The sequence below is a fragment of the Periophthalmus magnuspinnatus genome, chromosome 1 (genome assembly GCF_009829125.3).
Source record: "Periophthalmus magnuspinnatus isolate fPerMag1 chromosome 1, fPerMag1.2.pri, whole genome shotgun sequence".
NCBI classification, from domain to species: Eukaryota; Metazoa; Chordata; class Actinopteri; order Gobiiformes; family Gobiidae; genus Periophthalmus; species Periophthalmus magnuspinnatus.
Genome location: NC_047126.1, coordinates 2515787 through 2586469, shown reverse-complemented (window position 1 = coordinate 2586469; position 70683 = coordinate 2515787). Strand labels below are relative to the sequence as shown.

Here is a 70683-nt window from a genome sequence, read left to right as displayed (position 1 = left end):
AAACTGTGTCCAGGACTCAGTGTAGACCGGCTCTGGTCCAGACCGGCTCAGAATGATCTGAGTCTGTTTGAACCTCCAAATGAGACTCTTCACTGGAGCAGAGGGTTTAGTACAAGGGACTGCAATTACTTCATAAAAATAGATTTTGTCTAAAAAACAAAACAAAAAAGAGCAAATAAAGCAAACATGGAAATAAGTGTCAGAGCTCTGGTGCATTACTCACTCCTGTTCCTCCTGTAGGTGGCGCTCCTCCAGCTGCTCCTGCTGTTGCTGACATTACAGCTGTATTGATGTGGAGGGCTGTGAGGCAGAGACACAGAGCTGTGCACAGACCACACTCCGCTCTCGGAGGAGGTAACCGTGGTAACAGCTGCAGAGGAGGGAGGGCTCCAGGACACTGAGGGTTTGGGGTAGACTCCCTCAGATCTACAGACGAGCTGCTGCCCCTGCTGCTGCAGAGACACCTGCAAGACTGGAGCTACAGGGAGAGAGGGAGGAGAGGACAGAGGGAGGACAGAGGGAGGAGGACACTGGTTTAGTCCTGAGCTGAGAGCAGGAGAAACATGAAGCAGTTACACTGGTCTCACCTTCCACTCTCAGAGTCACATACATTTCTCTGCCGTGTGTGGAGCCAAATGTTCTGGTGTAACACTTGTATCTTCCTTCATCTTGAACTTTGACCCCTGAGAGCAGCAGTGATGCGTTTCCTGTGGACAGCTCCTCCTCAAACAGAGAGGTCCGGCCTTTAAAGATCTGGTGCTGGTGCTGATGCTGCGTCTGACCATGATAATAAATATGAACTGGAGTATCTTTGTCATCATCAGGGTCTTTGGCCCAGTGGATCACAGGGTCTGGTCCAGGGTCAAAGCTGCAGGGCAGAACACAGCTCTCCAGAAGAACACAGGACACTTCTGTATCTGAGGGAGAAGACATGAGACGTTCAGAGTCCTGTCAGCAGTGAACCAGCTCAGAGAGACTTACACACACTCATAAACCCCAGTGAGGCTAAGCAAATGTCCTCTGCATTTGACCCATCCTCAGTGTCTCTGGGTTAAACTGTCAGAAGCAGAGGGACCCATCTCCAGATGGATCTGGAGCTAGTCTTGGTCAGAGGGTCTACTATGAAGTGACAGGTGGTTAAACTGGGTGAGTGGAGCTCAAACCCTGGATTCTGTATCACGTGGGCCTCTTTTCAGTGTGGTTACATCACTAGACTTAGTTCCTGCTCCTGAAGAGTGCAGATGATGTCTTTGCTTGTTCCTGCTACTTCCTTCTTCCTTCCTTCCTTCCAAGCTAACGCAGCAGGTGCAGTGTTCAAAAAGTCTGTCTCCAGATTCATAAGTTTTATATTCCATGGTATTTGCAGTGGGTCACTTCACTCGCTCGTGTTGTTTTTCTCACTGCAGTGATGCAGAGTTTTATGCTCACAATCTGGATCCACATTTCAAACTATTGGATGAAGCAGTGACTCTGCTTCATCCAGTAGTTTGTCCTTGACGTTATTATTCTGCCAACTTGTGTTTGACTTTTCTTTTTTTACACTAAAGAGAAGTGAATATGTTTAGATCAAACGAGTGTTTGAAGCCTGAGTAGAATCTGTAATGTGTCACTAAATGGACAAAGTGAAACTGAAAGTGATGTTTTATATTTATGCCTGTTTCAGAAGACAAGGGAAGTTTATTTGTACAGAACAATTCGTACACAAGGTAATTCAAAGTGTTTTACAGAATAAGAAAGACATTAAAATCACACAAATCATAACATAAATAATCACAAATAATCGTCATAAAATTACCATTAAAACAGAAGAGTGCAGAATAAAAACCTTTCAGAATTCGATATATGTCCTTTAAAAAGTATTTTTAGCCGAAAAAGTATATTAAAAAAAAGAAAAAAAGTTGTGCTCTATCACATTAATAATAAACCCGAGACTACAGTGACACACTATTGTCTCTAAAACAAGAAGAGCTCATTTCTTCACACACACTTCCTCATGCACACCAGACGTGTCTTTTGCCTCAGTTTTGAGTCCTGTGTCCTCTGTCCCAGCAGATTTATCACAAAACTATTGATTTGTCCCAGTTTCACACATGTCCCAGATGTCCCTATTTTTAACCAATCTGATCCAACAGTAAAGAGGAAAATATAAAGTAATTTGTTTGGCTAAAACACAGAAACCCGCTTTGGAAATGAGCTTAAGGAAAAAAAAAAAGCACGACCGAGTTTTACATATCTGAGAGTTTTTCATTTTGAAAATGTGCTCACTCTGTTAAACTACAGCAAAGTCACAAATGAACTGAACCTTCCAGTTGCTCTGATGTCTCCAGCTCCACTGTAAACACTGTAGGACCTCCATTATGAGACTTTTATGTCATTTAGGTGGAACTTACCTTCTGAAAGACGCCGGGAAAATACAGGAAAAAATATCAGGAGCAATAAATCCAACTTCAGACACATATTTTTAAGAAAATAAATATGGACCGAATAATATTTGTGTCTGAAATAAAGAATAAATAAATAAAAAGTTGAAGACTGTAACGTATCTACACGAGAGCATGTGACGTGGAGTGATGTCGTCGCACTTGTGGCAAAGGTGTATCATAAAAAAACAACACACAAAATACAAATACAAAACTTCTTCAACCAGTTCAGTCACAGGCCGTTTAGTGCAGAACCAGGGCAGTGTGTAAGTGTGTAAGTGTGTGGGTGTGTGTGTAGGGGTGTGTGTGGGGGTGTGTGTGTGGGTGTGTGTGGGTGTGTGTGTGTGTGTGTGTCTTCACTTGAATTAGCCTCATGAACTGAAACAGTGAATGGAACTTTTTGGGCCCCAAGAATCTATTTGCAGCTTCATCTACAGACTGAATAATATCTGATGTGTTGTTCTTTTCACGAGCCTCATAAATAACATTTTAGAGACTAATGGACTCCAGAATCACAGGGGGTTTTGTCCATTGTTTGTGTGAACCTCGAATCAGGACCTGTGTCTGGTTAAGTTTAGACAGTGGATTCATATTTTTAGAGATGGTTTAGTGACACTTGAATGAATCAGTTAGTCCTGGAGTCCAACACAAGGGGGCAGCACTGCATATATCACATACTTGTGTTTGTATTAATATGGATTAGATTAGAGAGTCTAAGATCAAACACTGTGAAACGATACAAGGGATGAATGTGTAGATTTATGATTTACACACTTTCATTATGATTTTTGTTTGTTTTTAGCGGTGTCCATTGACGACCAGCCTCATGTGTCGCCTCTATCTGCTCCTCATCTGTGGGAGCTGGAATCAAACCACCAACCTTCAGATCAGTGGACAAACGCTCTACCAACTGAGCCAAACCTGGAGAACACTTGTCTGTAAAAGATGAGGAAGATTTGAGTGACTGTCCTTGTGTATTTGTGTTGTTGTGGTTTGTGTTTGGGCAGGATCAGTAGGAGTGTTCTCAGACTGTGGTGTGGAGATGGAGAGAGTCTGGTCCAGTGGTAACAGTGGCATCATGTTCCTGGTGCTGTGGTCTGAGGGGACATTAGTGACATAAAAAACTGTCTGAGATGTTGGTGGTTTTGGCTGAATGGGTCTGTGCTCTGTCCCTGACATGGAGCAGTTGTGTCAGGTGTCATGTTGTGTTCATGTGTGTGTGGAGTGACTTCAGTGGACTTTGTGTTGATGGGGAGCAGTGGTCCACTGGCAAAGGGCCGTTCATCAGGTAATGCCAACCCTCGCAGCAGAATGACAACATCTGGAGCCTTAAACCTTTTATTATGCCTCTGTATTAAGGTGGTTTGATTTACAGTAACTAATTGTAGTGAGTGGACAGAGGAGCAGACAGGTGAGTGGACAGAGGAGCAGACAGGTGAGTGGACAGAGGAGCAGACAGAGGAGCAGACAGGTGAGTGGACAGAGGAGCAGACAGGTGAGTGGACTGAGGAGCAGACAGAGGAGCAGACAGGTGAGTGGACAGAGGAGCAGACAGGTGAGTGGACAGAGGAGCAGACAGGTGAGTGGACTGAGGAGCAGACAGAGGAGCAGACAGGTGAGTGGACAGAGGAGCGGACAGGTGAGTGGAGTGAGGAGCAGACAGGTGAGTGGAGTGAGGAGCGGACAGGTGAGTGGAGTGAGGAGCGGACAGGTGAGTGGACAGAGGAGCGGACAGGTGAGTGGACTGAGGAGCGGACAGGTGAGTGGAGTGAGGAGCAGACAGGTGAGTGGACAGAGGAGCAGACAGGTGAGTGGACAGGAGCAGACAGGTGAGTGGACAGAGGAGCAGACAGGTGAGTGGACAGAGGAGCAGACAGAGGAGCAGACAGGTGAGTGGACAGAGGAGCAGACAGGTGAGTGGACTGAGGAGCAGACAGAGGAGCAGACAGGTGAGTGGACAGAGGAGCAGACAGGTGAGTGGACTGAGGAGCAGACAGAGGAGCAGACAGGTGAGTGGACAGAGGAGCAGACAGGTGAGTGGACAGAGGAGCAGACAGGTGAGTGGACTGAGGAGCAGACAGAGGAGCAGACAGGTGAGTGGACAGAGGAGCGGACAGGTGAGTGGAGTGAGGAGCAGACAGGTGAGTGGAGTGAGGAGCGGACAGGTGAGTGGAGTGAGGAGCGGACAGGTGAGTGGACAGAGGAGCGGACAGGTGAGTGGACTGAGGAGCGGACAGGTGAGTGGAGTGAGGAGCAGACAGGTGAGTGGACAGAGGAGCAGACAGGTGAGTGGACAGGAGCAGACAGGTGAGTGGACAGAGGAGGAGACAGGTGAGTGGAGTGAGGAGCAGGTGCAGATGATTGACCCTCTGGCTCAGATGGATGAAGAGCAAATGCAGGTGGAGTAAACACTGTAATATCAGATGTATCTATAAGTAAATCATAAGAGACATTACTGCTGTCATTTTCCTCAAACCTCTCATCTGTCTCTGATGGTGCTGCTCCTCTAAATGTTCCAGCAGCTCTTTCCTCCTCAGAATCTGGCGACATATCCAGAAGGGGCTCATTCTGCCTCAACAGGTACTGCAATCCAATGAGTTCACCTGGAAACAGAAATATAAAACATCACAGGAAATGAGCATTAAAAAGACAACATTTATATATTACCTGTATATCACATTTTACAGACTATAAGTCACAATTTTTTATCGTAGTTTGTCTGAGGGTGAGACTTATATGTGAAATTATTAAAATATATAATTTTACATTTTCATTAATGTCACACTCACAACCACACGAGGGCGCTCTAGCCTTATGTATCAGTATGAGCAGCACTAACCCACTCTACACGATCCTGGGGTTTTTATTTCACTATTGTGTTTGTAAATCAAGATATGAACATTAAAAACAGACAAATCAGGCGCCTTCTTTCCCCGAAGTCACTCCCGCTAGCGTTAGCAACAGGTTTAATTGACAGTGTTGCTAAGTGCCTGCTCCCTGCTAAACCAGTGGTGTGGGCGGGAACAGGCATTACCTTCAACAGCCTCGCTCCTGATTGGCTCTTTGGTTGCTATGATACTCACGGTCAGAATTCCAAACATAGGACTCGACTCCAAATTCGCCGCTTTAACTGCTCCAGCCACGATGAGCTTCATTTGACTGGAGCTGAACGCTGTGGGTGACGTCACACTCACTCAGTCACTTCTTTACACAGTCTATGGTTGATTCCTGGTGGATTTTCTTTGACTTTGAAATTTCACTCTCTTTGACTTTGAAATTTCACTATAAACAATAAAAACAATCAACAGTAACAATATAGAGCAGAAACAAACAAATGGGAACTTCCAGATACTTGCTGGACAAAAGGATCATTTTTAAACGACATAACAAAGCCACAAACCGACAGAATCATCAGTGAAACGATTTTGTTCATTCACAAAGATTCAGTTCAGTTCAAGTTTATTTCTATAGCACATTTAAAACATCTTGAGCTGACCAAAGTGCTTCACATAAAAGTCAACAAAAACAAACAAGAAGAAGAATAAAACACCAAGAGATCCTGTGTAACTAGTATTAAATGCCAGGGAGAAGAGATGAGTTTTCAGACGAGTTTCTCTATATGTTTTACAGATACAAGTTTTGCATGAATTAAGGTTGTGGTTATAAATGAGTATTTGTTATTCTTTCCTTTTCCACAGACATGTTAGCCAAGCTGACCTCAAGAGCTCCACCTTCTGGCTCAAAGCGGGCGCTGGGGCCACGGCGTTTGCTGTTCTGGGCTTCGCCGTTTACAGAGTCCTCCTCAAACAGCGGTGATCCTCCTGGTACCACCTAGACTCATTCACAATAACAGCCACTCTAAAAATGAGTTTAAAATGCAGAGATTTTGCAGTTTTAGTTCTTCCATTCCAAATGTCTTTTCTAATTTGCATATAGTTTCATTCATAACGTCTCCTCGAATGGATAAACCAAACGGGAAAGAAACTGAGCAGATTTAATTTTGTATTCAAGTAGCTCACAATGTTTATCTTCAACAGTTTGTAAGTAAAGATAAGCATATTTATATTTATAAAAACATCAACTGTTGCAGGTGAGATGGGCTCCATTCATTTAAACCATTTTTAGGATTATGAGAGGAGTTCTGTGGTTGATTTCACTAGTGCCCTCAGTAATTTGTTATTATAAATATATAGTATCAAGTACAAAATACTTTACTACTGCCCTTATAGTACAAAATATCCAAAGTGACATGCACTACCAGTCAAAAGGCTGGACATACTCTCTCATTCACTGTTTTGTTTTTCTTTACTTTTACGAGGAAAGTAAAAGTAGGAAAAGGCAGGGCACTCATTAGGGGCTTGAATGATTACACTAAGTATGACTCAGGCACAGTTCACACCTGTTTAGTCCCGGTTTAGTCCCGGTTTAGTCCCGGTTTAGTCCCGGTTTAGTCCCGGTTTAGTCCCGGTTTAGTCCCGGTTTAGTCCCTGGTTTAGTCCCGGTTTAGTCCCTGGTTTAGTCCCGGTTTAGTCCTGGTTTAGTCCTGGTTTAGTCCTGGTTTAGTCCTGGTTTAGTCCTGGTTCATGTGACACTTATGACTTTCTACATTTTATATAAACACACAACATATCAAATATATCAAGATATATGGAATTATTTAATATTATTTCTTTTCTACATAAAACTACATTTATTTTGTGACAAAGCAAAGAGTGGCTACTTTGAGGATTTTAATGTAGAGTTATTTCACTTTTTTCTCCATAATTCCATATTTCTTACTTCATATATTTGATGTCTTGTGTGTATATAAATGTAAAGCAAGGCAAGGCAAGGCAAGTTTATTTGTATAGCACAATTCGTACACAAGGTAATTCAAAGTGCTTTACAGAATAAGAAAGACATTAAAATCACACAAATCAAACATAAATAATCACAAATAATCATCATAAAATCAACATTAAAAGAGAAGAGTGCAGAATAAAAACCTGTCAGTCATATGCACAGCTAAACAGAACTGTTTTGAGTCTGGATTTAAACATTGTCAAAGTAGAGGCCTGTCTCACATCTTCAGGACACAGTCACACAGTACACAGTCGAACAAATAAAGAAAAACACTGAATGAGAGGGCGTGTCCAAACTTTTGACTGAGTTTATATTGTTCAAAAACATGTAAAGAACACATGGCCCAGCAGGTGTCAGTGGAAGTAAAATGGGGCACATTTTTGACACTACAGAGACTTTATATGTGTAAAGTCCATGACATAACAGCGTCTGACACTTGACTGACCAGTATGGGCTCTATAAACTCCAGTGCATCAGTGCAGAGATGTTACAGGTTTACCATGTTACAGCTGCATGCTTTACATTACAGTATTGTCAAAGCAATATCCTACTTATGCATATTGTCTTATGTTGTGTGCTCATACTTGTGTACATTTGTCTTAGATTTAACCTTAGTATGGCCTTATTCCCCCAAAAGATGCAATAATGTCCCCCCATGTCTCTTTTCACGTGCGCTTTTTATATTTCAGTCCATCAGATGTTTACAATAAAGTCATTATGTGCTACTTTATGTGTCTAGTCGTAAAGTACTGTACTTAAGTATACATTTCAGGTATCTGTACTTTACCTGAGATACTTTGTACTTTGACTTCACAGCATTTGAGAGTAGGTTAGTCTTGAATGGTGTAATGGTCGGAGGTGAGTGTAACTGTAGGCCAAGGTGTTGTAGAGCTAAGGGGGAGTTGGGGGTTAGATTTAGAGGTTAGAGTCGTCTTCAAATACTAAAGTTTTCTCTTCTTCTGAAACGTAGAATCGTTCCAAATAGTCAGAGCTCAGGACTCGTCTGGGCTCGACTGTAAAGCATCTTAATATAAAAATACTAGACCTTATTGTAAATTAAAAACTCCACACACACGGGCCCATGTTCTCAACAAGTTTCAGACAATTTTACCCAGGATTTTAGAAGATAATACCAGCCCGGTTAGGCCTATATGTTACTGTCAGCGACTGCAGTTTTTTCACAGTTGTAGTGGGTCCTACAACTTTTTGTCCAGTTGACAGATTTTACTTTTGGCTTTTACTATAAAAGAAGAACAAAACGTGATAAATGAATAAATGTTTGTTCTTACTTTTTCATTAAATATATTTAGATGTATATAATAGTATATAATGTATTTATCTATAGATTTAATACGTTCAACTGACTGTGACTGAACTGCCACCAGAAAAACCTATAAAATGTACAGACTCTTGATTCATTCGGCCCAAACACACTGCACACGTCGGTGTTTGCGTGTGTGACCTGGTGAAACCTCAGCCACACGTCAACGTGAGGATGAGCTCCATTAGGACCTGAACCTCTGTGTAAAATACAATTAAATGAGTGAACGTCAAGTGACCTGATTAACAAAAAGAAACTGTGAACAAATATCTGTGTTTGTGTCCAGCAGTAATCTGACCAGAGCTGAAGAAATGTCTTGGACGAGCAGCAAAACGTCTTCACTCTAAAAACTTTGGTCTAGTTGACAGAAGTTAATTATTATCAGTTTAATGGCTCCTTCTCCTCCTCCTCCTTCATCTCCATCTCCTCCTGTGGCACATCCTGGTGATGCTGCTGCTCAGTCTTCAGCAAATTTCTTTTTTTTCTGTAGAGAAGAGATTTAACTTTGAGACTGTGTTTTTGTATTTTAAAGTTTGTAGTATCAGATCTAAAAGGTAATGTAATGTCCAATCTCTATGAATATAAAGATATAAATACTTGCCTTTTGGAGGCTGGTTCTCTCTGTAAAAAGAACAAGTCTCAGTCAGTTTGATGCTTCACTTACATTACACTGGTTGATTCTTTGACACTCACAGACACATTACTGCCATGCTGCCAATTAAACTGATTTTATAAACTGTGATTATGATTTAGATTCACAAATGATCAAAACTGCACTTGGACTATTGGCCAAGACTCGGTCCAAAACAATGGACCATTCAAGAGTCTGAACTGTGTGAGCGTGTACAGTGAACTGTGTGAGTGTGTACAGTGAACTGTGTGTGTGTGTACAGTGAACTGTGTGAGTGTGTACGGTGAACTGTGTGTGTGTGTGTACAGTGAACTGTGTGTGTGTGTACAGTGAACTGTGTGAGTGTGTACAGTGAACTGTGTGTGTGTGTGTGTACAGTGAACTGTGTGTGTGTACAGTGAACTGTGTGTGTGTGTACAGTGAACTGTGTGTGTGTGTGTGTACAGTGAACTGTGTGTGTGTACAGTGAACTGTGTGTGTGTGTGTGTACAGTGAACTGTGTGTGTGTACGGTGAACTGTGTGTGTGTGTGTGTACAGTGAACTGTGTGTGTGTACAGTGAACTGTGTGTGTGTGTGTGTACAGTGAACTGTGTGTGTGTACAGTGAACTGTGTGTGTGTGTACAGTGAACTGTGTGTGTGTGTGTGTACAGTGAACTGTGTGTGTGTACAGTGAACTGTGTGTGTGTGTGTGTACAGTGAACTGTGTGTGTGTACAGTGAACTGTGTGTGTGTGTACAGTGAACTGTGTGTGTGTGTGTGTGTACAGTGAACTGTGTGTGTGTGTGTGTACAGTGAACTGTGTGTGTGTACAGTGAACTGTGTGTGTGTACAGTGAACTGTGTGTGTGTGTACAGTGAACTGTGTGTGTGTGTGTGTACAGTGAACTGTGTGTGTGTACAGTGAACTGTGTGTGTGTACAGTGAACTGTGTGTGTGTGTACAGTGAACTGTGTGTGTGTGTGTGTACAGTGAACTGTGTGAGTGTGTACAGTGAACTGTGTGTGTGTGTACAGTGAACTGTGTGTGTGTGTACAGTGAACTGTGTGTGTGTGTGTGTGTACAGTGAACTGTGTGTGTGTACAGTGAACTGTGTGTGTACAGTGAACTGTGTGAGTGTGTACAGTGAACTGTGTGTGTGTGTACAGTGAACTGTGTGTGTGTGTGTACAGTGAACTGTGTGTGTGTGTACAGTGAACTGTGTGAGTGTGTACAGTGAACTGTGTGAGTGTGTACGGTGAACTGTGTGTGTGTGTAGGAGGAGGGCGAGAAGGAGATCGAGCTCTTTAATGTCATTATAGTATTTTCTATGACATAAATGTACTATTTGTATATATAGATTGCCTTGTTTTAAGCTGTTTGTGTTTTCTCTGTTTTGTGTCTCAGGGACTGCAGATGGAAATGAGCTCCAAGAGCTATAGTCTGGTCCAAAGCATCTCTTCAATGTTTCTTTGATTAATGCTCCTGCACATGGTCCTGGAACATAAACTAAACAAACTCAACTAAATGATTGAATCTGCCCAGATGAAAAAGTGACTTATTCAGAAGTGAATTGTGTTGTGTGTGATATCAAGAACATTGTGAAAATAAAATTCTAATCTTGTTGTTTAGCATAAAAATACACATTTTGTAAAACATTTTAACCCAGCCCTAATACAGTAGGTCACATGTTGCAGATGAACGGCTGTGATTGGTCGTTCACAAACTTGAACAAAGACTTTCTGTGAGGAGGGCTCCAGATGTTTTTCACAGAGAGTGTCAGGGTTCAGCTGTTCAGGTCCTGACAGGAAAAAGACAAACAGACTGTATCTGACACTAGATCTTACTCACTTGGCGATGTTGATGGTAGAGGACAAAGGTGAACATCAGAACTAACAGGACTCCATATACAGCAGCTATAAGTATCAGCCAACCTGAGTGTTCTCCTGCAGAAATAGAACAGTGTTTGAAATCCCTGTGTTCAGATAACACCAGGAGTCACTGCTCACACGTACCTTCTGCCTCTTTTTCATTGTGGATTAACTCGTCTGTGTCAGTAACTTCAGTGTGGATAATAAACTGCTCCTGTTCAGTGGAGAGCTCACAGGAGAACAGGCCCAGCTGGTCTTTGGTCAGACTCTTCAGGACCAGACTGTTGGACTCTGTGACTCCATCAACAAACTGTGTCCAGGACTCAGTGTAGACCGGCTCTGGTCCAGACCGGCTCAGAATGATCTGAGTCTGTTTGAACCTCCAAATGAGACTCTTCACTGGAGCAGTGGGTTTAGTGCAATGGACCATAATCACTTCAGAAACACTGATGTTGACTAAAAAAACAAAACAAAAAAGAGCAAATAAAGCAAACATGGAAACAAGTGTCAGAGCTCTGGTGCATTACTCACTGTTCCTCCTGTAGGTGGCGCTCCTCCAGCTGCTCCTGCTGTTGCTGACATTACAGCTGTATTGATGTGGAGGGCTGTGAGGCAGAGACACAGAGCTGTGCACAGACCACACTCCGCTCTCGGAGGAGGTAACCGTGGTAACAGCTGCAGAGGAGGGAGGGCTCCAGGACACTGAGGGTTTGGGGTAGACTCCCTCAGATCTACAGACGAGCTGCTGCCCCTGCTGCTGCAGAGACACCTGCAAGACTGGAGCTACAGGGAGAGAGGGAGGAGAGAGGGAGGAGAGGAGAGAGGAGAGAGAGAGGAGAGAGGGAGGAGAGAGGGAGGAGGACACTGGTTTAGTCCTGAGCTGAGAGCAGGAGAAACATGAAGCAGTTACACTGGTCTCACCTTCCACTCTCAGAGTCACATAAATCTCCTTGTTGTCTGTGGTCACTGTGTTGGAGAAACACTTGTATCTTCCTTCATCTTGAACTTTGACCCCTGAGAGCAGCAGTGATGCGTTTCCTGTGGACAGCTCCTCCTCAAACAGAGAGGTCCGGCCTTTAAAGATCTGGTGCTGGTGCTGCATCTGACCATGATAATAAATATGAACTGGAGTATTTTTGTCATCAGGGTCTTTGGTCCAGTGGATCACAGGGTCTGGTCCAGGGTCAAAGCTGCAGGGCAGAACACAGCTCTCCAGAAGAACACAGGACACTTCTGTATCTGAGGGAGAAGACATGAGACGTTCAGAGTCCTGTCAGCAGTGAACCAGCTCAGAGAGACTTACACACACTCATAAACCCCAGTGAGGCTAAGCAAATGTCCTCTGCATTTGACCCATCCTCAGTGTCTCTGGGTTAAACCTGCATTTGACCCATCCTCAGTGTCTCTGGGTTAAACCTGTCAGAAGCAGAGGGACCCATCTCCAGATGGATCTGGAGCTAGTCTTGGTCAGAGGGTCTACTATGAAGTGACAGGTGGTTAAACTGGGTGAGTGGAGCTCAAACCCTGGATCCTGTATCACGTGGGCCTCTTTTCAGTGTGGTTACATCACTAGACTTAGTTCCTGCTCCTGAAGAGTGCAGATGATGGACATGTCCCAATTCACCAAATGCACCTTTTGAAGGGTCCCTTCGAAGTACTCTTCAAAAGTGTAGTTTCAAGGTTCCGGTCGAGAATCTGCCCTCCTCAGTGTAGTTTCCATCTTGCTGAAGTGGGACAGGCCCACACCACGGACCGCACTTCCACCTCTGTCTTTGAGCGTACGATACGTACATTACGTACATTATTTTTAATAATTTATTATTTAATAGAAAAAAAGTCAAGATGTCGTCGTCACAGCTGTTTCTTTCTGTTTAGATTGAATATCAATAGGCAAATATAACGTTCGAGGTGATTTTTTAACTCAATTGTAGCTACTTCATAACTTAAACAAAATATACCTTGTGAAAACGTAATAACAGAGACAGAGGTAACAATATCATTTCTACATTCATAGTCTATAAACCAGAGACACTGATTAGTTGTACATAAAGTGGGATATTTCAGTTTAACAATTCTGTATTTTGGCCAGTGTCTACACCACTTTAATAACAGTAGAGGGCACTGTTTCCCTTTTATGTCGTGCCAGTTCTTTTCATCTGATTATTATAAGGTATTTTCTAGCAGTGCAGCGCTACATCACTAGGTCTTGATTTACTAACACGAAAGTAAATGACACGTGCCACCAGGGGGCGCAGACCTATGGAATGTACCGGAACTCATGAAGATTTTGTGCACGTCTCAGGACTCAGTTCTGTCCTTTCCTCATAGTCCGTTGCTTCATTGTTGAAGACATGAAGTGACATTCTGTCTTAAAATAACCGCAAACTGCGCAGCTTTTGATGAGAATATATTGTCATTGTCAAACAATTTACCAAAGTCCCTCAGATTGTGACTGACACAAGTGGATCTGTTCAGTTTTATTTGTACAAACATCTCAACCAGAGTGAAGAGTTTTTCATTTTGAAAATGTGCTCACTCTGTTAAACTACAGCAAAGTCACAAATGAACTGAACCTTCCAGTTGCTCTGATGTCTCCAGCTCCACTGTAAACACTGTAGGACCTCCATTATGAGACTTTTATGTCATTTAGGTGGAACTTACCTTCTGAAAGACTCTGGGAAAATACAGGAAAAAATATCAGGAGCAATAAATCCAACCTCAGACACATGTTTTTAAGAAAATAAATATGGATCGAATAATATTTGTGTCTGAAATAAAGAATAAATGAATACAAAGTTGAAGGCTGTAACGTATCTACACGAGCATGAGGCTGGGAGTAGAGACCGTGTGTATTCGGAAGTAGAGAGTGATAGTGTTTACAAAACAAACAGAAAGGGCCTGTAATTGGACACGGAGAGGAGCTGCGTCCCAGTCCCTTCACTTAAAGCAGGAGGTGGCGCACTACAGATGCACCGTCTCTATAAATTGCGATTGCGCAGCAGTTTGGTCAACTGGCTCCGCCTGGATGTCAGTGCAGATAAAACACCGCTTCATTCATTCACCGGAGGATCACAACTTGCACCACTACGATGGAGAACATGTGTTTTTGTGTTTTTGTTCTTCTCTGCTTTGGTGAGTTGGCCCATAAACTACATGTGTTATTTTTTATTTCTCTTTCCAGTTGTCCAGTTCTCTCCACGTAAACTTTGTCAGTTGTTCAAAGTGTGAAGTGGGAGCTGTAGTGAGGAAGAAGATGCGCAGGTGTCACGGGGCTGGACATTGTTTTTGTTGATTTGTTGATTTTCTTGAGCATCATTTTGAATTTGCCTAAAAGTCCATTGAAGTGTTGAACACGCACAGCCCTGATGTGGCTCAACCACCTGCTCCACAGATACACATCTTTATACAGATGTGGGCCTCCTCTGAAAACAGGTCATTGCTTCTAATTTTTGACAACGACCAAACAGATTTAACTCTAAAGTAAGAACATTGACATTGTACAGCGCAGGTTATCTCAAACTATCTGTAATAAGTGTTGGTTTGAAGCTGAACATTTCTGGTGCCACTTGACTTTAATGCTCTCAGATACCGACAGAGGGCGCTGTTGCCTCTGTCTTTTTTTCTGTTGTTACATGCATATTAAAAAAATAATCTTGTATCCATTTACAAGCCTTAACTTAATCAAAACTACAAAACACTTTTTGCAGAACCTTAAACACAATGATCAAGCAGACAGGTGAGTGGACAGAGGAGCAGACAGGTGAGTGGACAGAGGAGCAGACAGGTGAGTGGACAGAGGAGCAGACAGGTGAGTGGACAGAGGAGCAGACAGAGGAGCGGACAGGTGAGTAGACAGAGGAGCAGACAGGTGAGTGGACAGAGGAGCAGACAGGTGAGTGGACAGAGGAGCAGACAGAGGAGCGGACAGGTGAGTAGACAGAGGAGCAGACAGGTGAGTGGACTGAGGAGCAGACAGGTGAGTGGAGTGAGGAGCAGACAGGTGAGTGGACAGAGGAGCAGACAGGTGAGTGGACTGAGGAGCAGACAGGTGAGTGGACAGAGGAGCAGACAGGTGAGTGGAGTGAGGAGCAGACAGGTGAGTTCTTTTGTTCTGTTTTGTGTATTCATGAGGTGGAGGCTTTAATATAAGCTCTTTGGGGTTTTGCCTCTTCCTGCACCTGCTTTTTATACACTCTGTCCTTTTTATTATGTTATATGAGCGCAACATAAATAAATGAACAGTGAGGAGTTTGACCACACACTTCTCAGCTCCTTTAGAAAAAACAGGAAATATCCTCATTGGCCGTGTTTGTTTTAGCTCCTGATTTAAAAAACGTTATTACTACTACTACTGCTACTTTCTAATCGCTCGGAACAACCCAGTGTTTGAAGGACATATTGAGGAGATGGGTGATTGGCCGTACAAGAGGATCCTTCAATTCTTTCAAGAAAATGTGTGTTTAGACCAAATGCATGACTTTTGAGTTTTTTAAGTCTGTAAATACTTTGGCAACTTCATGGTCTGAAATATGAGTGATCCTGAGAGTGAAGTGGTTTAAATGAGGATCTGAGGAGAGACGCTCTTTAATAATGGACTTATTTACATGTAGCTTCATTGTCTTTTTGTTTGATTGACAGCCAAACGATTTGTTTAGGTGTTGCCGAATAATTTTACCATTGTCTTTTGCATTCTCTCTTACATTTATGAAGTTAGCAGTGACTTTATTTTGCATATGAGTAAATCTCTGTCTGTCTGTGATTGGACCTGTTTTCAGAATAACATCAGTGTTTTTGAGCTGACTGCTACAAAATGGAGGCTCATCACTGGACAGATGGACTCCCAGTCGACTGATGATGAGGCCACATTTTGTCGTTGGTTCCTGGGTATGAATTCATTTAGAGACGTGTTATTAGATGGACCATTAAAAACCATTAGTGAACTTTGACCTGATGAGTTTCCTAGAAAATAAATTGTGAAATACCAGTCAGAAGGTTATACGGTTAGACTATCCATTTTGGTTTTTGAATGTGGTTTATTTATTTAAAGCTTCATACTGGTGCATTTCAGAGTGACTCCTGCGACAGAGGACGGGCGGCTTATTCATGTTCATGTTTAAAATGAAACTGACTCTGGACTGAGGAGTTCTGCTGCAAAACAGAGAGGAAGAGTCATTTAAGACTACGAGCCAAAGGCTGATTTAGTCCTGGTTTAGTCCTGGTTTAGTCCTGGTTTAGTCCTGGTTTAGTCCTGGTTTAGTCCTGGTTTAGTCCTGGTTTAGTCCTGGTTTAGTCCTGGTTTAGTCCTGGTTTAAACCTTGTTTAATCCTAGTTTAGTCCCGGTTTATTCTACTCTTGAATAAACTATTCAAACTTGTATCTTTCTGCTGCTTTTACCCAGAGACCTGGAGAGTGGCGCCCTCTGCTGGAGCTCAGTGTCACCACAGAGGGAGGGCCACTGACGTCACAGGATCGAAAGTGAAAGTGTGAACGCAAGAGCCGTGTTTTTGAGTCCTGTGCCTAGAGGACGGTGACGCAGTGAGTTTTTCTTATGTAACATTTAAAAGAATGAAACAAAGGTGCAGCTCTTCCCTGGTCCAGCTCTGTGTAGATTGGTTTAGTCTGGACTTAGACCAAGTCAAACTTCTAGTCCTTCTATTGTAGAACGAACAGATTTTCAAAATGCCAAACTGGGACAGTCCCAAGTTGGGATGGTTGGTGTCAATAAAAGAGTGAAAAGAGACGCTGTCCATTCTCCTCTCACTTTTGGGTCAGTGTATAATCTATAATCCGAGGGATTTCTGTCGGTGCTTTTTTGCCTTTTTCTCATTTTCAAACGCGGGTTTCTGTGATTTAACTAAACTAATGACAGCACTTTACTGTGCGGTTGGTCAAAAATAGAGACACTCGGGACATTTCTGGTATAAAACTGGGACAAATCACTGGTGTTGTATAAATCTGCTGGGACAGGGGACAAACTGGGACTGTCCCGGGTCAAGAGGCACGTGTGGTCACCCTGTCCTATTGGGACCTGCTGTAGACCTCTGTAAACATGGTTTAGTCCTGGTTCAGTCCTGGTTTAGTCCTGGTTTAGTCCTGGTTTTGTCCTGATTCAGTCCTGGTTTAGTCCTGGTTTAGTCCTGGTTTAGTCCTGGTTTTGTCCTGGTTTAGTCCTGGTTTAGTCTTAGTTCAGTCCTGGTCTAGTCCTGGTTTAGTCCTGGTCTAGTCCTGGTCTAGTCCTGGTTTAGTCCTGGTCTAGTCCTGGTCTAGTCCTGGTCTAGTCCTGGTTTAGTCCTGGTCTAGTCCTGGTTTAGTCCTGGTTTAGTCCTTGTTAAGTCCTGGTCTAGTCCTGGTTTAGTCCTGGTCTAGTCCTGGTCTAGTTCGTTCACTGTAGGTTGAATATTTGTGATAAAAGTTTCAGTGTAATGTCGTTATGTGACCAGCAGGGGGAGACACAGATCAGACCTCTGGGCGTAGACACATTTCACAGTAACTCCACATCTGAGGTCTGTTGGTAGAAGCAGGTTTAGTTTAAGTTTGGGCTAAGTTCAGGTTTAGTTTGAGGAAACTCAGTTTTGTGCCTCTGAAAAGAGGTTTGGTTTAGTTCAGTGTGAATCACCATGGTAACAGACTCCACACGGCGACCTGCTCTGGACCAGGGTAAGATCTGGTTTAGAGTTAGAAAAACCAACATGGACCAATCAGCCGTGAGCACAGTGCCATTTATAAAACTGCACAGACACAGCTCTGTCTTTACATTTTTAGTTTTATTTCACAAAAGTGGTGAAGGTTCCACAAGTAAAAGTCAGAACAGGCAAAGTAAATATTACATATGAAATATAAATGACAGAAATAAATAAATACGTAATAAAAATACATAAAAACATTGTGTTCAAATGGACTCTTCTGATTCCAGCTCCTACAACATGGACCCACCTGGACCTGGCCCCGGGTCTAAACCCAGACCTGCTCCCAGCTCTGTGTCTCTGAAAAGTGACCGCTCCATAGACCCTCCTCCTGCGTTTAGAGAGGCTCCTCCTGAAGACCAGAGGTAAGACCTGCTTAATCCAGAGCTCTGGACATGTTCTCAGGACAGTGCCACCTGCTGCTCGTCCTTCATCAGTGCAAACAGTGATCCTGTGTTTGAATGGAGCTACTCTCAGTGTGAGACAGATGAGTTCAGGTGGGACAGGATCACAGGGTCTTCTACAGATTGTACAGAGGTCTCAGAGAATCAGCTGTTCTGAACCTGCCCTGAATCCACCATCAGAGTGAAACAACTGTCCTACAGGAGATGATGAATTTGACTTTTTTCAAGTGCATTTAACCAAAGATCAGCCTGTCTAACATATTTTACCAGCAGCACCCATAGTCTTTAGACCTGAGGCTCAAGTGTTTGTCCATCAGACCTGATGATGTAAATTGTCCCAAAGGCAGCTGGTCCCTGCTCAGAGGGACTCTCCTGTTCACTGTCTCTGTGTGTGGACCTCCTGTACACCCTTGTATTCAGCCCCACTGTGGTGCAAATATAAGAAGGCCACACTGCAAAAGCTCAAAGGATCTTCTACTGATGCCCTCAGAATGCTGCTGGAAAAGCCCAGGGCCAGTAGTGCCAGTCTCCTGTTGTGTCTGGGGTGAACACTTTTCAGGCTCTCATGACAAACCTGATGTTTACATGTGTGTCCTGAGCGTGTGAACTCTGTGGTGGTGATGCTGGTCCCAGGTTTAGTGCTGTGCAGAACCACTGCTCTTTATGGAAACACTGAGCTGTCTTTATGACCCAGTTTGACTCTTGTCTCCTGTTTTATTCTTTTATGGACCATGGCTCCACAGGCTCCTGGCCTCAGATTACCCAGAATGCTCTGAGAGTGAGGAGGAGGAGAGCAGAGAGGTTCTGAACATCACCCTGGACTTCCTGAAGAAGATGGACCAGGAGCATCTGGCCCAGCGCCTGTTCAACAGTAAGAACCTCCAGATGCCCTCCCCGTGTGTCAGATGCCCTCCCATATGAATTATTACATGTTTAACTTTATAACTCTTCTGTCTTTAAAGGGAGTAACGTTGGGGTTTGCAGAGACAAACTGAAGTCTGATCTGCGGCAGAGGTTCAGCCATGTGTTTGAGGGCGTGGCTAAAGCAGGAGACCCCGCCCCCCTCACCCAGATCTACACAGAGCTCTACATCATAGAGGGTGGAGCCTCAGAGGTCAACCAGGAACATGAGGTCAGACACATGGAGACCGCGTCCAGGAGACCGGCCACTCCAGAGACCACCATCACATGTGAAGACCTCTTTAAACCCCACCCACACTCACCAGAGCCAATCAGAGCAGTGCTGACGAAGGGCGTGGCCGGCGTGGGGAAAACCGTGCTGACTCAGAAGTTGAGTCTGGACTGGGCTGAAGGCCACGCCCACCAGGACCTCCAGCTGCTGTTCCCGTTCACTTTCAGAGAGCTCAATGTGCTCAGAGACACACAGTTCAGCCTGGTGGGACTGCTGCACCACTTCTTCAGTCCATCCAAAGATCTGTGCAGCTTCCAACAGCTCCAGGTGCTCTTCATCTTTGACGGTCTGGACGAGTGCAGACCTCCTCTGGACTTCAGCAGAACCCGAGTCCTGACCGACCCCACAGAGTCGGCCTCAGTGCACGTGCTGCTGGTAAACCTCATCAGGGGGAGTCTGCTTCCCTCCGCTCGCCTCTGGATAACCACGCGCCCCGCCGCGGCCAATCAGATCCCTGCTGAGTGCGTCTCCATGGTGACAGAGGTGCGAGGGTTCACCGACCCGCAGAAGGAGCAGTACTTCATGAAGAGGTTCAGAGAACAGGCCACAGCCTTCATCTCCCACATCAAGAGCATCCGCAGCCTCTACATCATGAGTCACATCCCGATCTTCTGCTGGATCCTCTCCACAGTTCTACAGAAGCTTCTGGAACAAACGGAGGAACCAGAGCTGCCCCAGACTCTCACACAGATGTACGTGTACTTTCTGGTTGTACAAGCCAAAGTCCAGAACATCAAGTATCACCAGAGATCAGGGGAGGACCTTCACTGGACTCCAGAGATCAGGGAGATGGTGCAGTCTCTGGGAAAACTGGCCTTTGAGCAGCTGCAGAAAGGAAACCTGATCTTCTACGAGTGTGACCTGATCGAGTGTGGGCTGGACGCTGCAGCGGCCTCAGTGTACTCTGGAGTGTTCACACAGGTCTTTAGAGAGGAGCAAGGCCTGTACCAGGACAAGGTCTACTGCTTCATCCATCTGAGTGTGCAGGAGTTTCTGGCTGCTCTTCACGTCCATCACACCTTCTTCAGCTCTGGAGCGAACCTGCTGGAGCCACAACACTCCTCTGAGAGTCCAGACCCTGAGGCCTTCTACCGCTCAGCTGTGGGCCAGGCCTTACAGAGTCCAAACGGACACCTGGACCTGTTCCTGCGCTTCCTCCTGGGGCTGTCTCTGCCGACCAATCAGAGGCTGCTGCAGGGTCTGCTGACTCACACAGAATGTGACCCGACCAATGAGGAGACAGTAAAGTACATCAAACAGAAGCTGAATGATGAGGGTCTGTCTGTAGAGAGAAAACTGAACCTGCTCCACTGTCTGAATGAGATGAACGACCTCAGTCTGGTGGAGGAGATACAGGAGTACATGAGAGAAGGACATTTCTCTTATAGAGCCATGTCTCTTGCTCAGTGGTCGGCTCTGTCCTTCCTCTTACTGTCCTCAGACTCAGTCCTGGAGGAGTTTGACCTGAGGAAATATGGGGCGTCAGAGAGAGTTCTCCTGGGTCTGCTGCCAGTGGTCAGAGTCTGCACCAAAGCCCTGTGAGTCCACACTGTATTTAAAGTTTATTTTAGGGGGACAGTGGCTCAGTGGTCAGAGCAGTGGTCAGAGGATCGGACGTTCTGTGGTTGTATCCTTGGCCAAGACATAACCACACTCACCTTGTGTAGTGTGAAAGTGGTGTGTGAGTGAATGTTGTGGTCAGAGAGGCTGATGGTGCAGCTTCACTTCTGTCAGTTTGCCCCAGGGCAGCTGTGGCTACAATAAAACCGAGTGGAGTGAATGAATGACTAGAGTGTAGCACTTTGAGACGTCTGTAAAGCATCATTATTAAACTCTTGTGTGGTGGTTCTAGTCTCTAATGTCCCTCTGTCTCCTCAGTCTTTGTGGCTGTGGACTGTCCCCTCACAGCTGTGGTCCTCTGGGTCCTCTGGCCTCAGTCCTCAGCTCCTCCAGTCTCACACAGCTGGACCTCAGTCACAATGACCTCCAGGACTCAGGAGTGGAGCTGCTGTGTTCTGGACTGAAGAGCGCCCCCTGCAGACTGGAGACGCTCAGGTGAGACGGGTCAGTAGTCCCAAATTAACACTTTATGAAGTTCAGAGGATTTCAAAAGGTCAAAGATGTGTTGAGCTTTTGTCTCCTCTTTAGTTTTAAACTATGAAACCCCTGGATCATTGTTTTGTATTTTGTTCATTTTAAACCTCATATTGATCTAAAACGACATAAAGAAACAAATACGTTGTCCTTTGATTCAGAGAAAGAACTTTACGTAGGACCGGTGTGGACATGTCCAGTGTTGAGCTGTCCGGGGACAGTCCCCTCTGATATTTATGTCCGACGTGGACGGCATCATGTCCCAACAGCATTCTGTGCCCACCTCATGTCTCTGTGTTTATTCTCTCCAGCTGATGTGCAGCAGACATCAGTCCCACTGTCATTCTGTCCCTTCTCTCCGTTCAGAGATCTGCACAAACTTTACATCAGTCCTTTTCCCTGCAGTCACTTCTCTGAGCGCTGAGGTTTTCACCTTTTGCTGTTGTAACGTGGGGCACAGCGAGCAGTGGGCTCTGGGTTTAGGAGCAGACGTGGATAAACACATGCACGGGCAGATCAGGGCCACTGGGGTTAAACCATTACAGTCTTTTTCTACTTGTGCCAAGCTACAAAATGCTGATTATCTGACGACAATGACCTCATAATCTCATAGGAAAGAGGAAAAGAGTCATCAGACTCAAACTAAAACGTCACACAGGCTGAAGGAGAGGGAGGAGTCTCAGACTGAAGGAGAGGGAGGAGTCTCAGAGCGAAGCAGAGGAATGAAGGCTGTGATTGCTCCTCAAGTTCCTGCAGATCTTGTACCGGTCTGTCGTGTCCAGTGCCCTGGACTTTGCTGTGGTCTGAGCTTCTGTGTCCAGATAAGAAATACGTCTAAGAGTGAGCGCTGGAGCAGGGGCGGAGCTGAGAGACTCCGGGACTTTGGCACCAACAATAAAACCACTTCATGCAAGAGAGCACATCTAAAACTCACCTGAATACAGGAAACCTAGTCTCTAATGTCCCTCTGTCTCCACAGTCTGTCCCTCTGTGGACTGTCCTCTCACAGCTGTGGGCCTCTGGCCTCAGTCCTCAGCTCCTCCAGTCTCACACATCTGGACCTCAGTCACAATGACCTCCAGGACTCAGGAGTGGAGCTGCTGTGTTCTGGACTGAAGAGCGCCCCCTGCAGACTGGAGACGCTCAGGTGAGACGCTCCCATGATACACTCTGTCCCCTTGTGTCCACATGAGTGTAATGCTGTGTCTTTAGGTTGTCTGGATGTCTGGTCTCACAGAGGGGCGGAGCTGCTCTGTCCTCAGCTCTGAGCTCCGCCCCCTCCCACCTGAGAGTGTTAGACCTGAGCTACAACCATCCAGGACCCTCAGCCGAGCTCCTGACCGCTCTACAGGACCAGCGCCCCCTGCTGTCTGTCAGGTGAGACCACCCCCTGCTCTTTTGGTGTTAGCCGTGGTTTCTGGTCTCTGGTTTCTCTGGTGCCTGGTCTCTCTGGCCTTTGGTCTCTCTGGTCTCTCAGGTCTCTCTGGTCTCTCTGGCCTCTGGTCTCTCTGGTCTCTCTGGTCTCTGGTCTCTCTGGTCTCTCTGTCCTCTCTGTCCTCTCTGGTCTCTCTGGTCTCTCTGGTCTCTCTGGTCTCTCTGGTCTCTCTGTCCTCTCTGTCCTCTCTGTCCTCTCTGGTCTCTCTGGTCTCTCTGGTCTCTCTGGTCCTGGTCCTGGTCTGGTCTAAACTGGACTTGTGTGTTTCAGGCTGGATCCTGCTGGAGAGCGCTGGATGGTTCCAGGTCTGATGAAGTGTGAGTCTTTTATTTCATTCACACAGTAAAGTGCTTATAACAGCTCATAGCATTATATTTATTATGTTTAACAACTCTCAAAGACACATCTTCGTCCTTCCTCTCCAGACACAACTTGATCCACTTGGATTCCATTTTGATTATATTATGTTGGTAAAGTCGTGAGTTGCTAATAATGATGATCTTTCCTCACAAACAGTTGTTACTTTGTCATCACGGCTCACGTAAATGCAGCTTGTGAACGAGTTCCTTTGTTTATTTATGTGGAACCCGTTAGCTGAAAGCAGTGCAGTCAGCTCGTCTTCATGGGTCCAGTACAATTAAAATCTATTTCTCCAAAGTCTTTCTTAAGACATTAACTTTATTTAGAAAATAATCATTGAAAATATCTGTAATATCTTTGAAATTTGTTCTAAACCATTGTCTGACTCAAATGAAGGACATGGATTTCTGTTTCTCTCCATTATTTCATGTCAGATGCTCCAGAGTTTTTTTCCATCATGTTTTGTCAGACTTGTCCATCACCCTGGCGGAAGTCACCGAGATGGTTGGCAAGCTCCTCGGTGGCAAGGCTCTGGGGGTGGATGATTCAGGAGGAGCAGCGTGGTTTTCGTCCTGGTCGTGGAACACTGGACCAGCCAGCTGAGGTGGCTCGGGCATCGGCTCAGGATGCCTCCCGGACGCCTCCTTAGGGAAGTGTTCATGTCCCACCAGGAGGAGACCCCGGGGAAGACCCAGGACACGCTGGAGGGACTATATCACTCGGCTGGCCTGGGAACGCCTTGGGGTCCCGCCGGAGGAGCTGAAGGATGTGTCAGGGGTGAGGGAAGTCTGGGAGTCCCTGCTCAGACTACTATTGTTTTACTGTATTTTGATTTGAGATTGATGTGTTTTATTTACTTAAAATGTCTGTAAAGACTGTTTTGATTGTTCTAAGCTGTAATATACTAGCGCCACCAGGTGGCGGTGGCTGTTTTTGAGCAATTGAGATAGGGAGCGCGCGAACGAGAGAGGGACAGAGAGATTAAACCACTGAAAATCTACGGAACCTGCCTCTTCTTTTCAAGTACAACAAAATTTAGTAGCAGAGGATGGTTCAGCTGTGTTTTAAAAGTGAGTCAAGACAAAAAAAAAAAACCCAAAAAAAACAAAACGGAATGGAGTTTGAGCTGCTACAGGATAAGCTAAGTGAGGCTTTGGTTCAACTACAGCTTGAACAGCTACAGGATGTGTGCTCTTTTGTCAAGATAGACCCAATAAAGCTGTCAAAAAAACATGCTGATAAGATTGATAAGTTAGCAAGTTGAAAATATCATTGAAAGTGAAGAAGAGGACATAGCACACACGTTTTTGCTAAAGCTAATCGCGTATGCTAACGATGCTACACTGCCACAGAACACAACGGCAGACGTGAGCGCCAGTCAGGATGCAGAAGCACTGGCGTGTTTACAAAAGCAATATGCCGCTCTGCAAGAAAGCTTTCTGCATTCAACTAAAAAGCTCGAAGACATGGTAAAGCTAACAATCAGAGGGACAAGCCAACCACAACGAAGCGCTACTTTGACATTGCCTGTTGTTTCTCCAATTCTTCCTTTGCCAGAAGTGACTATTAGGAGATTTTAAAATTAATGGTCAGATAGGCGAACGGGGCCAACGAGACAAACTGTCGTATTCTAACCTCATTCACCAGATTGATATGGGCCTAAAGAAGAATCACAGTGAGGCTGAGATTATTGAAGCAGTTGTTAGAGCAGTGAGCCCAGGCCTGAGTTTACGTCATATGCTGGAGATCAAATCCAATCTCACCCTGTCACAGCTGCGCACAATCCTACGAGGACATTATAAAGAGGACAGTTCCACCGACCTGTACAATTGCTTAATAAACCTCACGCAGGACAGTAGTGAGTCACTGCAGAACTTCCTGTTTCATGCTATTGAGGTGATAGAGAGACTGCTAGTGGCATCCAGAGAGCCTGGCACTGAAGAGCAGTACAGCCCCGACCTGATTCAGAGGAAGTTCCTGAGGGCTGTGGAAACAGGACTGATTAGTGCTGATGTGAACAACCAACTAAAGCGCTACCTGGAGGACCCTGCTGTCACAGATGCGCTACTGATCATTAAAATTAATGCAGCAGCCAGTCTTGAATGGGAGAGACATCAGAAGTTTAAAAAGCATGTGAACGAACCCAAAGTCAGAGAACTTCAAGTCAAAGCAGTTCCAGGGGCGACAATGGCAAGTGTGGACAGTCAGGCATGTCTTCCTGCCCCACCAATAAAGGGTAAGATGCCCAAACCACAGAGCATACCAACCCGCACTGAGTCCAAGCTTCTTGACATAGTAACACAGCTCAGAGGTGAAATGGAGGAGATCAAGAAAGCCATACACGAATCTCCCAGAGCCCCTTTTAATCCAAGAGTCTTCAGAAAACGTGGCTGCAAGAGCTGTCAGTCAGTCAACAGTGCGACCACTGCTTCAAATGTGGGATGAGTGGTCACTTGTCACGGGACTGCAGAACTGGAAAAAGACCAGGTAAAAAGAAAGGCAAATTGACATGGCTGCTAGTACTGTTACAACCACACCCACACAAGTTGATACCCAAGAATTGTAAAAGCTAGTCATTGACAGCATTCAAAAGTTAGAGACCAAACTAGCAGCTAAAACTGAGATGCCACAGGAACAGGAAACAGTCAGTATTGGCTTACTGTCCCCAAATCGTAGAACACAGTTGCTCAATTTGATTGGAAAGAAATATGTCATTAGCTGCTGTCTTAATGATGTAGAGACCAAAGCTTTGTGGGACACGGGGTCACAGGGATGCCTAATGAATGAGGCCTAGAGACAAGATAACATGCCAAACACAACAGTCAGGGACCTAACTGAGTTAGTGGATCCAGGTGTACTGGATGGGAGGGCAGTAAACCAGACGCCAATTCCCTTCTCTGGGTGGGTGGAAGTCACCTTTAAGCTACATACAGACAGTGGTCAACCAGTAGAGCTTCTTGTTCCAGTGTTGGTGGCAAAGGAACCTGGGGTGGCAGAGCAGCCGATCATTGGGTTTAATGTGATTGAGCATGTCCTGAGAATGGGTATTGAGCCCTCAAGTGCCATCAGTGAAGCACTCAGTGCAGCCTTCTCATTTGAATGTAAAAATACAGAGGTTTCTCTGAAGGTGATGCAAAGTGGAGATGATGGATTGGGGGAAGGCACAGTAAAAATAGGCAGTGAGATAGTGACCATTCCAGCGGGCAAAACCCAAGCAATTAAATGTTCCATCAGGGCAGGTACACTCAGAAACATGCAGGAGGTACTGTTTGAGCCAAACCAGCACACTCAGTTACCAGATGGGTTACAGATGCAGAGTGGGGTAGTGCAGTTAAAGAAAGGGAGCCGGTCCATGCTCACCATCCCCATTACAAACAGTACCAGCCATGACATTCGGCTGCAAGCTAAAACAGTTTTGGGACAGACACAGAGAGCCAAAACTATCTATCCTGCTGATATGAAACTCGCTTCTATCAGCCAGGTAGCAACAGACCTAGACATAAAGAAAGAAAATACAAAAATGGTTAATAGTGAACCAAAAGAAATGGACATTGTCGTTAATGACCCTACGGACATTTGGGAGCCCCCAGTTGCCCATGACCATCTCCCTCAAACAGCTCAGGAAAAAGTTAGACAGCTATTGAGGGAGGAAAGACATGCACTTGCACGGGATGAGTATGATGTTGGGACAATTCCCTCTTTGCAGTTAAAAATAAGACTGAATGATCCTATTCCTGTCAAGAAGACGTACGTGTCAGTTCCCAGGCTGCTTCATAAAGAAGTAAAAGAATATCTGGAGGATTTGTTAAACAGGGACTGGATAACCAAATCTAAGTCATCCTATTCTAGTCCCATTGTCTGTGTACAAAAGAAAGACAGTGGCCTTCGCTTGTGCTGTGACTTTAGAGAGCTCAACAAAACCAGACTGTCACCCAATTCCCCGCATACAGGACATGTTGAACAGTCTGAAGCGAAGTGCCTGGTTTTCAGTACTCGACCAAGGGAAGGCGTATCACCAGGGCTTCCTGGAAGAGTCAAGCCATGGGGTAAAGCTGACTCCTCGCAAATGTAAACTATTCAAGCGGCAGGTACGTTTTCTTGGCAAATTAGTCACAGAGGAGGGCTATACTATGGACCCTGCTGACATTGCCCCAGTGCAAGCCCTAAAACAGAACCAGCCATCTACAATAGGAGAGTTAAGAAAACTGTTAGGCTTTGTCTCATACTATCGGAGCTACATACCAAACTTCTCCCGGATAGCAAAGCCTTTTTATGACCTTCTTGCTAATGACAGAATAGATATAGCAAAACAAGTCCCAAAAAGATCAACCAAAAAGAAACAGGGTGGGGGAGGCCAATTGCCCTCATCCCACAAAATTAAGTGGTCTCCTGAACATCAAACAGTGTTGTGCCAACACAGTGATTTTCTCTCCCAGCCCCCAGTGCTAGGTTACCCAAACTTTGAGGAGCCCTTTATTTTGTATTGTGACGCTTCACAGGAAGGGCTTGGGGCGGTGCTGTACCAGCGACAAAACGGCAGACCTGTGGTGATTGGCCGATTTTTCTTGTTTTGTCTGATTTTTCCTGTTGTTTTGTTTTTGTGTGTAGGCAGCACGGTGGCTGAGTGGCAACACTCACAACGCAAGAGGGTTTGGTTCGATCCCCGGGTCGCCCAGGCCTTTTTGTGTGGAGTTTTTCATGTTTCTCCTCGTGTCTGGATGGGTTTCCTCTGGGTACTCCGGTTTCCCCCATCAACCAAAACATGAACGCCCTTCGAGACAACTGTTGTTGTGATTTTGGGTGTTACAAAAATAAATGAATTGAATTGAATTGATTGCTTATGGCTCCAGGACGCTCACAAGCCCCGAGAAAAACTATCACCTTCATTCAGGGAAGCTGGAGTTCCTGGCCCTGAAGTGGGCCATATGTGAGAGGTTCCGTGATTTTCTGTACTACTCCCCACCATTCACGGTATATACTGATAACAATCCTCTTACATATGTGCTCACTACGGCAAAGTTGAATGCAACAACACAGAGATGGGTGGCAGAGCTAGCTGACTTCCAATTTGTCATTAAATACCACCCAGGGAAAGCCAATAGGGATGCTGATGGTCTCTCACGTATGCCCTTAGATATGGAGCAGTACATGAGCAAATGCACACAAGATGTTCATCCTGAAATTATGCAATGTGGCTCAGGCAGCTATCTTGAAGTCACAAAAAAATAAGCCATGGCTTTGCCCACTGACCATTTCCACTCTCATTAGGGAGGCAGATTAGGAAGTCAGCTCAATTGCTGAAATACCGAAGACTGTTTGGCACAAGAAGAGGATGCAGTGGTAGGTGATGTTATGCGTTTTGTAGCATCAAAACAATGTCCAAAAGAGGTAAAGCAGCTCAACAGTAAAGTCGCAGCACTAGCCAGGGAAAAACACAAGCTGCAAGTAGGGGATGATGGACTGCTGTATAGAAAAACTGCATCCCATAACCAGCTACTCTTGCCCCAAAAGTTCCACAAATTAGTTTACAAAGAACTCCACGAGAACATGGGCCATTTGGGGGTGGAGCGAGTAATGAATCTGATCAGGGATCGTTTTGATTGGGCTCATATGCAGCGAGATGTTGAGCACTACATTACCAAAGTCTGTAGTTGTTTGAAAAACAAGCTTCCCAACAGGCTCACTAACGAACATTGTCACTGCCAACCCATTTGAACTAGTGTCTATTGATTTTCTACACCTAGAAAGATGTAAAGGAGGATATGAGTATATCCTAGTTATAATGGACCACTTCACCCGTTTTGCTCAGGCCTACCCCTGCTGCAACAAAGCTGCCCACACTGCCGCTGAAAAGATCTTTGGGGACTTTGCTCTTAAGTTTGGTTTCCCCACTCTTCACTACGACCAGGGAAAAGAGTTCCTCGCTAAGGTGGCCCATTCCTATAACTGCACACGCAGTGAAGCAACAGGGTATGTGCCATATTTCCTGCTGTTTGGTCGCAGCCCAAAGCTGCCGATTGATCTAATGTTTGGCCTTGAGACAATAGAACAGAGCTCATCGCATCAGGACTATGCGGAAAAGTGGAGGGCAAAAATGACTGAAGTTTACAACCTAGCCTCACAATCAGCTCGCAAAGAGGGCATGAGGAGTAAAGCCCTCTATGATAGAAAGATTCATGGCACTGAGTTACTCCCTGGGTCGAGAGTACTGGTCAGAAACCTAACAGAGAAGGGTGGCCCAGGAAAACTAAGATCATTCTGGGGAGATCGTGTGCATGTTGTCAGTCAGAGGAAGCATCAAGACAGCCCAGTGTATGAAATCAAACCTGAAAATGACAAAGGACGCATCCGGATAATACACAGGAATCTACTCTTGCCATGTGACTTTCTCCTCATGGAAACCATAGTGCCTCCTGATACATGTACAAAGATAAAGAAAAGAGACAATAGGAAATCAAGTCATACGGACACACCAGAGGGCACTGTTGATGAAGAGGAAGATGGCTGGCACACCATAATCGGACTGCAAGCGAGAGAAAACACTCAATGGGACACTCCGCTGAGAGCCGAAGCACCTGAGTTCTACCCAGACAATGACTCAACTCAGTTGATTGAGGACCACAACACCAATGACGGCACAGGAGCAGAGCTGGCACCAGAGATCACTGACACGGGGGCACCAGGGGACCCAGCTGAGAGACAAGGGCCAAGGTGACGTGTCGACATTTCATTTTGAGGGGAGAGTGTGGGAAAAGGGACATTTGCATGGGTTGAATATGGACACCCCCACAGTGTTGTGTTTTACTGCATTTTGATTTGAGATCAATGTGTTTTATTTACTTAAAATGTCTGTAAAGACTGCTTTCAAACTGTAAGCTGTAATATACTGGCGCCACCAGGTGGCGGTGGCTGTTATTGAGCAGTTGAGATAGGGAGCGCACGTGCGCGAACAAGAGAGGGACAAAGAGATTAAACCACTGAAAATCTACGGAACCTGCCTCTTCTTTTCAAGTGCAACACAAATGTGCCTTCACTTTAGGGACTTTAACTGTCTTTGTGACTGCTATGAGTTTATGGAGGCTGAATCCAACAGGTACTGACTTAATGTCTTTACTCTGGAGCATGAGTGTAGATGTGGTCACTACATTGGGCTCTATTGGCCTTAAGGCTGAAAAGACACAAGTGTCCAAGTCGAGTACTCGCTGTTTTTGACACACATGAAGAAATATGCAGATTCTTGTGGATTTCATGGATAAACATGGTTATTTGGCGACTCTTTGTGACGGGAACTCACATCCAGTGAACCCGAGGACGTGCATCACTTCCTCTGAGACAGCGGGTTTTTCCAACTCAAAATGTTCTCATATAATTGAGTGTGTGAGTTTATAGAGGCAGCCGCGGGAAACACTAAAACTCTGCCCATCAGGCAACGGCTTAAGCAAGTACAGAGTGAAATATAGTCATTTAGAGCACGTGAACTTGAGCAAAGCACCTTTGAACATCCATCCATCCATCCATTTTCTTCCTCTTATCCGGGGCCGGGTCGCGGGGGCAGCAGTCTAAGCAGGGACTCCCAGACTTCCCTCACCCCGGACACGTCCTACAGCTCCTCCGGTGGGACCCCAAGGCGTTCCCAGGCCAGCCGAGAGACATAGTCCCTCCAGCGTGTCCTGGGTCTTCCCCGGGGCCTCCTCCCGGTGGGACATGCCCAGAACACCTCCCTAGGGAGGCGTCCAGGAGGCATCCTGAGCAGATGCCCGAGCCACCTCAGCTGGTTCCTCTCAACGTGTAGGAGCAGCGGCTCTACTCCGAGCTCCTCCCGTGTGACCGAGCTCCTCACCCTATCCCTAAGGGTGCGCCCGGCCACTCTGCGGAGGAAGCCCATTTCAGCCGCTTGTATCCGCGATCTTGTCCTTTCGGTCATTACCCAAAGCTCATGACCATAGGTGAGGGTAGGAACGTAGATTGACCGGTAAACCTTTGAACATTTTAGTTTATTTCAAAGAGCCTTTCAAAAGACTGACTCTTTTACTATTTATTTAAATGACAGAAACTGATGCATAGTTTAAATAAAACATTTCACAACAGTAATAATAATAATAATAATAATAATAATAATAATAGAATAACTTGTTGTGATGTGTGGCCTGCTCTGCTGGTTCTGCTGTTGGTTCAGTGTAAAAATGCAGAAAAAGATTTGGTTCTTTTAAAAAATTAGATCCCATTACAACAGTTCACATTAAGGAACCGTTCCAAAGAGCCGACTCGTTCCAAAGAGCCGCCTCGTTCCAAAGAGCCGACTGCTTCCAAAGAGCCGACTCGTTCCAAAGAGCCGACTCGTCCCAAAGAGCCGACTGGTTCCTGATCGTCTCTAGTTTTGGTGAAGTTTCTCTTTTCACTTGGACGTGAGCAGCAGATGTGACATGTAGAGGTTATTTCATAACTGTTGCCTAGCAACCATACTGTAAACAAGGGCCACAACTCATTTACACAATATAAATATGTTTATTATATTTCAACTACATCTAGTTTTACTTTTGCTCACAAACGTCTGCTGGTGAAAGAGTTAAATAGTTTTCATGACAGGTACGATCCCACTAAACGTACAAACAATTACAACAAAATAATAAGATGAAATGTTTTGTGTTTCAGACTCCTGTGAGTTCTCTCTGGACCCAAACACAGCTCACAGACGTCTCCTTCTGTCTGAGGACAATCGGATTGTGACACGTGTGAAGGAGGAGCAGGAGTATCCAGATCATGATGACAGGTTCACATACAACCCCCAGGTCCTGAGCTGCACTGGCCTGAGGGGGCGCTGTTACTGGGAGATGGACTGGAGAGAGATGGTTTCTATAGCAGTGAGTTATGGAGGGATAAGACGGAGCGGATGGGAGAGTGGGTTTGGAGACAATGATCAGTCCTGGAGTCTGTGGATCTGTGATGAACGGTACTCTGTCTGTCACAACAGAAACTTAATACGACTCCACTTTCGCTCAGTGAGAGGGGGCGTGTCCTCTGGCACAGTGGGCTTGTCCTCTGGCAGAGTGGGCGTGTTCCTGGACTCTGAGGCTGGAGCTCTGTCCTTCTATGACGTCTACTCTGATAAAAGACTGTTCCACATCTGGACCTTCTCCTCGTCCTTCTCTGAGCCTCTGTTCTCTGGGTTTGCCCTGATGGATGAAGGTTCCTCTGTGACTCTGGTGAAAGAGACGAGACGATGAACTAAACACAAGAGAAACTGTATTTGTCCCACGATGAGACAATGAGAACAACAGATATGCAAGAGAAATAAAACAAAATGGAGCTTAAATGTAACAGTTTAAATTTGACTTTGAATCAAATAAAGACACAAAATACAGTAAATGAACGACGGGAAAGAACATGTAGAGTTCTAGTTCTTTACTTTGTCTCCAGACTGTTTTGGACCAGTGGATAAAGGTGAGCTGGTTTATCTGTAGTTTCTCACTTAAAGACGAGGTATTTTACTTCTATGGGATATTAAAGAGGAGGTATTTACTTCTATGGTTTATTAAAGAGGGGGTATTTTCAGGTTGGGTTTGAGGGGGTCAGTCTCTAATGTCTCTGCTGCACTGAGGAGTGAAGCAGTTTAAATGAGGCTAAAACAATCACTGCAACTTCAAAGTTCGACACATCCAGGTCTGAAATGATCCAAATGATTCTTATGAAGGTGTGTGCAGTTTAAAAACACAATAGAGCACTTCCTGTATCGCCACATGATGACATCACAAAGTGTAACAGAGTGCTTTCAGACTGAGAGAAGAACTCAGCCTAAATCTGCAGGTTTGTGTGTTAAACATGTGTGAATTAACATGTGTGATACAAACCTCTGACTGGTGGTGCACAAATACAGATTTAAGAATAAACACCATCAGATCACAGCAATCAAAGAGCCAATCAGGAGCCAGGCTGGTGAAGGTCACGCCCCTTAGCAACACTGTCAATCAAACCTGTTGCTAACGTTAGCAGGAGCGATCTCAGGGAAAGAAGGCGCCTGATTTGTCTGTTATTAATGTTAATCTCTTGATTTACCAAATGACATACAGTTACTCTTCATGTCCTCAGTTACTTCACAGCATTGTCTGTGTTTAATTTAAATCAGACCGAATCACCCAAAATAAATACAATTAAAAAACAAACTGCCCAGCAAAACTTTTGGGAAAAAATAAAGAACAAACAACATTTAAACCAGAGGGTGTGTACCCTGTGTAAAAGAAATTAAAATATTGTGTGATTATTTTACCTTTGAGAAATCACGTGGTCTTGTAACTAAAACTAATTTGGTTTGGTCGTCAAGACAGTGTTAGAAAACCTCTCATCTAAACCCTTTTATTCCCTTTTGGTGGTCAATCTTATTAAGATGTGTTTATAATGTAAGTGAAGAGAGATGCATTCAGACCATACAGTTGGATTTCAGATTTGAAATGTATCACACCTTGTATTGTTTTGACTCCACATGTCACATCCTGAGGTGATCGAGCTCATGAAGCCTCCAGGAGCTCGTCTGACCACACCTCAGGAGGAGTGTCACATCTGCACTTTGAAATGTGTGTCCTCTGTTCATCTCAAACTATATAAACCTGGTGATTTACATCATTCGGGGTCTGACATTAGGGGGAGATGCTGTCGGACCTATTTCTTGCAAGAAATAAACTCTTGTTTTTGCTTCAACATTAATCAGAGCCTGCAAAAGGAGTCTTATTTTCACAACAAGCATCTTCCTCACAGGGTTGTAGGCTTTACGTTTAAAAAGCAGATCACTGGGGTAGTCTTGGTCGAAATATACACGTCTTCCATGAAAGTCTCCTCCATGTCGGCTACTCTCTGTTCGGCTTCCTCGACTCTCTGTGTAACATGTTTCAGGTACGTAGTGAAACCATCCAGACTCTTTCACATTTCATCTCTAAAGCTACTCACTTCAGTCTTTAGAGTGTCAATCCTGTCATTAAATTCCTTCTTAATGTCATTTTGGACCTTTCTCAGCTCTGCTATACTGTTAGCTTGAATAGCATCCATGGATGTAAAGAGTCTTCTTCGTTTGCGATGTCTTGCAGATTTTCTCTCGTCTTTCTTTTATTACCCCCTGACATATTACTGGTAACTTTTATTTCAAGTTCTGATGTTTCTTTTATCAGGGGAGCAGCGGGCCGTCGGGGAGCTCAGGAATTATGCTGCCGATTTCCCCCCTCGCCATCGCGGAAGTCCCAGACATGCGATGTTTGATGTGTTTGTTTTATGGTGTGAACTGTGATGAAGAAGTAAGACCACAGTAAACATCAGTGAAAAGAACTCTGCCTCTCGTGTTTGTGGACAAGTGTTATGTTAATATCTTATGTTAACAAACCAGACATGTGTTCAGTTCTGTCTATGCTTCAAGTGGCTGAATAAATATAAATGTGTTACTTTAGCGTGATGTACTGATATTCAGCCTGTTGGTCCACATTATTATTATTAGAACTTGACTTTAAAGATAAAATGTCTGTTCTTGGTCTCGGATTTTGTGACTTATAGTCCAGTGCGACTTATATATGTTGTTTTTTTCATTATTATGCATTTTTTCTCTGGTGCGACTTATACTCCAGAGCGATGTCCGGAAAATACAATAACTGATTTTTCTTTCCACATGATTTTTCCAGACCTCTTATCATCCATGGATTATGTACTTTTATGTTTAACTTTGACTCTCCTCATTGGACAATAAAAGTCACACAATAACATAAATGTGTCAGAAATGCATTATGGGAGTCATTTGTATCTTCAACATAGACCTCATTCCATTTTTATTTATTTTCCATTATTTATTTATTTTTTTATTATTTGTCTTGGGCAAATGGACATCTTTTCTCTTTGCATAGCCTAGGCAGCCACAATCGATATCAATCAACACAATGATACAAGAGAAAAAGAGAAATAAACAAAAACAGACAAGCAAAACACACACAAAAAAGCGTATCTCCGATTGCCCAAAAAGGAGTGGGACGAAGAAAACTTATTTAATCCCACCCCCTCTGTCATTATTACTTAAATTTAGCATACTTTACTTCCTTTTCATGATTGTATTACGTGATTACATTGGGGACTATGAGTTAGACTTATGCAACTTAAGTGTTACATCATATTGGATAAGGTGCCAACAATGGTAAGGAAAGTTATTAATACCAACAATGGTAACGGACAGTAAATACCAACAATGGTAATGGACAATAAATGCAACAATAGTAAAGAAATGGTAGATACAAAGCCAGCATTACAAGATTACTGAAATTATATTAGGACTCTTCCTCTAGATACTGTGACCAGATCATATTTTTATATCGATGCTTGAATGTACTGATACTATGGCATTACTTGATGTGTAAATCCAGACTGTTCCAAAGTTTAACACCACATACCGATACACAGAACCTTTTTTCAGTAGTTCTAACTTTAGGTAATTTGAATTTCTCATACTCTCTAAAATTGTATGTTCTCTCTTTGGTTGTAAACAAAACTTGCAGCTTACTCAGTAGCACATTTATGGAAGCTTTAAATAGTATAGTCAATGTAACATATTTTACAAGATCAGGAATTTTTAGGAGCTTTGAATATATGAATAGAGCATGTGTGTGCTCTAAGTATCCGACTTTATGGATGATTCGCAAAGCACGTTTCTGTAATACAACTAATGGATTAAGTGTAGATCGGTAAGTATTTCCCCACACTTCAACACAATAAGTGAAGTATGGGAGTACTAAGGAACAGTATAAAGTACGTAGGGCATTTTGATCAAGGTAGTTTTTTGCTTTATTTATTATTGAGAGACTTTTTGAGATTTTGCTTTTTATTTGTCAAATATGGGCTTTTCATGATAATTTATTGTCTATTATGACACCCAAAAACTTGATCTCATTTACACTTTCAATTTGAACATCATCAATCAGAATTGGTAGCTCTGTATTAATTTTTGAATTTCCAAAAAGCATAACTTTTGTCTTCTTTAAATTAAGTGATAATTTGTTACAATCCGTCCACTTTTTTATTTTATCAAGTTCCATTCATACATACATGTTCAGCTTTAAATGCCTCAACTGTCTTTGGCTGTCTAGGTAATAATAAATCTGTTCATTATTTTATAAATTCCACCTGCACAAATGTAAATATAGCAATCTAAAACCAAACTTTGCACATTTCCACAACGACTCTCTTTCCCATATAAAACTCTTCAGTGGCTCCATTGACAAAAATAAACAGTTACTGTAAGAACGAATGACAAAATATTTGAATGTGTCAGAGCCCTGGCACATGGCGTTATAGGTTTGTATACAATTTATTTCACTTTGTATTTTTATTAAATAAATTAATAATAAAAAACAAAACAAAAAAACAAAAGTGTTCGTTCAAGAGGATGATCCAATCAGAAAGCAGAATGAGCCTCATGTAACGGAGTAAAAAATACACTTATTACTATTTCCTGTTTTTTATGTTTAGTTTGAATTTATGTGAATTTGATCCTTTTGACCTTTTATTTTGAAAATACGGAAGTGCGCATTACTCCCGTGTGTTTTATTTTGGTAGCGTCACTTCCGCTCTCACGTAGGAGGCTGCAGAGGGTAAGTTCTGTTTGGGTTGAAAAGAACATATTTTATAAAAATGATTTACCGTGAGGATAAATACAAGAACACATGTTGATAGGACAATGTTTTCACGTGTAATGAATGTGTTTTGGAACGATAATTGTAAATTTTGTACATTTAATTTGGACTAAACGGTTTCAGTTATCTTCATATTGTTACATGGATCTGAATGGCGCGAAAATGAGCCGCCATGTTACGTGCTGTTGTCATGGTTACAGGAGCCAGAGTGTGAAGGGACATTTGATCCAAAAAGTTTAACGTACAAATGTTGATTTGTACACTAGCAAATAAACAGTTTTTACACTAATTTTCAGTTTTGTATATCTAAACTTATACATTTGTAAGCATAAAACGAAATTTGTAAGTGTAAAAAAGATAATTATTACAGTATACAAATCAACATTTACGCGTTCAAACTTCTTGGAACAATTACACCTTCATATCACTGAGCCTCATGTGTGAAGACTAATGGAATATTCATTTGTTTGTCACAGGCATGTTTGATTTTATTTTTATTTATGTAAAACATTGTAAATTGTGCATTTGTCTCTCCAAATAATTACTCTACTGCCAATGTAAATGTAAATTTTTTTTAATTGTTTTTATTGTAAGTTATATAATTGTGAGTCAACGTGATTTGTAAATCCTGTGTAAAAACATGGTAATAACACGTCCAGCATGTAACTGTAAGCTCCCGTCCTCTCAGTAGCAGGTTGGAGACTGCAGGGGGAGCCACTGAGCCTCACGTGTGAAGACATATTAAAAGATTATTTATGTTTGTCACAGGAGTAAAGCTGACGAAAGGTTCACAGCTGTTACACATGACTCTCTCATTTGGGTTGCCAGGTTTAATCCTAAAATCCTGTTGTTTTAAACCTAAAATGCCTCTCTCTGATCTGATTGGTCATTACCTAAACCCCAGCACCTGCAGCCAATCAGGACTCAGTGCTAGTGCAGCCTCTGCAGCTCAGGGAGTGAATTCTGGAGGTTCTTTCATATGTATCCTGTCCATAAACGGATAATGAGACACACTTGTATGTGTCTCTATCTGCAGGACAAGGCTCTGGACACAGGCTGAGAGGGGATTGTAGTACTTTTTTAAAACTGTAGGAGGCAAGATACACACAGTTTATTTCAAAATGAGTCCCACTCAGTGAAGAAGTGTAACTGCTCCATGCTCTGAACTGAACACAAGAGAAACTGTGTTTTTATATTAAATGTAATAAAACATAAAACAGAGCCGTGATGTAGAGTCACACAAAACAACCACACGCTGTCGCCAAAACAAACCAGTGCTTAGAACTGGAATTGTAAGAGTCATTTTGAGGCCTTTTTATGTTTGCACCACCAGCCACTGTGCGGCGCTGTGTTTCCTGTGTAGTCTAATTAAGGATGTGTGAGGCCACAGAGGGACAGTTTTTGGGCTGGTTGTGCTGGTGTAGAAAATATGAGTTAAATATGATACAAGTCTTGTTCACTGGACACATGAGTGTTTGGCTCATTAACCTCTCGTTCTAACTCTTTTAAACTCTCCAGGAGCTGGTGTCATGGGGCTGCCGACTGTCACGGCTCCATCCTGAGATGTATTGCCGTGTGTTATTATTTTCTGTGCAGGTGGAGTTGGTTGGTGCAGTCCTGGTGCGTCAAGGGCCGGACACACTGCACCTTTAAAAGCTCCTGTACACCAGAAGCTCGTGCTGGCTCATCCTGCTCCCAGCCAGTCACCTGCACGTCCTGCACTTATTTTTATTGCTTTGCTTCACAACATTCATCATTGCACACACACACACAGACACACACCTACACCCCCCCCCCCCCCCCCAATTAATTTGATAAATAAACACTTTATTTAATTAAATATTTGGTTTTGTGTATTTTCTGTCACAGCTTGGAGCCGAGTTATGACCCGACCACGACAGTAATGTTTATTTACACCAGAGACACGTCCTGCCCCACACAGATCACTGTGGAATGGGCTCATTTATTTAGAGACCCACACAGCTCAAGTTTGGGCCTGGTTTAGTCCTGGTTTAGTCCTGGTTCAGTCCTGGTTTAGTCCTGGTTTTGTCCTGGTTTAGTCCTGACCTAGTCCTGGTTCAGTCCTGACCTGGTCCTTGTTTAGTCCTGCTTTAGTCCTAGTTTAGTCCTGGTGTAGTCCTGGTTCAGTCCTGGTTTAGGCTTGGTTTAATCCTGGTTTAGTCCTGGTTTAGTCCTGGTTTAGTCCCGTTTACTCCTGGTTTAGACCTAGTTTAGTCCTGGTTCAGTCCTGGTTCAGTCCTGGTTTAGTCCTGGTTTAATCCTGGTTTATTCTTCTCTTGAATAAACTGTTCAAACTTGTATCTTTCTGCTGCTTTTACCCAGAGACCTGGAGAGTGGCGCCCTCTGCTGGAGCTCAGTGTCACCACAGAGGGAGGGCCACTGACGTCACAGGATCGAAAGTGAAAGTGTGAACGCAAGAGCCGTGTTTTTGAGTCCTGTGCCTAGAGGACGGTGACGCAGTGAGTTTTTCTTATGTAACATTTAAAAGAATGAAACAAAGGTGCAGCTCTTCCCTGGTCCAGCTCTGTGTAGATTGGTTTAGTTTGGACTTAGACCAAGTCAAACATCTAGTCCTTCTATTGTAGAACGACCAGATTTTCAAAATGCCAAACTGGGACAGTCCCAAGTTGGGATGTTTCGTGTGAATAAAAGAGTGAAAAGAGCACGTGACGCTGTCCATTCTCCTCTCAGTTTTGGGTCAGTGTATAATCTATAATCCCAGGGATGGTGCTTTTTTGCCTTTTTCTCATTTTCAAACGTGGGTTTCTGTGATTTAACTAAACCAGTGGTTCTTAACCTTATTGGAGGTACTGAACCCCACCAGTTTCATATGCACATTCACTGAACCCTTGTTTATTGAAAAATATATATATATATTTTTCAAATTCAAAACATGTATGTTTTACTGGTGCACAAAATGAATCGTGCATTAACATCACTGTGTTCAAAGAATAAAACCAATACAATGCATGAACTCACAACAAATCAAATACATACCTTTTTACAAAGACATGACCTTTTTTAATACTACCACACTGAAATATTTTAAATTTTTAACCTTATGTATTTCAATAATGAACTTATTGTATTTATGCTATTTATTATTTTTAACATTTTAACACACACCCATCACCTAATTTCCATCAGGCTAGAATAATAATGAATATTTACTGCAAATCAGTGTGACTTCTGCTATTGCCTTTGAGAGATCAGTTCAGAAACGCATGGCTTCACCTTGGCAAGTGCCACTCTCATGTCATTTTCACAGCAAAGTATGTTGCTTTTCTTCGTTTTTATGTCGTTTTATGTTTTTCTGCCGTTCGAACGGCTCATTTAAGTTGGGCAGGTACTTCAATAGACACATCAAAGGGTGCATTTGTTGAATTGGGCCAATGTCTGAAGATGCTCGCAGTCCACGAATCATATGAGTCGGGTGCGTGTTTTGACCTCCGCCGAACCCCTGAGACTGACTCACCGAACCCCTAGGGTTCGATCGAACCCAGGTTAAGAACCACTGAACTAAACTAATGACAGTATATTCCCTCTTTACTGTGCGGGGGTCAGACTGGTCAAAAATAGAGACACTTGGGACATTTCTGATATAAAACTGGGACAAATCACTGGTTTTGTATAAATCTGCTGGGACAGTGGACACGGAGCTCCAAACTGGGACTGTCCCGGGTCAAGAGGAGAGTGTGGTCACCCTGTCCTATTGGGACCTGCTGTAGACCTGTTTAAACATGGTTGGCTTCAGGGTTTCTAGTTTAGTCCTGGTTTAGTCCTGGTTTAGTCCTGTTCAGTCCTGTTCTAGTCCTGGTTTAGTTCCTGGTTTAGTTCCTGTTTTAGTCCTGGTTTAGTCCCTGGTTTAGTCCTGGTTTCTGTCCTGGTCTAGTCCTGGTTTAGTCCTGGTTTAGTCCTGGTTTAGTCCTGGTTCGGTCCTGGTTCAGTCCTGGTTTAGTCCTGGTCTAGTCCTGGTCTAGTCCTGGTCTAGTCCTGGTTTAGTCCTGGTTTAGTCCTAGTTTAGTCCTGGTTTGAATATTTGTGATAAAAGTTTCAGTGTAATGTCGTTATGTGACCAGCAGAGGGAGACACAAATCAGACCTCTGGGCGTAGACACATTTCACAGTAACTCCACATCTGAGGCCTGTTGGTAGAAGCAGGTTTAGTTTAAGTTTGGGCTAAGTTCAGGTTTAGTTTGAGGAAACTCAGTTTTGTGCCTCTGAAAAGAGGTTTGGTTTAGTTCAGTGTGAATCACCATGGTAACAGACTCCACACGGCGACCTGCTCTGGACCAGGGTAAGATCTGGTTTAGAGTTAGAAAAACCAACATGGACCAATCAGCCGTGAGCACAGTGCCATTTATAAAACTGCGCAGACACAGCTCTGTCTTTACATTTTTAGTTTTATTTCACAAAAGTGGTGAAGGTTCCACAAGTAAAAGTCAGAACAGGCAAAGTAAATATTACATATGAAATATAAATGAGAGAGATACGGTCATCTAGGTCCCCGCCCTCGACTGCCGCCCAGATCTTCACGCACTGGCCCCTTACGGATCCTCTTGCGGGTGGTGGGTCCACATGAGGACGGCCCCACGTCACTCCTTCGGGCTGAGCCCGGCTATGCCCCGTGTGGCCCGGCCACCAGGCGCTCACTGTCGAGCACCCACCCCAGGCCTGGCTCCAGGGTGGGGCCCCGGTAACGCCGGTCCGGGCGACGTAGCTTGCCCTGATTTATTGTCATAAAGGGCTTCTGAACCGCTCTTCGTCTGACCCGTCCCCCTGGAACTGTTTGCCATGACCCTACCAGGGGCATGAAGCCCTCGACAACATAGCTCCCAGGATCATTCGGGCACTCAAACCCCTCCACCAGGTTATGGTGGCGGTTCAGGGAGGGGTTCACACTGGAGGAGCTCGGAGTAGAGCCGCTGCTCCTACACGTTGAGAGGAGCCAGCTGAGGTGGCTTGGGCTCAGGATGCCTCCTGGATGCCTCCCTAGGGAGGTGTTCTGGGCATGTCCCACCGCGAGGAGGCCCCGGGGAAGACCCAGGACACGCTGGAGGGACTATGTCTCTCGGCTGGCCTGGGAATGCCTTGGGATCCCACAGGAGGAGCTGGAGGACATGTCTAGGGTGAGGGAAGTTTGGGAGTCCCTGCTTAGACTGCTGCCCCCGCGACCCGGCCCCGGATAAGCGGAAGAAAATGGATGGATATAAATGAGAGAAATTAAAAAAATACGTAATAATAAAAATACATGAAAACATTGTGTTCAAATAGACTTTTCTGATTTTAGCACCTACAACATGGACCCACCTGGACCTGGCCCCGGGTCTAAACCCAGACCTGCTCCCAGCTCTGTGTCTCTGAAAAGTGACCGCTCCAAAACCCCACCTCCTGAGTTTAGAGAGGCTCCTCCTGAAGACCAGAGGTAAGACGGTCATTTTAACAGGTCTTTTCACACTGACAGAGACCAAAGTGAGTAGGGCTGTTACTGTAGGCCTGCCTCCTCAGTCAGATCTTCTTTGTCATGTGCTCCAGAGGGTCAGACTTACACAGACAGAAGTTTAAACTCCAGCAGAACTCATGGGCTCCACCTCTCTACACTGGCCCTGAGGACTAGCACTGACAGGACACTCTCTCTGAGCTCAGAATGAGCTTGAGAGGGGCCAGATCCCATCGGTGTCCATCAGCATTGATCTAAATGCGGTGCACCTGGTTAGGTTTGTGTTCCACTTACTGTGATGTCATGAGGACGTCGGTAACGATGTTATGGTCGATGGTGTCAAACACTGCTCTGAGGTCCAACAGAACCAGGACTGAGACCAGTTCATTGTCAGCAGCTGATAACAGGTCATTTGTGACTTTAAGGAGTGCAGTTTCTGTGGTGAGCTCTGAATCCTGATTGAAAAACTTCAAATAAATTATTAGCCTGTAGGTGGCGATAAAGCTGCTTAACTTGTACTTTTTCAAGGATTTTTGAGACAAAGGGAAGATTAGAGATGGGTCTATAGTTGGCTAAAACATCATTTTTTAATGAGGTATTTATTATATTAAGGATTAGAGGATTTCTTTGAGGAGTCTGGTTGGTCTAGGGTCTAACATACAAGTTGATATTTTTTTTTTTTTTAAACTTTATTTTTATTGGGGGTTTTATAAGTATTTTAGAACAACAAACAAAAAAAAAACAAAACAAAACCGCAGACCACAAAAACAATACAGAGCATCCAGGAAAAAGTATAGAAACAATGCACAGTTATTCCATTAACATGATCATATAACTAGTTTTTCAATATAACAAGTCCATTTCTCCCAATATCTTTTACATTTGTCAACAGAAAGTCTCAGTGAAAAGGTCAGTCTCTCCATGTCATAGATCTCAGTGACAACTTGAATCCAGTCAGTGAGTGTAGGTACGTCCTTACACAACCATTTGCGGGTTATGGCCTTCTTCGCTCCAGCTAGTAGTATTGACAAAAGATATTTATCGGATCTTAGCATCCCATGTGGAAGTTTACTCAAATAGACTTCAGTGAATCCCCATGTCAAGCCAGGCCCAAATATATCTTGGATTACTCTTATCACCGATGTCCAGTAGTGGGCGATCTTGTCACAGTTCCAAAAAATATGGAAATGTCCAGCTCTGTCATTGCCACAGTCTCTCCAGCATTGTGCTTTGCCTGGGTCATTACAATGTTTGCTCCTAATATAAGGTGTTACAAAAAAACGCACCATATTTTTCCACATAAATTCCCTCCAAAGTCCTGAACTTGAGGTAGTCATAGTAGTTTTACAGATATTTGACCAGTCATCCTCCGATATTTTAACCCCAGCGTCCTTTTCCCATGCCTCCTTAATACATGTAGTGGAAATATTTCTCGCTGCTTGCAAACATTTATAAATTGTGGTTATTTGTTTCTTGGGTGTGTTGCCTTTACAAGCTTCTAGAAAAAATTTCACCAGATCACTTTCTTCTTCAGTAAATTTAATTTCTCTATCAAAATAGTGTCTTAGCTGAAAATATCTAAAGAGGTCATGTTTGTCCAAATTATGCGCGACTGAGAGTTCCATGTAACTTTTCAAAACACCATTGTTTGATATAGTCCAATAACCAGTGATACCCCGCCATGACCACTGTCGAAACCCATTATCTGTCCGTGCCGGTAGAAACTCTGAATCAAAAGCCGGCCAGCGCAGTAATCTGGCATTTCTTTCTATGTTTTTGTTTTTAAGTATTTTATTCCATATATTTATTGGTACTTTTATCCAGACAGGCAACAGGTTTGAGTCTAAGTACTTTTTAAGAAGAGACTGATCACCGAGCATGGGCTGAAGAGGCTCATCAAAGTATGACTGGTCAATCTCTTTCCATTTAGCCTCACAGCAAGGATCGCACCAATTTATCAGAACTCGTAGCTGAGCTGCTTTATAGTATCCCTCTAACCATGGTAGGGCTAGTCCACCCTCCTCTCTTCGTAACTGTAATATTTGAAACTTTATTCTTGTTTTTTTATTTCCCCAAATAAAATTTGAGATCATTCTATTCCACTCATTGAATTGCTTGGAGGGTATCTCAACTGACAGTGCCTGGAAAAGGTAAAGAAACCTTGGCAAGAGGTTCATTTTTATTATGTCAATCCTATTATACATATTCATTGGCAACAGGGACCATTGCTGTAAATCCGCTTTAATGTTAGTGGTTAGAGTAGTATAATTTTCTTCAAAGATTAATGATAAATCCTTTGGTATATGTACTCCCAAGTATTTGATGCTTTTATTCTTCCAATTAAAATTTGTCATCTTGCGAATCTCAGGAGAGGGCAAATAATTAAAAGAGATTATTTGGGTTTTCTGTAGATTCAGTTTGTAACCAGAATATGTACCAAAGTCTCGCAACAAGGACAAAAGATTAGGTAAACTGACCTTGGGGTTAGATAATGTTAAAAGGACATCATCTGCGTATAAACAAGCTTTGTGTATGGTGTCTCCTACAGTAATCCCTGAAATATCTGTATGTTCTCTGATAGCCTGAGCCAAAGGCTCAATAAAAAGTGCAAACAGGGTTGCGCTGAGGGGGCATCCCTGACGACAGCCTCTCTCTAAATGTAATGAGTCAGACAAGTCCCCATTGATTTTGATCCTGGCAGATGGGGAATCATATAAAGATTTTATACATCTAATTATTTTACTGTTAAAACCGAACCTGTTCAGGACCAAATAAAGATATTCCCAACCGACAGAATCAAATGCTTTTTCAGCATCAAGACTAACTGCTATAGATTCTATGTTTTTCATTTTATTAATGAGATGTAAAGCGCGTCTAATATTATCATGAGTCTGTCTATTGCGGACAAATCCAGATTGATCAGTGTCTGTCAATTCTGGAACAATAGCCTCGAGCCGCTGAGCTAGTATCGTGGCAAATATTCGATAATCAATATTTAAAATTGATATTGGACGATAAGAGCTGCATAGAATTCTGTCTTTACCTGGTTTATGGATCACTGAAATCACTGCTCTTTTCCAAGATGGTGGTATCTCCCCGCCCCTTAAAACATGATTAAAGCAAGCCCTAAGTGGCGGAAGTATTAAATGTCGAAAATGTTTATACCACTCAGCTGGATAACCATCTTCTCCGGCCATTTTGTTGGTTTTCAACTTTGAGATGGCTTTACTAATTTCTTCATCTGTTATTTCCCGATTTAACCTCTCGTTTTGTTCAGTTCCTATGGATGGTAAATCAAGTGAAGAAAGAAAATGATTAATAGCTTCATCATTTGCAGAGTGGGGTTGGGTATACAATTGTTCATAATATGCCACAAAGGAATTCTGTATGTCTTTTAGATCATGACATATATTGTCATCAAGAGGGCTCTTCATTTTATGTATAAATCTTTCGGCCTGTTGTTTACGTATCCTCCAAGCAAGAAGTTTCTTAGATTTGGGACCATTTTCATAATAATTTTGCTTTATAAATTTTGACTTCTTTTCTATTTGATCCTCATACAGTTTGTTCAAAATTTGTTTTGTTTCGTTGATCTTTATTAGGATATCATTGTTTTTGTTTTGTATGTGTTCCTTTTCTAAAATCTTCAGTTTGTCAGATACATGTTTCATGTAACTTTCCTTTTGCCTTTTCTTAAAAGAGGACCACATAATCAATTTACCTCTAAGTACGGCCTTTAGCGCATCCCACACTACACTGGGAGAAATATCATTAATACTATTATGATCCATATAATCTTTCAGTTCCTTCTCTACAAAGTCATTGAACTTATCATCTTTTAGGAAACTTGTGTTAAGTCTCCATAGAGTTTCTTTACGATCATTATCCAAATGGAGGGTCAAGCACACCCCTGCATGGTCAGATACATCTTTGACACCTATTTCGCAATTAACAATTCTATGTCTGTCAGACGTCAACATAAAAAAATAATCTAATCTTGAATATACCTGATGGGAGTGTGAGAAAAAAGTATAACTCTTATCTGATTGATGCAAGTTTCTCCATACATCCATCATTCCTAGTTCCTTAAGCATTTTCTTAACCAATATTGCTTCTGGTTGGGTTTTTTTCATTTTACTGGAGGAATCTATAAAAGGGTTAAGACAGACATTCCAATCCCCTCCACTTATAAGTACACCTGATATTTCTGTTGCAATAAGATCAAAAATCTTCTTAATCGTGCATTCGTCTTTGCCTGGAGGTCTATACACGTTTAACAGAGTCACTTCTTTATTGTCTATATATCCTTTAACTAAGATATAACGTCCTTCCTTGTCACTAACCTGAGATGTGTACTGAAAGTTCACTCTATTTGGTAGTAGGATGGCAACTCCTCTAGAATGACCATTTATAAATGAGGAGTAGTACATATTTTTAAACCCCATTTTGCTTATCTTTTCGTGCTCTGTGGCAGAAAGATGAGTTTCCTGCCAAAATATTATATCATATTTTCCTCTTTTCATTTTAGCAATGACTTTAGCCCTTTTAATGGGGTTATGAAGACCATTTACATTGAGAGTGATAACTGTATACTGTTGTCTACCCGCCATCAAGAGAAAGGTACAAACTAAACATAGCAATCTGTAGATGCTCTGAAAAACACACATGGGTCTGCAAAATAAAAAAACAAGAACATACCAGAACATGGAACATACGTGACCTCCAAAAGTGAAGTATAAGTCCACCTTCAAAGTTGGGAGGGGAATCCCTGGGAAAACAGGGAATCCCTCGCAGTGCTGCCACCCTCCATCTCCTGTCCATCGTGGTGGCGCAAGGTGGGGAAGCAATTTCCCCGACGGCCAATCAGATATGGTGATTCAGTTAGCGGTGCGCAGGTGTAATATTGCTTGCACTGCTATACCACGCAGAAGCTTGCCTTGAATCACACGGTGCCTCTTTTAAACACCTTCAACTTTTCCTGGATGCTTCTCGTCAGCTCTTCTCTGTTCCAACCCTTTGTTGCACGCGCGGATTTCCACGTAGGTCTCCTCTGTCTGGGAGAGGGAGCCGGGTGCGTTGCGTCCTCCGCTTCTGCCTGCAAAAGCCCTCTTTTCTTTAAGTCGTCCGTGGCTTCCTCCACGTTGTTATAAACCACGGTGTCATTGCCTCCGTCGTAAAATACGCGGAGTCTGGCTGGGTAAAGAGTTTGGAAGCGGTATTCTTTTTCTTTGAGCATTTTCCTGACGGGGTTGTAGGCTTTACGTTTAAGAAGCAGATCACTGGGGTAGTCTTGGTCAAAATATATACGCCTTCCATTAAACTGAATATCCCCTTTGCTCCAAGCAGAGCGGAGAACCTTCTCCTTCATCTTGTATTCCAAAAAACATATTACGATAGATCTGGGGTTAGCGCTCGGTGGCGGTCTGGGCCCCAGAGAGCGGTGACAGCGCTGTATGGCTAAAGGAGCGTCAGCGAGGGAGAGCTCAGATTTAAGAAAGTCTTCTGTAAACATTTGAATATTGGTCCCCTCCGCCCCCTCAACAATCCCATGAATTCGGATATTATTTCTGCGGGAGCGGGCTTCTAGGTCTGATAATTGTCTTTGGAGTTCCAGTTGTAACTGTAGAGAGTGCTCCAGAGCGTCTTTGACGTCAACATTGAACTCCTCCATGTCGGCTACTCTCTGCTCGGCCTCGCCGACTCTCTGTGTGACATGTTTTAAGTCCGCATTAAAACTGTCCATACGTTTTCCAATTTCTTCTCTAAAGCCAGCCATTTCAGTCTTTAGCATGTCAAGTCTGTCGTTAAGTTCCTTCTTTATATCATTTTGGACGTTTCTCAGCTCTGCTATAATGTTAGCTTGAATAGCATCCATGGTCACGTTTTCTGTTAGCTTGTTAGCCGCGGCAGCCTTCGCGGATAAAGAGTTCTCTTCGTTTGCAATGTCCTGCAGATTTGCTCTAGTCTTCCTTTTATTGCCCCCTGACATAATACTGACAACTTTTATTTCTAATTATGATACTTTTACCGGGGAAATAGTGGGCCGTCGGGGAGCTAAGAAATTATGCTGCCAATTGCTCCCTCGCCATCCCGGAAGTCCCACAAGTTGATATTTTTGAGGACATAAAGGCTGAAGTTCTCTTTGTTTGGTGGACAGCAGTAAATCTGTGTCACTGATGGGTTTATGTGGGACACTAGTTTTACAGCCTGGGCTGAAGGAGTCATTTTGTTTACTTTATCTCTGATGTTCCAGTGGCTTCCTGACGGGTTAAAGGTCATGATGTAATACTTTTATGAAATAGTTGACGACACAGTCTGCTGTTTCATTCATATATCCCCTGCAGCTCAGTATTGACACTTAACATTTCTAAAAACACCATTTTCATAGTGGAGAGTTTTGAGGTTTTGGCTGTGGGAACTTCATTCCATAACATGTTCCCGACGCAGTCGTGACATCATAGCAGGTCAGACACTGATCTAACCCAGCGCCTTCAGATCAACGTCATCCACCCATTTATCACTTACACAGTTTATATTCCACGAGGACATTTGATGGAACCAATCTCAAAAATGAAGTTTGTCCAAAACGTTCTTACTAAAGTATCTGGTGCAGTTTGGAAAAACGTTTGAAATCAGGCAACGACTCTTCACTTTTAATCTGTATAAAATATAAAACCAAAAGATCAAATGTTTTTCCTAACTGCACATGCCCAGTGTTTAAAAAAATACAAAGTACAATTAGTGGAATGGGGATACAAATGTTTTTGTTGTTTTTGTTCATGAAATTACTCTTGAAGTCATGTTCTGTTTTTGCTTTTTAACAAGAAATAAATAAGATCTTCTAAACAGGAGACATCTCTGTATGCTCTGTTCAAATTGACTCTTCTGATTCCAGCTCCTACAACATGGACCCACCTGGGCCTGGCCCCGGGTCTAAACCCAGACCTGCTCCCAGCTCTGTGTCTCTGAAAAGTGACCACTCCAAAGACCCTCCTCCTGCATTTAGAGAGACTCCTCCTGAAGACCAGAGGTAAGACCTGCATAATCCAGAGCTCAGTGCCACCTGCTGCTCGTCCTTCATCAGTGCAAACAGTGATCCTGAGTTTGAATGGAGCTACTCTCAGTGCATTTAACCAAAGATCAGTCTTTCTAACATATTTTACCAGCAGCACCCATAGTCTTTAGACCTGAGCAGAGGCTCAAGTCTTTGTCCATCAAACCTGATGAAGTAAATTGTCCCAAAGGCAGCTCTCCTGTTCACTGTCTCTGTGTGTGGACCTCCTGTACACCCTTGTATTCAGCCCCACTTTGGTGCAAATATAAGAAGGCCACACTACAAAAGCTCAAAGGATCTTCTACTGATGCCCTCAGAATGCTGCTGAAAAAGCCCAGGGCCAGTAGTGCCAGTCTCCTGTTGTGTCTGGGGTGAACACTTTTCAGGCTCTCATGACAAACCTGATGTTTACATGTGTGTCCTGAGCGTGTGAACTCTGTGGTGGTGATGCTGGTCCCAGGTTTAGTGCTGTGCAGAACCACTGCTCTTTATGGAAACACTGAGCTGTCTTTATGACCCAGTTTGACTCTTGTCTCCTGTTCTTTTATGGACCATGAGTGTGGAACAAATAAATGATGCATTTATTGTTTTTTACAGGGAGCCAGGCCCAAAGGAGCAGCTGGACGCCATATTCAGGGTGAGTACCCCACGAGCGCAGCATGTGTGGGGTTCTGGGGGTGCTCCTCAGGTACTCTCTTTGACTAAAACTCTTCTCTTATTGTTCCAGCGTCTGGAGGAGCAGGTCCTGAGGTTTGTCCAACAGCAGCTCCAGAGGCTCCACAGGCTCCTGGCCTCAGATTACCCAGAATGCTCCGAGAGTGAGGAGGAGGAGAGCAGAGAGGTTCTGAACATCACCCTGGACTTCCTGAAGAGGATGGACCAGGAGCATCTGGCCCAGTGCCTGTTGAACAGTAAGAACCTCCAGATGCCCTCCCTGTGTGTCAGATGCCCTCCCATATGAATTATTACATGTTTAAAATGATAACTCTTCTGTCTTTAAAGGGAGTAAAGTTGGTATTTGCAGAGACAAACTGAAGTCTGATCTGCGGCAGAGGTTCAGCCATGTGTTTGAGGGCGTGGCTAAAGTAGGAGACTCCGCCCCCCTCACCCAGATCTACACAGAGCTCTACATCATAGAGGGTGGAGCCTCAGAGGTCAACCTGGAACATGAGGTCAGACACATGGAGACCGCGTCCAGGAGACCGTCCGCTTCAGAGACCACCATCAAATGTGAAGACATCTTTAAACCCCACCCACACTCACCAGAGCCAATCAGAGCGGTGCTGACGAAGGGCGTGGCCGGCGTGGGGAAAACGGTGCTGACTCAGAAGTTGAGTCTGGACTGGGCTGAAGGCCACGCCCACCAGGACCTCCAGCTGCTGTTCCCGTTCACTTTCAGAGAGCTCAATGTGCTCAGAGACACACAGTTCAGCCTGGTGGGACTGCTGCACCACTTCTTCAGTCCATCCAAAGATCTGTGCAGCTTCCAACAGCTCCAGGTGCTCTTCATCTTTGACGGTCTGGACGAGTGCAGACCTCCTCTGGACTTCAGCAGAACCCGAGTCCTGACCGACCCCACAGAGTCGGCCTCAGTGCACGTGCTGCTGGTAAACCTCATCAGGGGGAGTCTGCTTCCCTCCGCTCGCCTCTGGATAACCACGCGCCCTGCCGCGGCCAATCAGATCCCTGCTGAGTGCATCTCCATGGTGACAGAGGTGCGAGGGTTCACCGACCCACAGAAGGAGCAGTACTTCAAGAAGAGGTTCAGAGAACAGGCCACAGCCGTCATCTCCCACATCAAGAGGATCCGCAGCCTCCACATCATGAGTCACATCCCGATCTTCTGCTGGATCCTCTCCACAGTTCTACAGAAGCTTCTGGAACAAATGGAGGAACCAGAGCTGCCCCAGACTCTCACACAAATGTACATCCACTTCCTGGTGGTGCAGGCCAAAGTCCAGAACATCAAGTATCACCAGGGATCAGGGACGGACCTTCACTGGACTCCAGAGACCAAGGAGATGGTGGAGTCTCTGGGAAAACTGGCCTTTGAGCAGCTGCAGAAAGGAAACCTGATCTTCTACGAGTGTGACCTGAGTGAGTGTGGGCTGGACGCTGCAGCGGCCTCAGTGTACTCTGGAGTGTTCACACAGGTCTTTAGAGAGGAGCAAGGCCTGTACCAGGACAAGGTCTACTGCTTCATCCATCTGAGTGTGCAGGAGTTTCTGGCTGCTCTTCACGTCCATCACACCTTCTTCAGATCTGGAGAGAACCTGCTGGAGCCACCACACTCCTCTGAGAGTCCAGACCTGGAGACCTTCTACCGCTCTGCTGTGGACCAGGCCTTACAGAGTCCAAACGGACACCTGGACCTGTTCCTGCACTTCATCCTGGGGCTATCTCTGCCGACCAATCAGAGGTTGCTGCAGGGTCTGCTGACTCACACAGGAAGTGACCGGACCAATGAGGAGACAGTAAAGTACATCAAACAGAAGCTGAATGATGAGGGTCTGTCTGCAGAGAGAAAACTGAACCTGCTCCACTGTCTGAATGAGATGAAAGACTTCAGTCTGGTGAAGCAGATACAGATGTACATGAGAGAAGGTCTCTGTTATAAAAACATGTCTCCTGCTCAGTGGTCAGCTCTGTCCTTCCTCTTACTGTCCTCAGTCCTGGAGGAGTTTGACCTGAGGAAATACCAGGCCTCAGAGAGAGGTCTCTTGGGTCTGCTGCCGGTGGTCAGAGCCTGCACCAAAGCCCTGTGAGTCCACACTGTATTTAAACTTTATTTTGGGGGGACAGTGGCTCAGTGGTCAGAGCAGTGGTCAGAGGATCGATTCCTGCTTGGGACAAGTTCTGTCGTTGTGTCCTTAGGCAAGACACAACCACACCCACCTTGTGTAGTGTGAAAGTGGTGTGTGAGTGATTGTTGTGGTCAGAGGCCGACGGTGCAGCTTCTGTCTGTCTGCCCCAGGGCAGCTGTGGCTACAATAGTAGTTTACCACCACCGAGTGTGGAGTGAATGAATGACTATAGTGTAGCACTTTGAGACGTCTGTAAAGCATCATTATTAAACTCTTGTGTGGTGGTTCTAGTCTCTAATGTCCCTCTCTGTCCTCAGTCTTTGTGGCTGTGGACTGTCCCCTCACAGCTGTGGGCCTCTGGCCTCGGTCCTCAGCTCCTCCAGTCTCACACACCTGGACCTCAGTCACAATGACCTCCAGGACTCAGGAGTGGAGCTGCTGTGTTCTGGACTGAAGAGCGCCCCCTGCAGACTGAAGACGCTCAGGTGAGACAGGTCAATAGTCCCAAATGAACAGTTTATGAAGTTCTCAAACAGAGGATTTCAAAAGGTCAAAGACGTGTTGAGATTTATGGATTTTTATATTTTGTTCATTTTAAACCTCATATTGATTTAAAATGACATAAAGAAACAAGTCCGTTGTCCTTCGATTCAGAGGCAGAACTTTACGTAGGACCGGTGTGGACATGTCCAATGTTGAGCTGTCCGGGGACAATCCCCTCTGATATTTATGTCCGACGTGGACGGCATCATGTCCCAACAGCATTCTGTGCCCACCTCATTTCTCTGTGTTTATTCTCTCCAGCTGATGTGCAGCAGACATCAGTCCCACTGTCATTCTGTCCCTTCTCTCCGTTCAGAGATCTGCACAAACTTTACATCAGTCCTTTTCCCTGCAGTCACTTCTCTGAGCGCTGAGGTTTTCACCTTTTGCTGTTGTAATGCGGGGCAGAGCGAGCAGTGGGCTCTGGGTTTAGGAGCAGACGTGGATAAACACATGCACGGGCAGATCAGGGCCACTGGGGTTAAACCATTACAGTCTTTTTCCACTTGTGCCAAGCTACAAAATGCTGTTTATCTGACGACAATGACCTCATAATCTCATAGAAAAGAGCAAAAGAGTCAGACTCAAACTAAAACGTCACACAGAGTGAAGGAGAGGGAGGAGCCTCAGAGCGAAGGGGAGGGAGGAGCCTCAGAGCGAAGGAGAGGAATGAAGGCTGTGATTGCTCCTCAGGTTCCTGCAGATCTTTTCCAGTCTGTCGTGTCCAGTGCCCTGGACTTTGCTGTGGTCTGAGCTACTGTGTCCAGATAAGAAATACGTCTAAGAGTGAGCGCTGGAGCAGGGGCGGAGCTGAGAGACTCAGGGACTGTGGCACCAATAATAAAACTACTTCATGCAAGACAGCACATCTAAAACTCACCTTAATACAGGAAACCTAGCCTCTAATGTCCCTCTGTCTCCACAGTCTGTCCCTCTGTGGACTGTCCCCTCACAGCTGTGGGCCTCTGGCCTCAGTCCTCCGCTCCTCCAGTCTCACACACCTGGACCTCAGTCACAATGACCTCCAGGACTCAGGAGTGGAGCTGCTGTGTTCTGGACTGAAGAGCGCCCCCTGCAGACTGGAGGCCCTCAGGTGAGACGCTCCCATGATGCACTCTGCCCCCTTGTGTCCTTATGAATGTAATGCTGTGTCTTTAGGTTGTCTGGATGTCTGATCTCACAGAGGGGCGGAGCTGCTCTGGCCTCAGCTCTGAGCTCCACCCCCTCCCACCTGAGACAGTTAGACCTGAGCTACAACCATCCAGGACCCTCAGCTGAGCTCCTGACCACTCTACAGGACCAGCGCCCCCTGCTGTCTGTCAGGTGAGACCACCCCTTGGTCTGTTAGTCTCTGATCTCTCTGGTCTCTCTGGTCTCTCTGTTCTCTCTGGTCTCTCTGGTCTCTCTGGACTCTCTGGTCTCTCTGGTCTCTGGTCTCTCTGGTCTCTCTGGTCTCTCGGGTCTCTCGGGTCTCTCTGGTCTCCCTGGTCCTGGTCTGGTCTAAACTGGACTTGTGTGTTTCAGGCTGGATCCTGCTGGAGAGCGCTGGATGCTTCCAGGTCTGATGAAGTGTGAGTCTTTTATTTCATTCACACAGTAAAGTGCTTATAACAGCTCATAGCATTATATTTATTATGTTTAACAACTCTCAAAGACACATTTTCGTCCTCCCCCTCCAAGACACAACTTGGTCAATTTGGATTCCATTTTGATTATATTATGTTGGTAAAGTCGTGAGTTGCTAATAATGATGATCTTTCCTCACCAACAGTTTTTACTATGTTATCACAGCTCACATAAATGCAGCTTGTGAACGACTTCCTTTGTTTATTTATGTGGAACCCGTTAGCTGAAAGCAGTGCAGTCAGCTCGTCTTCATGGGTCCAGTACAATTAAAATCTAAGTCTAATCTAAGTCTTAACGTCTTAACGGCGGTCGCCTTTACGTTACAACTTTATAGCAATGTACGTGTAATTCACACAAACAATCTACAAAGCTACGGCACTCGTCTTTCTGAATATGTAAACCATTTACACCTGTAATCACCACAGTGCTGACAGGAAAGCTGTTTTTACAGAGAAGTCAGAAATGTGGATTTGAACTTCACTTACCTTTGAGGCTCTGGTTCTGTCAAACATCAACATATTCACACAAAGTTGGTCTCATTTGTTCTGTAATGGTCCAGAGAATATAATCCAGTCAAGAAATTATGTCCACAAAAGAAGTTAGATTCTCCATGTCCAATCTGCTGCAGGAAAGTGAAATCTGCTGTCACTTTTTTGCATTTCTTTTTTGATTTCAAGCATAATAAATGTCTGACACTTTGTTCCTCAGTGCAAAACAAACTTGTTCGCTTGTGATTAACACCAATGTTGGCCAATAAGGTGGGGGTTGTGGGTTACTTGAGGCTACAGATGACTGAAATAGTACGCCCCACTCTCCCCCTTGTAGAATCAAGCAGTTACATTACACACGTTTAGTGATGTTTTCCTCTTAAAGCCAATGAGCAGCAGAACACAAGGATGCAATGGTTTCTCGTAAACAGATGTAGTATGCTGTGTGCGTAAAAGGAGGAGACTGGATGCGCGCGGATAATTGGTGTAATTTTACTCACTGTTTTGTAGCAGTTTTGCGTTTTAAACATGACAAAATGGACAAAACAAAGGAAGTACGCGACCGAGGACATTGTGGATGCTTGTACAAGTTAAACTAGAGGCATCTGGACCCGGAGCGGTTCGTGGAACCGAGTGAAGATCTCATGGTGGACTCAGGAGTACAGGACCTTATGTTTTGATGGACTGGATGCTGTTCCTGATCGGTAAGTGTGGTTTATTCTGCTATTGACTTAATTGTGGGTCAAATGTATCATGTGTATCATGTGTAATCATTAGCATTAGTTAATGCCAATCTGCGCCCCCCGACCACCACCAATGATTCACGCACTCATGCACTTGGGTGAAGTGTCTTGCCTAAGGACACAATGACAGAACTAAGGACACAATGACAGAAGTTGGTCCGAGTGGGACTCGATCCTACAACCTTCAGGTTGGGGGACCAAAGCTCTAACCACTGAGCCACTGTCGCAGAATGACTGTCACACTGTACGATCATGTACAGTGTGTTTTTAGTTTCCAGTGTGTGGTTTGTAAATATATATTTGTTTTGACCCATACCACTTGTTTTTACTATATTTTATATACAAATATACATTTTATACTGTGTTTTGATATGATATATAATTGTACAGCAATAGAGCAGCTGGGTGTGCAGATACAGATTCCTCTCAGTGTGAGCTTTCAGTAGAGCCTCATTGATGTCTGTGGGTTGAAACATTCAAAAGTTATTGCATTTCTTCCAAACGTTCTCCAAATGTCTTCATTTTGGATAGTGTTCTCATATAATTGAGTGTGTGAGTTTATAGAGGCAGCCACGAGAAACACAAACTGCCCATCAGGCAACGGCTTAAGCAAGTACAGAATGAAATATAGTCATTTAGAGCACATGAACTTGAGCAAAGCACCTTTGACCATTTTGGTTAGAGGTGGGATTTTCGGCTCTTATGGGATCCGAATCTTTTGGATTTGTTTATTTCAAAGAGCCATTCAAAAGACTGACTCTTTTACTATTTATTTATTTGACAGAAAATGATGCATAAATAAAACGATTAACTGCAGTAATAATAATAATAACAACAATAATAATAATAATAATAATAATAATAATAATAATAATAATAATAATAATAACAAAATCACACACATCCAACACCTTCACTCAACTGTCCATCTTTCCCCTCAGGTCAAGAGTCTCGGTGTCGTCCTCGACAGTACACTTTCCTTTCGCTCATACATCATTAATGTCATCCGGCCCACTCCTCACACCACTGCCATTCTAGTCCACAGCCTTGTAACTTCCCGCATTGATTACTGTTACTCTCTTCTCTTTGGTCTCCCCAATAAATCCCTTCATAAACTGCAGCTCCATCAGAACTCTGCAGCCTGGGTCATAACACGGACCCCCACTATCCACCACATCACCCCCGTCCTACAACAACTCCACTGGCTCCCCATAAAGCAGAGAATTAACTTCAAAATACTAATTAACACCTTCAAAGCAATACACAACCTCGCCCCTTCATACATATGTGACCTCCTCCACAATGCTGCTCCTGCCCGCACTCTCCGCTCCTCCTCCTCTCTCCAGCTCACAGTACCCTCTGCCTGACTTGTGACCATGTCTGCCCCCCAGCTCTGGAACTCTCTCCCTCCTGATCTCCGCACCTTAGACTCTCTTCCACTCTTCAAATCCAGACTCAAAATTCACCTGTTCAGACTGTCCGACCTCTTGTAACCAATCACACATCTTTTATCAATCAGTTTTCTGTCATGTTTTATTGTAATCGCTTATAAATAGATGCATTATTATTATTATTATTATTATTATTATTATTATTATTATTATTATTATTATTATTATTATTATTATTAATAATAATAATAATAATAATAATAATAATAATAATAATAATAATAATAAAAAAATGAGATCTCATTCCAACAGTCCACATTAAGGAACTGTTCCAAAGAGCCGACTGGTTCCTGATCGTCTCCAGTTTTGGTGAAGTTTCTCTTTTCACTTGGACGTGAGCAGCAGATGTGACATGTAGAGGTTATTCCATAACTGTTACCTAGCAACCATACTGTAAACAAGGGCCACAACTCATTTACACAATATAAATATGTTTATTATATTTCAAATACATCTAGTTTTACTTTTGCTCACAAACGTCTGCTGGTGAAAGACTGAGTTAAATAGTTTTCATGACAGGTACGATCCCACTAAACGTACAAACAATTACAACAAAATAATAAGATGAAATGTTTTGTGTTTCAGACTCCTGTGAGTTCTCTCTGGACACAAACACAGCTCACAGACGTCTCCTTCTGTCTGAGGACAATTGGACTGTGACAGGTGTGGAGCAGGAGCAGGAGTATCCAGATCATGACGACAGGTTCACAGACTGCCTCCAGGTCCTGAGCTGCACTGGCCTGAGGGGGCGCTGTTACTGGGAGGTGGACTGGAGCGGGGTGGTTTCTATAGCAGTGAGTTACAGAGGGATCAGACGGAGCGGAGGGCAGAGTGGGTTTGGAAACAATGATCAGTCCTGGAGTCTGTGGATCATTGATGGAGAGTACAGGGTCTATCACAACAGACACTTAACCCAACTCCCCCGTCGCTCAGAGAGAGTGGGCGTGTCCTCTGGCAGAGTGGGCATGTTCCTGGACTCTGAGGCTGGAGCTCTGTCCTTCTATGACGTCTCCTCTGATGGAGAACTGTTCCACCTCTGGACCTTCTCCTCGTCCTTCTCTGAGCCTCTGTTCTCTGGGTTTGGCCTGTGGGGAGAAGGTTCCTGTGTGACTCTGGTGAAAAAGACGAGACGATGAACTAAACACAAGAGAAACTGTATTTGTCCCACGATGAGACAATGAGAACAACAGATATGCAAGAGAAATAAAACAAAATGGAGTGTAAATGTAACAGTTTAAATTTGACTTTTGTCACGGTGTATAAAATATATAGATATATACATTATATATTATTATATACATATAAATATATTTCATAAAAAGTAAGAACAAACATTTATTCATTCATTTATCAATTTCATATATTTTTTATGTAAATATTAGAAAACATTCTTTGTTTTTAATGTTTTATATGGATTTATATATTTGAATATACACAGAAAAAGACAGGGTTATTCTATGTAAATAAAGGTAAAGAAAACACCTGTTATATCAGGTATTTTTTATTTATTCATGTGCACTGAAAACATTTCATCAAGGTTTATTTTCTGTTAGAAAACATTTCATGATCCTTTTGTGAAATGTTTATTGCCAAGATATTGTCACGGCCCCCATCCTTAGATGCATTGCCGTGTGTTATTTTATTATTTTGTGCAGGTGGAGCTGGGTGGTGCACTCCCGGTGCGTGTGTCAAGGGCCCGACGCACTGCACCTTTAAAAGCTTGTGCACGCCAGACGCTCGTGCTGGCTCATCCTGCACATCTCACACTTCTTTTTGTTACTTTACTTAGCAACATTCAACATTGCACCGCCCCACATCCCCCCACACCCACACACACACACACACACACACACACACACACACCCACACACCCCCCCCCCCCCCCCCCCCCCCCACACACACACACACACACATCTTTCAAGTCTCATACTCACACTTAGGCCCTGGACATTTACAGACATTCACACCTCATTAAAACTTCCTTTGAGTTATTTAATTTGATAAATACACACTTTATTTAATTGAATATTTGGTTTTGTGTATTTTCTGTCACAGCTTGGAGCCGAGTTATGACCCGACCACGACAGTAATGTTTATTTACACCAGAGACACGTCCTGCCCCACACAGATCACTGTGGAATGGGCTCATTTATTTAGAGACCCACACAGCTCAAGTTTAGTCCTGGTTTAGTCCTGATTTATTCTACTCTTGAATAAACTATTCAAACTTGTATCTTTCTGCTGCTTTTACCCAGAGACCTGGAGAGTGGCGCCCTCTGCTGGAGCTTAGTGTCACCACACAGAGGGCCGTCACATGATCGAAAGTGTGAACGAAAGACCCGTGGTTTTGAGTTCTGTGCGGAGAGGGCGCGGTGAGTTTTTCTTATGTAACATGTGTAGATTGGTTTAGTTTGGACTTGGACCAAGTCAAATTTCTAGTCCTTCTATTGTAGGGCGACCAGATTTTCAAAATGCCAAACTGGGACAAGCCCGAGTTAGGATGTTTCGTGTGAATAAAAAGTGAAAAGAGCACGTGACCCTGTCCAGTCTCCTCTCACTTTTGGGTCAGTGTATAATCTATAATCCGAGGGATTTCTGTCGGTGCTTTTTTGCCTGTTTCTCATTTTCAAACGTGGGTTTCTGTGATTTAACTAAACTAATGACAGTATATTTCCTCTTTACTGTGCGGGGGTCAGACTGGTCAAAAACAGAGACACTTGGGACATTTCTGGTATAAAACTGGGACAAATCACTGGTTTTGTATAAATCTGCTGGGACAGGGGACAAACTGGGACTGTCCCGGGTCAAGAGGCACGTGTGGTCACCCTGTCCTATTGGGACCTGCTGTAGACCTCTGTAAACATGGTTTAGTCCTGGTTCAGTCCTGGTTTAGTCCTGGTTTAGACCTGGTTTAGTCCTGGTTTAGTCCCTGGTTTAGTCCTGGTTTAGTCCTGGTTTAGACCTGGTTTTAGTCCTGGTTCAGTCCTGGTTTAGTCCTGGTTTAGACCTGGTTTAGTCCTGGTTTAGTCCTGGTTTAGACCTGGTTTTAGTCCTGGTTCAGTCCTGGTTTAGTCCTGGTTTAGTCCTGGTTTAGTCCTGGTTTAGACCTGGTTTTAGTCCTGGTTCAGTCCTGGTTTAGTCCTGGTTTAGTCCTGGTTTAGACCTGGTTTTAGTCCTGGTTCAGTCCTGGTTTAGTCCTGGTTTAGTCCTGGTTTAGACCTGGTTTTAGTCCTGGTTCAGTCCTGGTTCAGTCCTGGTTTAGTCCTGGTTTAGTCCTGGTTTAGTCCTGGTTTAGTCCTGGTTTAGACCTGGTTTTAGTCCTGGTTCAGTCCTGGTTTAGTCCTGGTTTAGTCCTGGTTTAGACCTGGTTTTAGTCCTGGTTCAGTCCTGGTTTAGTCCTGGTTTAGTCCTGGTTTAGACCTGGTTTTAGTCCTGGTTCAGTCCTGGTTCAGTCCTGGTTTAGTCCTGGTTTAGTCCTGGTTTAGACCTGGTTTTAGTCCTGGTTTAGTCCTGTTTTAGTCCTGTTTTAGTCCTGGTTCAGTCCTGGTTTAGTCCTGGTTTAGACCTGGTTTTAGTCCTGGTTTAGTCCTGGTTTAGTCCTGGTTTAGTCCTGGTTTAGTCCTGTTTTAGTCCTGTTTTAGTCCTGGTTCAGTCCATCTGAGGCCTGTTGGTAGAAGCAGGTTTAGTTTAAGTTTGGGCTAAGTCAGTGGTTCTCAAATAGTGGGGCGGTGAGATACCGGGGGCGGGGGGCGCACAGCAAAGAGCAGGACAGAGCGAACAGATCGTGACACAGGGCAGTGAACAAGAAACACTTTTGCTAAAGAGACACTATGGAAAACATTTTAACAGGGATGAAAAGAAAGGCGGATATAGACGGAGGTAAAGTCACACGAAAAATAAGACGAGGAAGAGTCTGATGAAGAGTATGGAGCACTTGGCTTCACCGTGACTCCGGTGGGACACGAGGACAGACCGGTGTCTGCTGTGTCTGAAAATGTTGGCAGTGGACAGTATGAAGCCAAATAAGTTAAGACGCCTCATTACACCTCAGTCACGCTGATGAGACGCTGGAGTTTTTTCAGCGTAAACGTGTCAAATATTAACAACAATCATCCACTTTGTGAATGTGACTTAAACCAACGAGCACTGAGCATCATATAAGGTGGCATACCAAATTGCTAAATTACTTGTTTTAATTTGATATTTATTTAATTTTAATGTATTATTGTGATATTTATTTAATTTTAATTTATTCATTTGATGTTTATTTAATTTTATTTTTTTTATTTGATATTTAATTAAATTTCATTATATAATTTCATTTATTTTGTTTTTTCAGGGGGGGAGGGGCGAATTTTTTTTCTTCTTTGTAGGGGGGGCATGATAGAAAATAATTGAGAAACACTGGGCTAAGTTCAGGTTTAGTTTGAAAAGAGGTTTGGTTTAGTTCAGTGTGAATCACCATGGTAACAGACTCCACACAGCGACCTGCTCTGGACCAGGGTAAGATCTGGTTTAGAGTTAGAAAAACCAACATGGACCAATCAGCCGTGAGCACAGTGCCATTTATAACACTGCACAGACACAGCTCTGTCTTTACATTTTTAGTTTTATTTCACAAAAGTGGTGAAGGTTCCACAAGTAGAAGGTTCCCCCTGACCTCCGCAACACTGACACACTCTCACACTTCAAATCCAACCTCAAAACCCACTTGTTCAGACTGGCATATTCTTTATAATCCACACCTGCCCTGTCCTTTTTCAATGTTTTTTAGCTGAATGCTTTTAACTGTATGTTCATAAATGTTGATTTTAACTGTCTGTATATGTATATATTGTATGTAAGGTGACCTTGAGTGCCCAGAAAGGCGCCCTATAAATAAAATTTATTATTATTATTATTATTATTAAAAGTCAGATCAGGCAAATTAAATATTACATATGAAATATAAATGAGAGAAATAAATAAATACATAATAATAAAAATACATAAAAACATTGTGTTCAAATGGACTCTTCTGATTCCAGAACCTACAACATGGACCCACCTGGACCTGGCCCCGGGTCTAAACCCAGACCTGCTCCCAGCTCTGTGTCTCTGAAAAGAGACCGCTCCAGAAGTCCTCTTAAGTTTAGAGAGGCTCCTCCTGAAGACCAGAGGTAAGACGGTCATTTTAACAGGTCTTTTCACACAGAGACCAAAGTGAGTAGGGCTGTTACTGTAGGCCTGCCTCCTCAGTCAGATCTTCTTTGTCCTGTGCTCCAGAGGGTCAGACTTACACAGACAGAAGTTTAAACTCCAGCAGAACACATGGGCTCCACCTCTCTACACTGGCCCTGAGGACTAGCACTGACAGGACACTCTCTCTGAGCTCAGAATGAGCTCGAGAGGGGCCAGATCGGTGAGAACGTAAATGGCTTCTCAAGAGTCCTGAAGGTTAAATGTCATGATGTAATACTTTTATGAAACAGTTGACGACTCTGCTGTTTTCATTCAAATATCCCCTGCAGCTCAGTATTGACACTTAACATTTATAAAAACACAACTTTCATTGTGAAGAGTTTTGAGGTTTTGGCTGTGGGAACTTCATTCCATAACATGTTCCCGACGCAGTCGTGACATCACAGCAAGTCAGACACTGATCTAACCCGGCGCCTTCAGATCAATGTCATCCACCCATTTATCACTTACACAGTTTATATTCCACGAGGACATTTGATGGAACCAATCTCAAAAATGCAGTTTGTCCAAAACGTTCTTACTAAAGTATCTGGTGCAGTTTGGAAAAACATTTGAAATCAGCGCACAACTCTTCACTTTTTATCTGTACAAAATATAAAACTAAAAGATCAAATGTTTTTCCAAACTGCACATGCCCAGTGTTTTTGCTTTTTAACAAGAAATAAATAAGATCTTCTAAACAGGAGACATCTCTGTATGTTCTGTTCAAATGGACTCTTCTGATTCCAGCTCCTACAACATGGACCCACCTGGACCTGGCCCCGGGTCTAAACCCAGACCTGCTCCCAGCTCTGTGTCTCTGAAAAGTGGCCACTCCAAAGCCCGTCCTCCTGAGTTTAGAGAGGCTCCTCCTGAAGACCAGAGGTAAGACCTGCTTAATCCAGAGCTCTGGACATGTTCTCAGGACAGCGCCACCTGCTGCTCGTCCTTCATCAGTGCAAACAGTGATCCTGTGTTTGAATGGAGCTACTCTCAGTGTGAGACAGATGAGTTCAGGTGGGACAGGATCACAGGGTCTTCTACAGATTGTACAGAGGTCTCAGAGAATCAGCTGTTCTGAACCTGCCCTGAATTCACCATCAGAGTGAAACAACTGTCCTACAGGAGATGATGAATTTGACTTTTTTCAAGTGCATTTAACCAAAGATCAGCCTTTCTAACATATTTTACCAGCAGCACCCATAGTCTTTAGACCTGAGGCTCAAGTCTTTGTCCATCAAACCTGATGATGTAAATTGTCCCAAAGGCAGCTGGTCCCTGCTCAGAGGGACTCTCCTGTTCACTGTCTCTGTGTGTGGACCTCCTGTACACCCTTGTATTCAGCCCCACTGTGGTGCAAATATAAGGCGGCCACACTGCAAAAGCTCAAAGGATCTTCTACTGATGCCCTCAGAATGCTGCTGGAAAAGCCCAGGGCCAGTAGTGCCAGTCTCCTGTTGTGTCTGGGGTGAACACTTTTCAGGCTCTCATGACAAACCTGATGTTTACATGTGTGTCCTGAGCGTGTGAACTCTGTGGTGGTGATGCTGGTCCCAGGTTTAGTGCTGTGCAGAACCACTGCTCTTTATGGAAACACTGAGCTGTCTTTATGACCCAGTTTGACTCTTGTCTCCTGTTCTTTTATGGACCATGAGTGTGGAACAAATAAATGATGCATTTATTGTTTTTTACAGGGAGCCAGGCCCAAAGGAGCAGCTGGACGCCATATTCAGGGTGAGTACCCCACGAGCGCAGCGTGTGTGGGGTTCTCGGGGTGCTCCTCAGGTCCTCTCTTTGACTAAAACTCTTCACTTATTGTTCTGTTCCAGCGTCTGGAGGAGCAGGTCCTGAGGTTTGTCCAACAGCAGCTCCAGAGGCTCCACAGGCTCCTGGCCTCAGATTACCCAGAATGCTCCGAGAGTGAGGAGGAGGAGAGCAGAGAGGTTCTGAACATCACCCTGGACATCCTGAAGAGGATGGACCAGGAGCATCTGGCCCAGCGCCTGTTGAACAGTAAGAACATCCAGATGCCCTCCCTGTGTGTCAGATGCCCTCCCTGTGTGTCAGATGCCCTCCCCGTGTGTCAGATGCCCTCCCATATGAATTATTACATGTTTAACTTTATAACTCTTCTGTCTTTAAAGGGAGTAACGTTGGGGTTTGCAGAGACAAACTGAAGTCTGATCTGAAGCAGAGGTTCAGCCGTGTGTTTGAGGGCATGGCTAAAGCAGGAGACTCCGCCCCCCTCACCCAGATATACACAGAGCTCTACATCACAGAGGGCGGAGCCTCAGAGGTCAACCAGGAACATGAGGTCAGACACATGGAGACCACGCCCAGGAGACCGGCCGCTCCAGAGACCACCATCAAATGTGAAGACATCTTTAAACCCCGCCCACACTCACCAGAGCCAATCAGAGCAGTGCTGACAAAGGGCGTGGCCGGCGTGGGGAAAACGGTGCTGACTCAGAAGTTGAGTCTGGACTGGGCTGAAGGCCACGCCCACCAGGACCTCCAGCTGCTGTTCCCGTTCACTTTCAGAGAGCTCAATGTGCTCAGAGACACACAGTTCAGCCTGGTGGGACTGCTGCACCACTTCTTCAGTCCATCCAAAGATCTGTGCAGCTTCCAACAGCTCCAGGTGCTCTTCATCTTTGACGGTCTGGACGAGTGCAGACCTCCTCTGGACTTCAGCAGAACCCGAGTCCTGACCGACCCCACAGAGTCGGCCTCAGTGCACGTGCTGCTGGTAAACCTCATCAGGGGGAGTCTGCTTCCCTCCGCTCGCCTCTGGATAACCACACGCCCCGCCGCGGCCAATCAGATCCCTGCTGAGTGCGTCTCCATGGTGACAGAGGTGCGAGGGTTCACCGACCCGCAGAAGGAGCAGTACTTCATGAAGAGGTTCAGAGAACAGGCCACAGCCGTCATCTCCCACATCAAGAGCATCCGCAGCCTCCACATCATGAGTCACATCCCGATCTTCTGCTGGATCCTCTCCACAGTTCTACAGAAGCTTCTGGAACAAACGGACGAACCAGAGCTGCCCCGGACCCTCACACAGATGTACGTCCACTTCCTGGTGGTACAGGCCAAAGTCCAGAACATCAAGTATCACCAGAGATCAGGGGAGGACCTTCACTGGACTCCAGAGACCAAGAAGATGGTGGAGTCGCTGGGAAAACTGGCCTTTGAGCAGCTGCAGAAAGGAAACCTGATCTTCTACGAGTGTGACCTGAGCGAGTGTGGGCTGGACGCTGCAGCGGCCTCAGTGTACTCTGGAGTGTTCACACAGGTCTTTAGAGAGGAGCAAGGCCTGTACCAGGACAAGGTCTACTGCTTCATCCATCTGAGTGTGCAGGAGTTTCTGGCTGCTCTTCACGTCCATCACACCTTCTTCAGCTCTGGAGAGAACCTGCTGGAGTCACCACACTCTTCTGAGAGTCCAGACCCTGAGGCCTTCTACCGCTCTGCTGTGGACCAGGCCTTACAGAGTCCAAACGGACACCTGGACCTGTTCCTGCGCTTCCTCCTGGGGCTGTCTCTGCTAACCAATCAGAGGTTGCTTCAGGGTCTGCTGACTCACCCAGGAAGTGACCAGACCAATGAGGAGACAGTAAAGTACATCAAACAGAAGCTGAATGATGAGGGTCTGTCTGCAGAGAGAAAACTGAACCTGCTCCACTGTCTGAACGAGATGAAAGACTTCAGTCTGGTGAAGGAGATACAGGAGTACATGAGAGGAGGACGTCTCTCTTATATAAACATGTCTCCTGCTCAGTGGTCGGCTCTGTCCTTCCTCTTACTGTCCTCAGACTCAGTCCTGGAGGAGTTTGACCTGAGGAAGTACAAGGCCTCAGAGAGAGGTCTCCTGTGTCTGCTGCCGGTGGTCAGAGCCTCCACCAAAGCCCTGTGAGTCCACACTGTATTTAAACTTTATTTTGGGGGGACAGTGGCTCAGTGGTCAGAGCAGTGGTCAGAGGATCAATTCCTGCCTGGAACAAGTTCTGTGGTTGTGTCCTTAGGCAAGACACAACCACACCCACCTTGTGTAGTGTGAAAGTGGTGTGTGAGTGATTGTTGTGGTCAGAGGCCGACGGTGCAGCTTCTGTCAGTCTGCCCCAGGGCAGCTGTGGCTGCAATAGTAGTTTACCACCACTGAGTGTGGAGCGAATGAATGACTATAGTGTAGCACTTTGAGACGTCTGTAAAGCATCATTATTAAACTCTTGTGTGGTGGTTCTAGTCTCTAATGTCCCTCTGTCTCCTCAGTCTTTGTGGCTGTGGACTGTCCCCTCACAGCTGTGGGCCTCTGGCCTCAGTCCTCAGCTCCTCCAGTCTCACACACCTGGACCTCAGTCACAATGACCTCCAGGACTCAGGAGTGGAGCTGCTGTGTTCTGGACTGAAGAGCGCCCCCTGCAGACTGGAGACGCTCAGGTGAGACGCTCCCATGATGCACTCTGCCCCCTTGTGTCCACATGAGTGTAATGCTGTGTCTTTAGGTTGTCTGGATGTCTGATCTCACAGAGGGGCGGAGCTGCTCTGGCCTCAGCTCTGAGCTCCGCCCCTTCCCACCTGAGACAGTTAGACCTGAGCTACAACCATCCAGGACCCTCAGCCAAGCTCCTGACCGCTCTACAGGACCAGCGCCCCCTGCTGTCTGTCAGGTGAGACCACCCCCTGCTCGCTTGGTGTTGGTTCTGGTCTTCTGGTCTCTCTGATCTCTCGAATCTCTGGTCTGGTCTTGTCTTTGGTCTCTGGTCTCTCTGGTCTCTGGTCTCTGGTCTCTGATCTCTCCGGTCTCTCCTGTCTCTCTGATCTCTCCGGTCTCTCCTGTCTCTCTGGTCTTTCTGGTCTCTGGTCTCTCTGGTCTCTCTGGTCTCTCTGGTCTCTCTGATCTCTCTGGTCTCTCTGGTCTTTCCTGTCTCTCTGATCTCTCTGGTCTCTGGTCTCTCTGGTCTTTCCTGTCTCTCTGGTCTCTCTGGCTCTCGTCTCTATGGTCTCTCTGGTCTCTGGTCTCTGGTTTCTCCGGTCTCTCTGGTCTCTGGTCCCTGGTCTCTGGTCTCTCTGGTCTTTCCTGTCTCTCTGGTCTCTCTGGCTCTGGTCTCTCTGGTCTCTCTGGTCTCTGGTCTCTGGTCTCTGATCTCTCCGGTCTCTCCTGTCTCTCTGATCTCTCCGGTCTCTCCTGTCTCTCTGATCTCTCTGGTCTCTCCTGTCTCTCTGGTCTTTCTGGTCTCTGGTCTCTCTGGTCTCTCTGGTCTCTGGTCTCTCCTGTCTCTCTGATCTCTCTGGTCTCTCTGGTCTCTCTGGTCTCTCTGATCTCTCTGGTCTCTCTGGTCTTTCCTGTCTCTCTGATCTCTCTGGTCTCTGGTCTCTCTGGTCTTTCCTGTCTCTCTGGTCTCTCTGGCTCTCGTCTCTATGGTCTCTCTGGTCTCTGGTCTCTGGTTTCTCCGGTCTCTCTGGTCTCTGGTCCCTGGTCTCTGGTCTCTCTGGTCTCTCTGGTCTCTGGTCTCTCTGGTCTCTCTGGTCTCTGGTCTCTGGTCTCTCTGGTCTCTCTGGTCTCTCTGGTCTCTCTGGTCTCTTTGGTCCCTGGTCTCTCTGGTCTCTCTGGTCTGTGGTCTCTCTGGTCTCTCTGGTCTCTGGTCTCTCTGGTCTCTCTGGTCTCTCTGGTCTCTCTGGTCTCTCTGTCCTCTCTGTCCTCTCTGGTCTCTCTGTCCTCTCTGGTCTCTCTGGTCTCTCTGGTCTCTGGTCTCTGGTCTCTCTGGTCTCTCTGGTCTCTCTGGTCTCTCTGGTCCTGGTCCTGGTCTGGTCTAAACTGGACTTGTGTGTTTCAGGCTGGATCCTGCTGGAGAGCGCTGGATGGTTCCAGGTCTGATGAAGTGTGAGTCTTTTATTTCATTCACACAGTAAAGTGCTTATAACAGCTCATAGCATTATATTTATTATGTTTAACAACTCTCAAAGACACATCTTCGTCCTTCCTCTCCAGACACAACTTGATCCACTTGGATTCCATTTTGATTATATTATGTTGGTAAAGTCGTGAGTTGCTAATAATGAGGATCTTTTCTCACAAACAGTTGTTACTATGTCATCACGGCTCACGTAAATGCAGCTTGTGAACGAGTTCCTTTGTTTATTTTTGTGGAACCCGTTAGCTAAAAGCAGTGCAGTCAGCTCGTCTTCATGGGTCCAGTACAATTCAAATCTATTTCTCCCAAAGTCTTTCTTAAGACATTAACTTTATTTATAAAATAATCACTGAAAATATCTGTAATATCTTTGAGATTTGTTCTAAACCATTGTCTGACTCAAATGAAGGACATGGATTTCTGTTTCTCTCCATTATTTCATGTCAGATGCTCCTGAGCTTTTTTCCATCATGTTTTGTCAATTTTGTCTCCATCGGCTTCACTTTTTTTTGATAGTTTAACTTGTCTTCTAATAAGGCTGATTTTACAGCCACTTCTTTAGCTTCATCATATTCTTCAGTGTTAAGTCAGTGCACTTTGCTTCTGTTTCCTTTTTCCCTGGTGCATATTTGTCTACAATGCCCAAAAGTGAGCTCATAAAAGTGTCTAAAGAAACCTTGACTTTGTGTCTCTTAGACACATCATTCTAATCAACCACTTCTCTCACAATATTATCACTAGCACATGCTTTATAAAACCTTTTGTATTTCAAATGAGCCAACTCGTTCCAAAGAGCCGACTCGTTCCAAAAAGCCGACTGGTTCCTGAACGTCTATAGTTTTGGTGAAGTTTCTCTTTTCACTTGGACGTGAGCAGCAGATGTGACATGTAGAGGTTATTCCATAACTGTTACCTAGCAACCATACTGTAAACAAGGGCCACAATTCATTTACACAATATAAATATGTTTAATATATTTCAGATACATCTAGTTTTACTTTTGCTCACAAACGTCTGCTGGTGAAAGACTGAGTTAAATAGTTTTCATGACAGGTACGATCCCACTAAACGTACAAACAATTACAACAAAATAATAAGATGAAATGTTTTGTGTTTCAGACTCCTGTGAGTTCTCTCTGGACCCAAACACAGCTCACAGACGTCTCCTTCTGTCTGAGGACAATTGGACTGTGACACGTGTGGAGCAGGAGCAGGAGTATCCAGATCATGACGACAGGTTCACATACAACCCCCAGGTCCTGAGCTGCACTGGCCTGAGGGGGCGCTGTTACTGGGAGGTGGACTGGAGCGGGAGGGTTAATATAGCATTGAGTTACAGAGGGATCAGACGGAGCGGAGAGGAGAGTAGGTTTGGAAACAATGATCAGTCCTGGAGTCTGTGGATCAGTGATCATGGAGAGTACTATGTCTATCACAACAGAAAGTTAACACGACTCCCTCATCGCTCAGAGAGAGTGGGCGTGTCCTCTGGCAGAGTGGGCATGTTCCTGGACTCTGAGGCTGGAGCTCTGTCCTTCTATGACGTCTCCTCTGATGGAGAACTGTTCCACGTCTGGACCTTCTCCTCGTCCTTCTCTGAGCCTCTGTTCTTTGGGTTTGGACTGAGGGATGAAGGTTCCTGTGTGACTCTGATGAAAGAGACGAGACGATGAACTAAACACAAGAGAAACTGTATTTGTCCCACGATGAGACAGAACAATGAGAACAACAGATATGAAGAGATATAAGAGAAATAAAACAAAATGGAGCTTAAATGTTACAGTTTAAATTTGACTTTGAATCAAATAAAGACACAAAATACAGAAAATGAGCGACAGGAAAGAACATGTAGAGTTCTAGTTCTTTACTTTGTCTCCAGACTGTTTTGGACCAGTGGATAAAGGTGAGCTGGTTTTTCTGTAGTTGTTCTGTAGTCTTAAATATATGCTGTAGATGTGTGATTCCTTTCTCTTTTCATGAGCGTAAGTTTATGGGTTTCTTGTCTTGTGGGTCTGTATTGTTCCAGATACTGGTAAAGTCAGATGGTGCTATGGTGGAGTCAATAATTTTATGAAATTTCCACCAGGCCGTCAGAGTTGAAGGTATAATTAAAAATGTGAAGCATGGGTGATGTTTTATTGTACGGCCTTGGAATGGGAGGTCAGATATTGGGACCTGATGTTGTCTGATGGGTGAGGCTGAGTCCATTTGAAAATATATTGCAGTTGCATTGCTGTTGAGTCGTGAAAAAAGTTTGGTGCTCCAAATCCACGTTCAAGATTTAAGTTTTTGTAGCGTGGATAGTTTTATTCTGGGGGTTTTATTCTGGAGGTTTATTTTGCCAGTAGAATTTTGATATTACAGAGTCGAGGGATTGGAACCAGTTTGAAGTTGGAGGGGTTGGGATCATGGAGAGGAGGTCATTTATTTTAGGGAGAATTGACGTTTTAATTGTTGCTGTTCGGCCGCTGAGGGATAACGGAAGATTCATCCAAAG

The 70683-nt window shown here is 44.4% G+C and overlaps 3 protein-coding genes across 8 annotated transcripts in view; 1 reads left to right on the top strand and 2 right to left on the bottom strand.

Annotated features, from left to right (window-relative positions):
• The window catches only part of LOC129456705 (V-set domain-containing T-cell activation inhibitor 1-like), a 2829-nt gene extending 293 nt beyond the window's left edge, over window positions 1-2536 (bottom strand). Inside the window, exons 1-4 of the mRNA XM_055225768.1 lie at window positions 2391-2536; window positions 588-917; window positions 224-478; window positions 1-149 (exon numbers count right to left, since the gene is read on the bottom strand). The exon at window positions 1-149 is cut by the window's left edge and continues 228 nt beyond it. Coding sequence (XP_055081743.1) covers window positions 1-149; window positions 224-478; window positions 588-917; window positions 2391-2457 — 801 coding nt within the window. The 5' untranslated portion in view covers window positions 2458-2536. The remainder of the gene's footprint in view (window positions 150-223; window positions 479-587; window positions 918-2390) is intronic.
• Window positions 2537-8964: 6428 nt separating this feature from the next.
• LOC129456701 (V-set domain-containing T-cell activation inhibitor 1-like) lies at window positions 8965-13865 on the bottom strand. Its single transcript, XM_055225763.1, has 7 exons — window positions 13724-13865; window positions 11984-12301; window positions 11594-11845; window positions 11207-11518; window positions 11043-11137; window positions 9185-9204; window positions 8965-9067 (listed from the first exon to the last, which is right to left on the bottom strand). The coding sequence occupies exons 1-7, from the start codon at window positions 13788-13790 to the stop codon at window positions 8965-8967; spliced, it is 1167 nt and encodes a 388-aa protein (XP_055081738.1). The 5' UTR covers window positions 13791-13865.
• A 2660-nt stretch (window positions 13866-16525) lies between these two features.
• LOC117375359 (NACHT, LRR and PYD domains-containing protein 3-like) lies at window positions 16526-70079 on the top strand. Of its 6 annotated transcripts, XM_055223211.1 has the most exons (13): window positions 16540-16597; window positions 17976-18110; window positions 42193-42327; window positions 49220-49372; window positions 62079-62210; window positions 63022-63156; window positions 63966-64005; window positions 64101-64284; window positions 64416-66183; window positions 66544-66711; window positions 66777-66941; window positions 68109-68155; window positions 69306-70079. In XM_055223211.1, exons 2-13 carry the CDS (start codon window positions 17986-17988, stop codon window positions 69857-69859), a joined length of 3606 nt encoding a protein of 1201 aa, XP_055079186.1. In that variant the 5' UTR covers window positions 16540-16597; window positions 17976-17985; the 3' UTR covers window positions 69860-70079. The 6 variants fall into 6 exon arrangements, with proteins under 6 accessions (XP_055079195.1, XP_055079181.1, XP_055079190.1 ...); XM_055223206.1 differs by lacking the exons at window positions 42193-42327; window positions 49220-49372; window positions 62079-62210; ... (2 more) ...; window positions 64101-64284; window positions 64416-66183 and adding exons at window positions 18893-19020; window positions 19112-20879; window positions 21220-21396; ... (1 more) ...; window positions 52518-52685; window positions 53669-53836 and having other exon boundaries at window positions 16538-16597; window positions 69306-69937; XM_055223215.1 differs by lacking the exons at window positions 62079-62210; window positions 63022-63156; window positions 63966-64005; window positions 64101-64284; window positions 64416-66183 and adding exons at window positions 49994-50033; window positions 50124-50307; window positions 50399-52157 and having other exon boundaries at window positions 16538-16597; window positions 69306-69937.
• The last annotated feature ends 604 nt before the right edge of the window (window positions 70080-70683 follow it).

Bases quoted from the DNA above. Each gene is read 5' to 3' on its own strand.
- LOC129456701 (XM_055225763.1), bottom strand. From the start codon at position 13,790: ATGTGTCTGAGGTTGGATTTATTGCTCCTGATATTTTTTCCTGTATTT. The intron at 11,519-11,593 runs GTGAGTAATGCA...TTGTTTTTTTAG, and splicing joins CGCCACCTACAGGAGGAACA to TCAACATCAGTGTTTCTGAA. The intron at 9,205-11,042 runs GTGAGTAAGATC...TTCTTTTTACAG, and splicing joins TCTACCATCAACATCGCCAA to AGAGAACCAGCCTCCAAAAG.
- LOC117375359 (XM_055223206.1), top strand. From the start codon at position 17,986: ATGGACCCACCTGGACCTGGCCCCGGGTCTAAACCCAGACCTGCTCCC. The intron at 66,712-66,776 runs GTGAGACGCTCC...CTGTGTCTTTAG, and splicing joins TGCAGACTGGAGACGCTCAG to GTTGTCTGGATGTCTGATCT. The intron at 66,942-68,108 runs GTGAGACCACCC...TGTGTGTTTCAG, and splicing joins CGCCCCCTGCTGTCTGTCAG to GCTGGATCCTGCTGGAGAGC.